The sequence below is a fragment of the Rattus norvegicus genome, chromosome 8 (genome assembly GCF_036323735.1).
Source record: "Rattus norvegicus strain BN/NHsdMcwi chromosome 8, GRCr8, whole genome shotgun sequence".
NCBI lineage: Eukaryota > Metazoa > Chordata > Mammalia > Rodentia > Muridae > Rattus > Rattus norvegicus.
The window spans coordinates 43,679,466-43,751,554 of record NC_086026.1 but is presented as its reverse complement, the minus strand read 5'-3'; the positions used below and the strand labels follow the sequence as shown (position 1 = coordinate 43,751,554).

The 72,089-nt window shown below is 39.8% G+C and overlaps 1 protein-coding gene and 2 pseudogenes across 1 annotated transcript; 2 read left to right on the top strand and 1 right to left on the bottom strand.

Moving 5' to 3' along the window:
- Window positions 1–18,896: 18,896 nt before the first annotated feature.
- Pdzd4-ps1 (PDZ domain containing 4, pseudogene 1) lies at window positions 18,897–25,521 on the bottom strand (annotated as a pseudogene).
- Window positions 25,522–51,248: 25,727 nt separating this feature from the next.
- Rup2l1 (urinary protein 2 like 1) lies at window positions 51,249–54,926 on the top strand. The gene is made up of 4 exons (XM_039082300.2): window positions 51,249–51,441; window positions 52,264–52,380; window positions 52,842–52,995; window positions 54,761–54,926. Exons 1-3 carry the CDS (start codon window positions 51,381–51,383, stop codon window positions 52,967–52,969), a joined length of 306 nt encoding a protein of 101 aa, XP_038938228.1. The 5' UTR covers window positions 51,249–51,380; the 3' UTR covers window positions 52,970–52,995; window positions 54,761–54,926.
- A 9,562-nt stretch (window positions 54,927–64,488) lies between these two features.
- LOC120094426 (U6 spliceosomal RNA) lies at window positions 64,489–64,583 on the top strand (annotated as a pseudogene).
- Window positions 64,584–72,089: the final 7,506 nt, after the last annotated feature.

The window sequence follows — 72,089 nt, the reverse complement described above, 5'->3', positions numbered from 1 at the left end:
TTGTAAATTCATTTTCATTAAATTCTAAAAAGTCTTTAATTTCTTTCTTTATTTCTTCCTTGACCAGGTTATCATTGAGTAGAGCATTGTTCAATTTCCACGTATATGTGGGCATTCTTCCCCTATTGTTATTGAAGACCAGTTTTAGGCCGTGGTGGTCCGATAGCAGGCATGGGATTATTTCTATTTTTCTGTACCTGTTGAGGCCCGTTTTCTGAACAATTATATGGTCAATTTTGGAGAAAGTACTATGAGGAGCTGAGAAGAAGGTATATCGTTTTGCTTTAGGGTAGAATGTTCTATAAATATCTGTTAAGTCCATTTGGCTCATGACTTCTCTTAGTCTGTCTACGTCTCTGTTTAATTTCTGTTTCCATGATCTGTCCATTGATGAGAGTGGGGTGTTGAAGTCTCCTACTATTATTGTGTGAGGTGCAATGAGTGTTTTGAGCTTTAGTAAGGTTTCTTTTACGTACGTAGGTGCCCTTGTATTTGGGGCATAAATATTTAGGATTGAGAGTTCATCTTGGTGGATTTTTCCTTTGATGAATATGAAGTGTCGTTCCTTATCTTTTTTGATGAATTTTTGTTGAAAATTGCTTTTATTTGATATTAGAATGGCTACTCCAGCTTGCTTCTTCTGACCATTTGCTTGGAAAGTTGTTTTCCAACCTTTCACTCTGAGGTAGTGTCTGTCTTTGTCTCTGAGGTGTGTTTCATGTAGGCAGCAAAATGCAGGGTCCTCGTTGTGTATCCAGTTTGTTAATCTATGTCTTTTTATTGGGGAGTTGAGGCCATTGATGTTAAGAGATATTAAGGAATAGTGATTATTGCTTCCTGTTATATTCATATTTGGATGTTTGGTTATGTTTGTGTGCTTTTCTTCTCTTTGTTTTGTTGCCAAGACGATTGGTTTCTTGCTTCTTCTAGGGTATAATTTCCTCCTTATGTTGGCCTTTACCATTTATTATCCTTTGTAGTGCTGGATTTGTAGAAAGATATTGTGTAAATTTGGTTTTGTCATGGAAATTCTTGGTTTCTCCATCTATGTTAATTGAGAGTTTTGCAGGATACAATAACCTGGGTGGCATTTGTGTTCTCTTAGGGTCTGTATGACATCTGTTCAGGATCTTCTGGCTTTCATAGTTTCTGGCGAAATGTTTGGTGTAATTCTGATAGGTCTGCCTTTATATGTTACTTGACCTTTTTCCCTTACTGCTTTTAATATTCTTTCTTTATTTTGTGCGTTTGGTGTTTTGACTATTATGTGACGGGATGTGTTTCTTTTCTGGTCCAATCTATTTGGAGTTCTGAAGGCTTCTTGTATGCCTATGGGTATCTCTTTTTTTAGGTTAGGGAAGTTTTCTTCTATGATTTTGTTGAAGATATTTACTGGTCCTTTGAGCTGGGAGTCCTCACTCTCTTCTATACCTATTATCCTTAGGTTTGATCTTCTCATTGAGTCCTGGATTTCCTGTATGTTTTGGACCAGTAGCTTTTTCTGCTTTACATTATCTTTGACAGTTGAGGCAATGATTTCTATGGAATCTTCTGCTCCTGGGATTCTCTCTTCCATCTCTTGTATTCTGTTGGTGAAGATCGTATCTACAGCTCCTTGTCTCTTCTTTTGGTTTTCTATATCCAGGGTTTTTTCCATGTGTTCTTTCTTGATTGCTTCTATCCATTTTTAATTCCTTCAACTGTTTGATTGTGTTTTCCTGGAATTCTTTCAGGGATTTTTGTGACTCCTCTCTATGGGCTTCTACTTGTTTATTTATTATTTCCTGGAATTCTTTCATGGATTTCTGTGACTCCTCTCTATGGGCTTCTACTTGTTTAGTTATGATTTCCTGGAATTCTTTTAGGGATTTTTGCGATTCCTCTCTGTAGGCTTCTACTCGTTCTCTAAGTGAGTTCTTCACGTCTTTCTTGAAGTCCTCCAGCATCCTGATAAAATATGATTTTGAAACTAGATCTTGCTTTTCTGCTGTGTTTGGAAATTCCGCGTTTGCTTTGGTGGGAGAATTGGGCTCCAGTGATGCCATGTAGTCTTGGTTTCTGTTGCTTGGTTTCCTGCGGTTGCCTCTCGCCATCAGATTATCTCTAGTGTTACTTTGTTCTGCTATTTCTGACAGTCGCTAGACTGTCCTATAAGCCTGTGTGTCAGGGGTGCTTTAGACCTGTTTTCCTGTTTTTTCAGCCACTTATGGGAATAGAATGTTCTGCTTTCGGGCGTGTAGTCTTTCCTGTCTACTGGTCTTCAGCTGTTCCTGTGGGCCTGTGTCCTGAGTCCACCACACAGGTCTCTTGGAGCAGAAAGGTTGGTCTTACCTGTGGTCCTGTGGCTCAATTTGCTCTTGGGTTGCTCCTTCTGAGCTCTCCCTGAGGGCAGCAACTAGGAGGGCCTGTGCCGCCTTTTCCTGGGGCTCCCGTGCACCGGGGTCCCAGATGGCATTAGGTGTTTTCCTCTGGAGTCAGAAAAGTGGGCAGAGTATAGTCTTTTCTGACTTCCCAGGTGTGTCTGCCCCTCTGAAGGTTTAGCTCCTGCTCCCACAGGATTTGGGTGCATAGAACTGTTGACCCGGTCCCTTCAAGTCAGGGTTGTATCTGGAACACTGGGTCCTGCCACTCGAGTGCCATCTTCTGGTTCCCAGAGGCCCTATACAGTTTCCTCTTGGGCCAGGGATGTGGGCAGGGGTGGGCAGTATTTGTGGTCTCTCCTGCTCTGCAGTCTCAGGAGTGCCTACCTGTCTAGGCGGTGAGGTCTCTCTCCCAAGGGTTTTGGGAGCAGTGTGAAAATACATATTATGAAGTATTCAAAATTCCAAAGAACTGAAATATATGATTGAAGAAATGCTCTGTCGACAAGGTCAGATGCTGTAATTAGAAATTATTTCTCTGGTCAAATATGTCTGCATTTTTTAGATATTTTTATAAAACAATAGTTTTTGTATAGTAGTTGCTGGGTACAACATACGATGAAAAAGACTGCCAGCAGTAGGCTGCAATGGAGATATCTCAGAAGCCCGCAGCAGCTCCTTGTAAATAGGGTGTTGTCTGGGACCTTGAGAAGCAGGAGACACATCTGTCCAGGGGACCCGCCAACTGAAATAAGAGGCTGCCTGGAGTAGGCCAGGAGGGAGACATCTCAGTAGCCCGCAGCACCTCTTAGTAAAAATTGGTTGTTCCCATTTGTCCTAACCTTAGCCCTGGACAATGGCTGTATAGAATTCATTTGTGTGTGACTGCCATTCAGTTGGCCTTGGTGTGCATAATTGTTCTATTATATCAGACATTCCTTCTTCTTTCTCATTCTTTTCTTATGAAGTCTGTGAAACTGGATGTTCCGTGATGTTAAGATTCTTTTGTTTTGTTTTGTTTTTTTCCTTTTTCTCTTTTTTTTTTTTTCGGAGCTGGGGACTGAACCCAGGGCCTTGCGCTTCCTAGGCAAGCGCTCTACCACTGAGCTAAATCCCCAACCCGATGTTAAGATTCTTAAACAATTTGAAATTGAGGCATAGGGACACAACAAGGCACAGCCCTAATGGCCCAAGTGCATGCTGTGTGTTCTCATCTTGGAAACAATGTCTAGCCAGAGCGATCAGACAACAAAAGGAGGTCAAAGGAATACAAATTGAACAGGAAGAAGTCAAAATGTCACTATTTGCAGATGATATAATAGTATACTAAATGACTTCAAAAGTTCCACCAGAGAACTACTAAGCCTTAAAAACAGCTTCAGCAATGTGGCTGGGTATAAAATTAACTAAAAAAATCAGTAGCCTTCCTCTACATAAAAGATAAACAGGCTGAGAAAGAAATTAGGGAAACGACACACTTCAAAATGGTCCCAAATAATATTAAGTACTTCGGTTTGACCTTAACCAAGTAAGTGAAAATCTGTATGATAAGTTCAAGTCTCTGAAGAAAGAAATTGAGGAAGATATCAGAAGATGGAAAGATCTCCCATGCTCATGAGTAGGCAGGATTAATATAGTGAAAAGATCCATTTTACCAAAAGCGATCTACAGACTCAGTCCAATCCCTATCAAAATTCCAATCCAATTTTCATGGATTTAGACATAATGATTTGCAAATTCATCTGGAATAATAAAAAACCCAGGGTACCTAAAACTATCCTCAACAACAAAAGGAATTCCAGGGGAATCACCATTGCTGACCTCAAGCAGTATTACAGAGTAATAGTGATTAAAAACTATATGGTATTGGTACAGAGACAGGCAGTTGGACCACTGGAATAGAATTGAAGACCCGAGGTGGGCACTCCTGAGGCTGCAGAGCAGAAGAGACCACCAACACTGCTCACCCCTGCCCACATCCCTGGCCCAAGAGGAAACTGTATAAGGCCTCTGGGCTCCCGTGGGGGCAGACCCAGGAGCGGCAGGACCCCTGCCTGAGACACCGCCGGAAACTGAAGGAAACAGACCGGATAAACAGTTCTCTGCACCCAAATCCCGTGGGAGGGAGAGCTAAACCTTCAGAGAGGCAGACAAGCCTGGGAAACCAGAAGAGACTGCTCCCTGCACACACATCTCGGACGCCAGAGGAAAAAGCCAAAGACCATCTGGAACCCTGGTGCACTGAAGCTCCCGAAAGGGGCGGCACAGGTCTTCCTGGTTGCTGCCGCTGCAGAGAGCCCGTGGGCAGCAAGCCACGAGCAAACGTGAGCCTCGGGACCACAGGTAAGACCAAATTTTCTGCTGCAAGAAAGCTGCCTGGTGAACTCAAGACACAGGCCCACAGGAACAGCTGAAGACCTGTAGAGAGGAAAAACTACACGCCCGAAAGCAGAACACTCTGTCCCCATAACTGACTGAAAGAGAGGAAAACAGGTCTACAGCACTCCTGACACACAGGCTTATAAGACAGTCTAGCCACTGTCAGAAATAGCAGAACAAAGTAACACTAGAGATAATCTGATGGCGAGAGGCAAGCGCAGGAACCCAAGCAACAGAAACCAAGACTACATGGCACCATCGGAGCCCAATTCTCCCATCAAAACAAACATGGAATATCCAAACACACCAGAAAAGCAAGATCTAGTTTCAAAATCATTTTTGATCATGATGCTAGAGGACTTCAAGAAGGACGTGAAGAACTCACTTAGAGAACAAGTACAAGCCTACAGAGAGGAATCCGAAAAATGCCTGAAAGAATTCCAGGAAAACATAAATAAACAAGTAGAAGCCCATAGAGAGGAGACACAAAAATCCCTGAAAGAATTCCAGGAAAACACAATCAAACAGTTGAAGGAATTAAAAATGGAAATAGAAGCAATCAAGAAAGAACACATGGAAACAACCCTGGATATAGAAAACCAAAAGAAGAGACAAGGAGCTGTAGATACAAGCTTCACCAACAGAATACAAGAGATGGAAGAGAGAATCTCAGGAGCAGAAGATTCCATAGAAATCATTGACTCAACTGTCAAAGATAATGTAAAGCGGAAAAAGCTACTGGTCCAAAACATACAGGAAATCCAGGACTCAATGAGAAGATCAAACCTAAGTATAATAGGTATAGAAGAGAGTGAAGACTCCCAGCTCAAAGGACCAGTAAATATCTTCAACAAAATCATAGAAGAAAACTTCCCTAACCTAAAAAAAGAGATACCCATAGACATACAAGAAGCCTACAGAACTCCAAATAGATTGGACCAGAAAAGAAACACCTACCGTCACATAATTGTCAAAACACCAAACGCACAAAATAAAGAAAGAATATTAAAAGCAGTAAGGGAAAAAGGTCAAGTAACATATAAAGCAGACCTATCAGAATCACACCAGACTTCTCGCCAGAAACTATGAAGGCCAGAAGATCCTGGACTGATGTCATACAGACCCTAAGAGAACACAAATGCCACCCTAGGTTACTGTATCCAGCAAAACTCTCAATTAACATTGTTGGAGAAACCAAGATATTCCATGACAAAACCAAATTTACACAATATCTTTCTACAAATCTAGCACTACAAAGGATAATAAATGGTAAAGCTCAAAATAAGGAGGCAAGCTATACCCTAGAAGAAGCAAGAAACTAATCGTCTTGGCAACAAAACAAAGAGAATGAAAGCACACAAACATAACCTCACATCCAAATATGAATATAACGGGAAGCAATAATCACTATTCCTTAATATCTCTCAATATCAATGGCCTCAACTCCCCAATAAAAAGACATAGATTAACAAACTGGATACGCAATGAGGACCCTGCATTCTGCTGCCTACAGGAAACACACCTCAGAGACAAAGACAGACACTACCTCAGAGTGAAAGGCTGGAAAACAACTTTCCAAGCAAATGTCAGAAGAAGCAAGCTGGAGTAGCCATTCTAATATCAAATAAAAGCAATTTTCAACTAAAAGCCATCAAAAAAGATAAGGAAGGACACTTCATATTCATCAAAGGAAAAATCCACCAAGATGAACTCTCAATCCTAAATATCTATGCCCCAAATACAAGGGCACCTACATACGTAAAAGAAACCTACTAAAGCTCAAAACACACATTGCACCTCACACAATAATAGTGGGAGATTTCAACATCCCACTCTCATCAATGGACAGATTATGGAAACAGAAATTAAACAGTGATTTCGACAGACTAAGAGAAGTCATGAGCCAAATGGACTTAACAGATATTTATAGAACATTATATCCTAAAGCAAAAGGATATACCTTCTTCTCAGCTCCTCATGGTACTTTCTCCAAAATTGACCATGTAGTTGGTCAAAAAACGGGCATCAACAGGTACAGAAAGATAGAAATAATCCCATTCGTGCTATCGGACCACCACGGCCTAAAACTGGTCTTCAATAACAATAAGGGAAGAATGCCCACATATACATGGAAATTGAACAATGCTCTACTCAATGATAACCTTGTCAAGGAAGAAATAAAGAAAGAAATTAAAAACTTTTTAGAATTTAATGAAAATGAAGGTACAACATACCCAAACTTATGGGACACAATGAAAGCTGTGCTAAGAGGAAAACTCATAGCGCTGAGTGCCTGCAGAAAGAAACAGGAAATAGCATATGTCAGCAGCTTGACAGCACACCTAAAAGCTCTAGAAGAAAAAGAAGCAAATACACCCAGGAGGAGTAGAAGGCAGGAAATAATCAAATTCAGAGCTGAAATCAACCAAGTAAAAACAAAAAGGACCATAGAAAGAATCAACAGAACCAAAAGATGGTTCTTTGAGAAAATCAACAAGATAGATAAACCCTTAGCCAGACTAAGGAGAGGACACAGAGAGTGCGTCCAAATTAACAAAATCAGAAATGAAAAGGGAGACATAACTACAGATTCAGAGGAAATTCAAAAAATCATCAGATCTTACTATAAAAACCTATATTCAACAAAACTTGAAAATCTTCAGGAAATGGACAATTTCCTAGACAGATACCAGGTACCGAAGTTAAATCAGGAACAGATAAACCAGTTAAACAACCCCATAACTCCTAAGGAAATAGAAGCAGTCATTAAAGGTCTCCCAACCAAAAAGAGCCCAGGTCCAGACGGGTTTAGTGAAGAATTCTATCAAACCTTCATAGAAGACCTCATACCAATATTATCCAAATTATTCCACAAAATTGAAACAGATGGAGCACTACCGAATTCCTTCTACGAAGCCACAATTACTCTTATACCTAAACCACACAAAGACACAGCAAAGAAAGAGAACTTCAGACCAATTTCCTTATGAATATCGACGCAAAAATACTCAATAAAATTCTGGCAAACCAAATCCAAAAGCACATCAAAACATTCATCCACCATGATCAAGTAGGCTTCATCCCAGGCATGCAGCGATGGTTTAATATACGGAAAACCATCAACGTGATCCATTATATAAACAAACTGAAAGAACAGAACCACATGATCATTTCATTAGATGCTGAGATAGCATTTGACAAAATTCAACACCCCTTCATGATAAAAGTCCTGGAAAGAATAGGAATTCAAGGCCCATACCTAAACATAGTAAAAGCCATATACAGCAAACCAGTTGCTAACATTAAACTAAATGGAGAGAAACCTGAAGCAATCCCACTAAAATCAGGGACTAGACAAGGCTGCCCTCTCTCTCGCTACTTATTCAATATAGTTCTTGAAGTTCTAGCCAGAGCAATCAGACAACAAAAGGAGATCAAGGGGATACAGATCGGAAAAGAAGAGGTCAAAATATCACTATTTTCAGATGTCATGTTAGTATATTTAAGTGATCCCAAAAGTTCCACCAGAGAACTACTAAAGCTGATAAACAACTTCAGCAAAGTGGCTGGGTATAAAATTAACTCAAATAAATCAGTTGCCTTCCTCTATACAAAAGAGAAACAAGCCGAGAAAGAAATTAGGGAAACGACACCGTTCATAATAGACCCAAATAATATAAAGTACCTCGGTGTGACTTTAACCAAGCAAGTAAAAGATTTGTACAATAAGAACTTCAAGACACTGAGGAAATAAATTGAAGAAGACCTCAGAAGATGGAAAGATCTCCCATGCTCATGGATTGGCAGGATTAATATAGTAAAAATGGCCATTTTACCAAAAGCAATCTACAGATTCAAGGCAATCCCCATCATAATACCAATCCAATTCTTCAAAGAGTTAGACAGAACAGTTTGCAAATTCATCTGGAATAACAAAAAACCCAGGATAGCTAAAGCTATCCTCAACAATAAAAGGCCTTCAGGGGGAATCACTATCCCTGAACTCAAGCAGTATTACAGAGCAATAGTGATAAAAACTGCATGGTATTGGTACAGAGACCGACAGATAGACCAATGGAATAGAATTGAAGACCCAGAAATGAACCCACACACCTATAGTCACTTGATTTTTGACAAAGGAGCCAAAACCATCCAATGGAAAAAAGATAGCATTTTCAGCAAATGGTGCTGGTTCAACTGGAGGGCAACATGTAGAAGAATGCAGATCGATCCATCCTTATCACCCTGTACAAAGCTTAAGTCCAAGTGGATCAAGGACCTCCACATCAAACCAGACACACTCAAACCAATAGAAGAAAAACTAGGGAAGCATCTGGAACATATGGGCACTGGAAAAAATTTCCTGAACAAAACACAAATGGCTTATGCTCTAAGATCAAGAATCGACAAATGGGATCTCATAAAACTGCAAAGCTTCTGTAAGGCTAAGGACACTGTGGTTAGGACAAAACGGCAACCAACAGATTGGGAAAACATCTTTACCAATCCTACAACAGATAGAGGGATTATATTCAAAATATACAACAAACTCAAGAAGTTAGACTGCAGGGAGACAAATAACCCTATTAAAAAATGGGGTTCAGAGCTAAACAAAGAATTCACAGCTGAGGAATGCCAAATAGCTGTGAAACACCTAAAGAAATGTTCAACACCTTTAGTCATAAGGGAAATGCAAATCAAAACAACCCTGAGATTTTACCTCACACCAGTGAGAATGGGTAAGATCAAAAACTCAGGGGACAGCAGATGCTGGCGAGGATGTGGAGAAAGAGGAACACTCCTCCATTGTTGGTGGGATTGCAAACTGGTACAACCATTCTGGAAATCAGTCTGGAGGATCCTCAGAAAATTGGACATTGAACTGCCTGAGGATCCAGCTATACCTCTCTTGGGCATATACCCAAAAGATGCCCCAACATATAAAAAAGACACGTGCTCCACTAAGTTCATTGCAGCCTTATTTATAATAGCCAGAAGCTGGAAAGAACCCAGATGCCCTTCAACAGAGGAATGGATACAGGATATGTGGTACATCTACACAATGGAATATTACTCAGCTATCAAAAACAACGACTTTATGAAATTTGTAGGTAAATGGTTGGAACTGGAAAACATCATCCTGAGTGAGCTAACCCATTCACAGAAAGACATACATGGTATGCACTCATTGATAAGTGGCTATTAGCCCAAATGCTTGAATTACCCTAGATCCCTAGAACAAACGAAACTCAAGACGGATGATCAAAATGTGAATGCTTCACTCCTTCTTTAAATGAGGAAAAAGAATACCCTTGGCAGGAAAGGGAGAGGCAAAGATTAAAACAGAGACTGAAGGAACACCCATTCAAAGCCTGCCCCACATGTGGCCCATACATATACAGCCACCCAATTAGACAAGATGGATGAAGCAAAGAAGTGCAGACCGACAGGAGCCGGATGTAGATCGCTCCTGAGAGACACAGCCAGAATACAGCAAATACAGAGGCGAATGCCACTAGCAATCCACTGAACTGAGAATAGTACCCCCGTTGAAGGAATCAGAGAAAGAACTGGAAGAGCTTGAAGGGGCTCGAGACCCCAAAAGTACAACAATGTCAAGCAACCAGAGCTTCTAGGGACTAAGCCACTACCTAAAGACTATACATATACTGACCCTGGACTCTGACCCCATAGGTAGCAATGAATATCCTAGTATGAGCACCAGTGAATGGGAAGCCCTGGGTCCTGCTAAGACTGAACCCCCAGTGAACTAGACTATGGGGGGCGGGCGGCAATGCGAGGAGGGTTCGGAGGGGAATACCCATAAGGAAGGGGAGGGGGGAGGGGGATGTTTGCCCGGAAACCGGGAAAGGGAATAACACTTGAAATGTATATAAGAAATACACAAGTTAATAAAAAAAAAGAATTGAAGACCCAGAAATGAACTCACATACCTATGGCCACTTGATTTTTGACAAAGGAGCAAAAACCACCCAATGGAAAAAAGATAGCATTTTCAACACATGGTGCTGTTTCAACTAGAGGTCAGCATGTAGAAGAGTACAAACTGATCCATTCTTATTGCCTTGTACAAAGCTTAAGTGCAAGTGGGTGGAGGACCTCCACATCAAACAAGATATATTCAAACTAACAGAAGAAACAGTGGGAAAGAATCTCGAACACACAGGCACTGGAGAAAATTTCCTGGACAGAACACCAATTGCTTACTGTCTAAGATCAACAATTGGCAAATGGGATCTCATAAAGCTACAAATCTTCTGTAAATCAAAGGACACTGTTGTTAGCACAAAATGGCAACCAACAGACTGGGAAAATTTTTTTCTAATTCTACAACTGATAGATGACTAACATCCAAAATGTACATAAAACCTCATGAAGTTATACTGCAGAAAGACAAATTACCCTATTAAAAATGTGGTACAGGGCTATACAAAAATTCACAGCTGAGGAATATTGAATAGCCAAGAAGCACTTAAAGAAATGTTCAAAATCTTTAGTCATCAGGGAAATGCAAATCAAATCAACCCTGAGATTCCATCTCACAGCAGTCAGGATGGCTAAGAGCAAAAAGCTGTGAGGATGTGGAGAAAGAGGAACAGTCCTCCATTGTTATTGGGATTGCAAACTGGTACAACCATTGTGGAAATCAGTCTGGAGTTTCCTCAGAAAATTGAGAATTGCAGCACATGAGGACCCAGCTATTCCTCTCTTTGGCTTATAACCAAAAGTTGCTCCAACATACAACAAAGACACATGCTTCACAATGTTCATAGCAGCCTTATTTATAATATCCAGAAGCTGGAAATATCCCAGAAGCCCTCTAACAGAGGAATGGATACAGAAAATGTGGTGCATCTACACAGTGGTGTACTACACAGCTGTCAAAAACAAAGGCTTCATAAAATTCACTGGCAAATGAACAAAACTAGAAAATACCATCCTGAATGATGTAACTCAATCACGGAAAAATACACATGGTATGCACTCATTGATAAGTCAATATTAGCCCAAACGCTTGAATTACCCAAAATGTACAGACCACATGAAACTGAAAAAGGATGACTACAATGTGGATTCTTCACTGTTTCTTTAAAGAGGGAAGAAAAATACCCATAGGGGGTTATAGGGAGGCAAAGTATAGAGCAGATACTGAAGGAATGCTCATTCAGAGCCTTCCTCACATGTGGTTCATACATATACGGCCACCAAAACTAGACCAGATAGATGAAGCTAAGAAATGCAGGCTAACAGGATCCAGATATAGATCTCTCCTGAGGGACACAGCCAGAATCTATCAAATACAGAGGTGAATGCCTGCAGCAAACCACTGAACTGAGAACGGGATCCTGGTTTGAGGAATTAGAGAAAGGCCTGAAAGAACTGAAAGCAGTTGAGACCCCATAAAAACAACTATGCCAACCAACCAGAGCTTCCAGTGACTAAACCAATACGAAAAGACTATACATAACTGACCCTGGGCTCCAACTGCATAGGAAGCAGTGAATAGACTTGTTTTGGCACCAGTGGAAGGAGAATCCCTTCATCCTGCCAAGGATGGACCCCCAGTGTATGGGATTGTTGTGGGGGGCATTAATGGGGGGGTGTTTGTGGAGGGGAAAACCAGTCTATAAGGGGAGTTGATAGGGTTAAGTGGCTAATGGACTTGTAACCAGGAAAGGGAATAACCTTTAAAATGTAAATAAGAAATACCCAATTTATCAAAAATGGAAGATAAAAATTAAAAAAAAAATAAAATGGAAAGAAAGACAACAAGAGGAAAAAGGTTCAAATGATTGCATTTGTAATTTATTTTAGAGTTCAGTGAAATTTTAGGGTTTTGAATTTTTTTCCAAATAGCTATTTCGAAAACCTTTCATTCAATAATATCAGAACATATTAAATGGGTCTCATTTTTCATGAAATGTATTAGTTATTCTTCTGTTAGTGTGTTAAACTCCCTGAACAATAGACAACTTTAAAAATAGAGTTCCTTTTTGCGATAGGTTCCATACAGATGGCTCTATCCTTCCATGGGGGCATCGATCTATCCTGGAAGTGGGGTTAGTGCAGTCTTGGCAGCAGAAAGTTGAGAGCTCCTTATTTTCAACATCTATAATTTCAAGTTGAAGCACAGGGAAAATGGGAGAGTAGGGAAAGACTTTAAAATCTCAAAGTCCACCCTCCTAGTGACATACTTCCTCCAGCAGGGTTGAACTTCCTGTTACAATGTCTGAGCCAATTGGATTAAATGTTCCAGTGCCTGAGCCAATGGGATACATTTTCATTCACACCATCCAATGAAATAATTTTCACTGTTTCCCTCCTAACAAATGTAATTTCAGTATCTATTCAATTAAGGAACATCCTTCAAAAAAAGATACACTGATTGCTTATATGAAAGTCTGTTTTTTTTTTTTTTTCATGTGGGAGGAAGTGGTTTTTTTTTTTTTTTTTGTTCTTTTTTTTTAACAACTTGAGTAATTCTTATTTACATTTCGAGTGTTCAAGTGTTATTCCCTTTCCCGGTTTACGGGCCAACATCACCCTAAACCCTCCCCCTCCCCTTCTTTATGGGTGTTTCCCTCCCCATCCTCCCCCCATTGCCACCATCCCCACAACAATCACGTTTACTGGGGGTTCAGTCTTAGCAGGACCAAGGGCTTCCCCTTACACTGGTGATCTTACTAGGATATTCAATGCTACCTATGAGGTGAGAGTCCAGGGTCAGTCCATGTATATTCTTTAGGTAGTGGCGTAGTCCCTGGAAGCTCTGGTTGCTTGGCATTGTTGTTCATATGGTGTCTCAAGTCCCTTCAAGCTTTCCAGTTCTTTCTCTGATTCCTTCAACAGGGGTCCTGTTCTCAGTTCAGTGGTTTGCTGCTGGCATTTGCCTCTGTATTTTCTGTATTCAGGCTGTGTCTCTAAGGAGCGATCTACATCCGGCTCCTGTCTGCCTGCACTTCTTTGCTTCATCCATCTTGTCTAATTGGGTGGCTGTATATGTATGGGCCACATGTGGGGCAGGCTCTTAATGGGTGGTCCTGTCTCTGTTTTAATCTTTGCCTCTCTATTCCCTGCCAACGGTATTCTTGTTCCCCTTTTAAAGAAGGAGTGAAACATTCACATTTTGATCTTACGTCTTGAGTTTCATGTGTTCTAGGCATCTAGGGTAATTCAACCATTTGGGCTAATAGCCACTTATCAATGACTGCATACCAAGTGTGTTTTTCTGTGATTGGGTTACCTCACTCAGGATGATATTTTCCAGTTCCAACCATTTGCCTACTAATTTCATAAAGTCATTGTTTTTGATAGCTGAGTAATATTCCATTGTGTAGTTGTACCACATTTTCAGTATCCATTCCTCTGTTGAAGGGCATCTGGGTTCTCTCCAGCTTCTGGCTATTATAAATAAGGCTGTGATGAACATAGTGGAGCACATGTCTTTTTTATATGTTGGGGCATCTTTTGGGTATATGCCCAAGAGAGGTATAGCTGGATCCTCAGGCAGTTCAATGTCCAATTTTCTGAGGAACCTCCAGACTGATTTCCAGAATGGTTGTACCAGTCTGCAATCCCACCAACAATGGAGTAGTGTTCCTCTTTTTCCACATCCTCGCCAGCATTTGTTGTCACCTGTGTTTTTGTTCTTAGCCATTCTCACTGGTGTGAGATGAAATCTCAGATTTGTTTTGATTTGCATTTCCTATATGACTAAAGGGTTGAACATTTCTTTAGGTGTTTCTCAGCCATTCGGCATTCCTCAGCTGTGAATTCTTTGTTTAGCTCTGAACCCCATTTTTAATAGGGTTATTTGTCTCCCTGAGGTCTAACTTCCTGAGTTCTTTGTATATTTTGGATATAAGGCCTCTATCTGTTGTAGGATTGGTAAAGATCTTTTCCCAATCTGTTGGTTGCCGTTTTGTCGTAACCACAGTGTCCTTTGCCTTACAGAAGCTTTGCAGTTTTATGAGATCCCATTTGTCGATTCTTGTTTTTATAACATAAGCCATTGGTGTTTTGTTCAGGAGAAAGTCGGTTCTTATCTTCGGCTCTTCATTTCTTCAAAGCAAGCTACACACAGTAGAAACCATTCTGTAAGCCCACCAACACTAGCCCCTACCACCTGTCAGGATCTGACTTTATAGGAAGTCTACCAGGAAGAGAGCCCCAGCATAAAAAAATAGGATGTTCTTACCCATGGGAGTGGGATCTTAAGGTGAGATGAAGCAGATTAAATTTCAAGACCAATCTCAGCTGGTCAAGCACCTACAAAAGCCAAGGCATGGAGAGGAAGCCACTGGGATTTCAGACCAGGAAATGAGCAGGTAGTCTGGGGGGAAGTAAGCTCATTTAGTAGTTTTACATTCATCACTGGCTCTACTCTACTCTACCTTATAGCCAGAGACCAGGTATTTCTGTCTTCCTTCCCACAAATGTTTTACTCATATTCAAGTGAGGATTTATGGCCATAAGATTAAAAGAATTCTGAGATAATGAGCCATGGAGGTGGGAATACCACACACTTTGCCATGATTATCCAGCAAGAAGGAAATCTTTTCCATAAACCAGCTTCATCTAGATATTAAATCTTCTGCCTTCATGAAAATGGTAGATACTGCTATTCTATACAACTCAAAAATTACCATATCAGATATTGCCTTTTTTCCTCCTTGCAGACTCTAACTACTCTTTCAAAGCTGGATAGAAACATAGGGAACTATATGGAAGTATGTAAAAGCAGGAGATGAAAAATGGTTCCTTCATGATCAAGCTGTTTTCTATGTAAAATAGAAATGATCTCACTCGTTGAAGTCTTCACAGCAGATGTCAGTACTGTGCTCCTTGAATAATAGCTGGAAAGAAGCTCCAACATAAGGAAAAAAAATATGGGCAAGAGGGGATGCAGTTGAACTGGCAGAGGTGAATTCCTAGTACTACACAGAAATGGGTGATAAATCCCAAATGTAAACTCCGCACTGAGGTAGAGGCCAGAAAATAAGTTCAAGGTAGTTGCGTAGAATGTAGGAGGCCAGTCTAGGCTAATATAACTCTACCTCAAAAAAATAATTAACTAAGTACGTAAGTGAATCAGTGAATAAATAATTTCAGAATAATGAAAAAATGCATAAAATAAGAAGAGACCAGCACTCAGAATCCACAAGTTGTGAAAAACAGTAAACATTTTGTTTTTTTTCTACAGAAAATAGTAGAATATTTATTGAAAAATGCAACCACGAATATTTTCTAATAGTAAATGCAAAGCAAAAAACACAGATCCAGGAAAACTGAAGCATCCAAATTAGGATAAATAGTTAAACCTATAATAGCCTTGAACTCCTGAAAAAAAGTATAAAAACAGAAGATTAGCTTATTTGGTGAACAAAATCAGGAACTAACCCAGGATTTTCATAAAAAACACTGGTAAGAGACAATAGACTCACACCTTTCAAAATCAGAAAGGTATAAAGGAAAAATATAACAGGCATGCACACACTAACACACACACACACACACACACACACACTCACACTTCCCCCAGTCAGAGTGTTACACCCACCAAATACAGTATTTAACTAAAAGTAAAAATTTCCTATGCATATGATATATCAGCTTATCAATTTATTATCACAGAAGTTGTTTCAGAAGTTTCACCTTACATGAAAGAGAACATAAAAACAAATGAAAATTGGGGCCCGTATAAATTTAGAGAACAAATTGTAGAATGAAGATGAGTATAGCAAACATGATTAGCCTCATTATCAGTTGTTTCAGAGAATAATTTCTAGTGAAAGCAAAACAATAAGGCTTAATCATGCTATGTGTATCACATGCAAAGTCAAATGCACAGCAACTGCAGAAAGAATACAAGGGCCTATAGGTTGTCTTCATTATGTAGTGTCACTGTATTCCTTCCACATTCCTCTATCTACAGTGCCACTGTAGTCCTGTCATAGAACTTCAAATGTAGCATTATGTAGCCCTTCCAAGTTACATTATCAACAATGTCAGTATAGCTCTTCCACTCATCAGTGTAGTCCTTCATGTACAACTGATAAGTTGCATATGCATGCTATTAGAAGGGGACATGACTGAGAATAGTACAAAATCAGGTATACCTAATTTGCCCAATAGTAAAAATAAAATGTGATCTTGAAAATATTTACAGTTAAATAATGTAAGACATTGAATTTTTCTGTATTATTCTATAGAGTAAATGGCAAAATAGTACAAGGGTTGTCCTTTTTATTTATTTATTTATTTTTATTAACTTGAGTATTTCTTATTTACATTTCGAATGTTATTCCCATTCCCGGTTTCCAGGCCAACATCCCTCTAACCCCTCTGCCTCTCCTTCTATATGGGTTTCCTCCCTCCTCCCCCCCATTACCACCCTCCCCCCAACAATCACGTTTACTGTGGATTCAGTCTTAGCAGGACCAAGGGCTTCCCCTTCCACTGGTGCTCTTACTAGGCTATTCATTGCTACCTATGAGGTTGGAGCCCAGGGTCAGTCCACGTATCGTCTTTGGGTAGTGGCTTAGTCCCTGGAAGCTCTGCTATTTGAAGGGGACATGACTGAGAATAGTACAAAATCACTTATACCTAATTTTCCCAAGAGTAAAAACAAAACATGATCTTGAAAATACTTACAGTTAAATAATGCAAGACATTGGATTTCTCTGTATTATTCTTTAGAGTAAATGGCAAAATGCTACAAGGGTTGTAAATTTTATCTTTGAAATATATTTAGTATTTTCTTTGGTGGTTTCAAAAATATTTTGTGGTGGAACTCAGGCTATCAGAACTAATGAACTATCTTACTGGTCATTTTAAAAACTGAGGGCTGATAAGATGATTCAATTGATACATTTGAATTGAAGTCTGACATCCATAATGCCAGTAATTCAGAATCAGAATGGTGGAAAGGTAACACTGCTTTCTCCAAGTGGAACTGTGACCTGTAGACATGGGCACTTAAATATGCATACCAATATACATACAAATAAATAATAATAAAACAAACTGAACTGAAACTATCCAAGAAATCATATTGAACAGTGAAATCAGTTTCATTAGGCATACAATATATGTCAGACTACCCAATGCAAAATAGAGGTATATGTATCATACAGAATAGGAACAGTATCCAAGTACATTATGTAGGAAACATGGTATGGGCTGAGGGTTTTGAGTTAGTATGATTCTTGGTGACATATTCTAGGGCAATAACTGAATGAACATCTCTGTGGGATGATGTCACAGGCGAGGCAGGTATGAGATAGAATGAGTTCTGTCATTGGACAAGAAGGAAGGATGGGCAGGAGAAAAGTTTGAGGGAAGGGGAGGAGACTGGAAAAGAAAGGAGGAAAAGACAGGAGGAACAGGAGAAGCCACCACTGAAAGAGAACTTGGAGACTGATGTTAAGATTCCACGCTGTTACTTCACAGGTTGTTATGAATGTTCTAATGTTTTTTTTTTTTAAGAAAGGCAGCTTGCTTTATTCTTGGGATGTAGTTGGGGATCAGGGGCATCCTGTAGAATCCAGTGAGCTTCACCAAGCCTGAGAGGCACCAAACAAGTGGCACTTTTAAGTTACATCATCTGGGTCCTAGTCATCTCTTAGCCCACCTTCCTTTCATTGGGCCCAAGCCTCCCAACTCCCACCAGATCATCTCTAAACTACATAAGGTCTTCTGTGTTGCTCATTTGGTTTGGCACTCCTTACTTATGCCAGTGAGAAGAGTGGCTCTGCCACAGTTGACATAGAAGAATTCTTTTGAATGGATACTGTGCCCAAAATCCCTATGATCTCACTCTCCTTCAGTCACTGGTGAGAGAAGTGGGCCTCATGGTTAAGCCTTGAAAGCCAAGGCAGAACCCCTTTGCTACTCCTCAGGGTAGAGGCCACCAGGACAGCGGCTTTTTATTCTAACCCATCTTCTTCCTTTCCCTCCCACCCAACCATCTCTCTCCCCCCCCAACCTCCTCAGCCAGCACTCGGTGGGGTTCACCTTTGCCAGGCTACCTAAAGGAGCTGCCAGCCCCCAGGGCAGGTCCACAAAACAGAACACAACTATTGGCAAGCACAGAAAAAAAGAAAATCACAAAAATCAGGGTTACCTTTGTCTACAAATAATTGCAGCTCCTACAAGAGGAGAGGTCGTTTTCTGCATGAAGTTGGACATTTTCTTGTGCTTAGGATAGTTCACCTCACCTGTCCACACTGACTTTCCTGTCTCCAAGAACATAGCAAGAATACCATGTGCAAGCACACAGAGGTGCTCTTTATGGGTATGCCTCTATGCTGGTTGTTGGCATAGCTTCTTGGGGAGAAGGAACTAGATGTAAGAGAAGTGTTCCTTCCTGGGGCTTTCTATTTACCAAAGTCCTATGCACACATACATATACAGGTAGGAGTGTGCATGAGCACATCGTGCAAGCACACACATCGACAGACACTAGATTCTAAGGAAGCGTGAGGGTCAGATTCTCTAGGCCTGGGCTGGGCTCCTGCTGGAGCAGCATAGACAGTGGTGACAGAGAGCAGAGGGTTGTAGGTCCTTTTCCCATCAGCTGAGTGGGCACCATGTGCCAGCATCTCATGGATGGTGATCGAGTTGTCCAGAATCTTCTTGTTTCGCTTCTTTATGGTCTTACACTGGCTCAGCGCAATGATGTTGAGCTTAGGTTTGCTGTCACCATTCTGCTGCTCCCTTAGACACTCCAGATAGCTCTGGATGAACTCACCATGCTTCCTTTGCTCCCATGCTCGAATCAGGTGTCGCTTCCTCTCTTCTTTGTTCCAGTAGCGGCCCATCTTCATCACACTTACTGCATCATCATCAGTGGTCATACCACTGCACGCCTCTCGGATCTTCAGGCCTCTGACCTTCAGCAGCCGATCTCGTACAGGCCACTTGGCCACATAGTGGGTCCCATCACTTCACACCTTCACTTTCCAGTCCATGCGGGGTGCTTCAACAGCTGCAGCCACCACCCTGTCCACCCGAAGACCACTAGCCAAGCTCAAGGAGCCATGACTCAGATCCTCCAGGGTACGTGGCGGGGCCAACTGCATACAGCTATGGTACTGCTTGATCTCCTGGCCACCGTGGCACCTGGAGAGGTAAGGGCTACCTACAGGGCTCACACGCTCCAGAGTAACACTTGTCTTGGTGCTGCGGCTGATATGCTCTTCTGTGTTGTCTACGACCCACTTCGGGATCCAGCTAAAGTTATCAGAACTTGGCTGAGCTCCCTGGTGAAGGAGCACCCTTGAGGTGGGTGGTGACAGGAGGGCGAGAAGGGGTCCAGTTCAAGTTGGAATTGCCAGCAGCAGATTGCTTCAGGGGGCTCTCAGGCAGAGGCTCCACAAGCAGTGGAGTGCTGTGGCAGCTCTCCCCATTGTTGTAGGCGCTGGTGCTATCCTTGTCAGATTTCTCTGGCAGTTCAGATATATCAGATAGCTCATGCTTTTTGGGCTCACTGGCTGCCAGGTCATAGAGACTCTCTTCTTCCAGCAGCCAGAACTTCATACAACGCTCCATCAACTGCTGCATCTTCTGTGCCCACAAGATAGTGCAACACTTGAACTCTAGGTGCCGAAGGTCTTCCTCCAGCATAGCCATCTCATGGCCTAGGCTCTCATTGTGGTTGACATCTAGGGCACTGTTGCCACTGGAGGCCTGGGAGAAGAAGATATTCAGCTGGTTGCCATTTTCCAGGTGGCACTTGATCTCCAGCAGCTCCCCGCAGCGTTCATACTCCTCATCAGTGAGCCCAGGAAGGTCAGCCCCTCCCAGCCCTGCCCCCTCAGCTAGCAAAGAATTATGCTGAAGTAGAAGTCCCTGCTCTGTAGGGCATCCCCTTGTAGACCGAACTTGCGCAGGCTTCCAAAGGTGTTGGTGGTGCTGGGAGGTTCATCCCTGAGCAGGTCATGTTCAGAGCTCTCTTAGTTGTGGGTACAAGCATTAGTCTGGCCTACCCTGCTGTCCAGATCCTGGCTGTTGCCCAAGCCAGGGCCCCCATCAGGAGCCCCCTTCTCATCATTTCCAGTCTGCTGATCAGTGGTGTTCTTAAGGGATGGATGTGTACAGGGCTTTGTATGATTAGGTGAGCAATTTTATCTTATCAATTAGATCAAATGTTTTTGTGTTGTATGTTTTTTCATGTGCAGATTTAAGTGTAAGAGTGTGTGGCAGGGGGGTTGGGGATTTAGCTCAGCGGTTGAGCACTTGCCTAGCAAGCGCAAGGCCCTGGGTTCGGTCCCCAGCTCCGAAAAAAAAAAAAAAGAGTGTGTGGCAGATAATCTGGGCCGCATAGGACTTGGGATATGTTTCTGTCCTGGAAACCTGCCTTTGGAATTAGATAGCTAGAGAGATTTCTTTCAGGCTCAGAGAGAGGCCTTCAGCAGTGTGATATGGGATGGAGCAGAGCTGATGAGATGCTTTGCTCACTGAGTCAAAGATATCTACCAGATATCTTGGAACACTGTCATGCCGGCCCTAGAGCGGGTCAAAAGACTGCTTTATTTTTATAATATTACAACAACACACCTTAGAAAAATATTTTCAGTAAATATATTAAACACACACTTATGTTTTAAAATGTACATATTCACATTGTGACCTACTCATAATTCTAAAGCTTTTAAATGTCCACCTAAAATGTAAGGAAACCTTCAAAAAGATCTTTGGAATGGGATCACTAACAACATTTCCTCCCAACAGCACTGTGAACATTTTCTTAGGAGAATGAAAAATATAAAAATAAATATCCCAAACACCCCCAATTTTAAAAAGTATGGAATTTACTAAAGCAAAGGTAAATAGTGGAGGTTTCCAGAAGTATAAAGAATCACATGTGTGTGAACACAGTGGAAAAGGACACGGTGGTGTATGAGCACCTTCACCTGTGTTGTCTCATCTTAGTCACTTGATGGCACTGAGGATGTCTGAGTGATTCTGTAAGCACAATTCTTGTTTTCTGACACAATTAGCCTGTGTTGTCTCTGTCTTATCCATGGTTTAAGACATTAATGCATTTTAACAGTTGGCATATTGTTAACAGATGGGGAAGTTTTCTTGGGGTGGAAGTATCAAACTAGGAATGTTTCTTTGAGAGATGTACTTTTTTCCTTGATTCCTTTCAATTTTACTCAGTTCTGCTGCTTCCCAAATGCCATGAGTTTAATAACTATGTTCTCCTGCATCCTTCCATCATGGTGGTAGAAACCTCTGAAATCATGAAATAAAATTCTTTTATTCTTTCATTGTTTGACTCTGGTTACAGTCATGGAAAGCTGTCTAACATGTGCCCTGTGTTGTCTGAGTAAGAATGAAGTGAGATGCTGGAGCTCTTGTTTGCTGGTCAGCCTGACAGAAAAGGTAATGCTGAAGTAAAGCTTCATTAATCAGGTCTGTTATATTCACAGGGAAACCACCCCTATTTACAATATTTGTCAGATAAGACACATGTGTTACAAAAGGTAACAATAAAGGGAGGAAGGGGAGAGTGCACATGTAAGAGTAATGGCTAATCCTGTTTGTCAACTTGACTATATCTGGAATGAATTCCAATCCAGATTTGGAGGGCTCAACTGTGATCCAAACCTTGAGCCTGGGAGACACAAGTTTCTGACTTTGACAGATGCCTGAAGATATTGAGGCATAGAGGCTATGGAAAGCTTAGGACCAGTCAAGGTAGTACATGCCTTTAATTGCAAGAGACTAAGGCACTGAGATCTTTGAGTTCAAGGTCAACTTAGGACAAACAAGGACCAGAACCAGGATGTGGTGGTACATACCATTAATCTGGACTACACCTGTTGAATATTTACTTAAGTACATTGATAGAAGGAAGATTAGCTCTTCTTCATTTGCTTGCATTTACTTTCCACACATCTGTTGGAATCTACAGGAGACCAGATGAAACAACTAGCCTTGTAGGACTAAGAAACTACTAGATTCTTGGACTTCTCATTCGCAGCTGACCATTGTTGGGGAATTTGACTACAGACTGTAAGTCATCCTAACAAATTCCATTACCATATAGAGACTATGTATTAGTTCTGTGAGTCTAAGAATCCTGATTAATACAGTCAATGGTGAAAGTATGGATTAAGAAATGTAAAGAAGCCAGAATCCTAGAAATGGAGAGTGACAATTCACCTGTCAATTACCAAAACCTGATGCTAAGCCAAGGCAGGTGTCAGAATGTACACAGTTGTAGATATTGATGGTCTCACATCATTTGGCTATAAGGTACACAGATGGGTTAAAGGCTTACTTAAGTACAACACAGCAAGCAAGACTTAAACCTTTAAATCCTGTTACATAAAGAGTGGTCATTATAACATACATATTCATTTTTCAGATTTTTGTTATAAAAATGCTTAGTGAAATTTGTGAGTAAATAAACTATAAACCATGATTTCATTCATCAATCTGGTCATGAAGACCACCAAGAGAATCCTCCCTGCCCTCCAGTTATTTTCTCAGAACTGGATTATTGTCCTGTCCTACAGTTATTTGCAATCAATACCAGAAACAGAAGAATTCTTTCCAAATTTTACATGGAGTCACATTCTCCCATCCTCAACATCTTTGCCAAAGATCACAGAGAACTTTATGTCTCATGGACATGCAAGAATACCCTAAAATCTCCAAGGACTTACATACCCATTGAGACTATCCATTAGAGATGCTTCTGATCTTTTGTAGGTTTATAGGTACTTAACTCCTGTTTTACAAATCCTGGAAGAATTGATCAGTTCAAAGTGAATACAATTTAGTGTTGAAAGGATGAAACCAAGTGTATGAGGATCATTTTGAGCCCAGCTTCAAACACTGTACAGGAACTGAGCCCATGGCTCTGTATAAGAAAAAAAATGAGGGGAGAAGTTGGATGTATATTGAATTTACCTCTGCAGGGAAATCATGACTTTGACTCTTAAACAGGATGGTTTAAGTAGGACAAAAATCTTTCCCCACCCTAAATCAAGGTAATGGACACACTTTAAGGATGAAAATAGGAGGTGTGATGAAGCCTGCTTGAGCTGGCCATACAGGATTGGACAGTTCCTCCATTTTTCTCATTATCATCATCCTATTAAGATCTCTTCTTGCCCACCTTTTATACTGCATTTAGGGTATGAACAAGTAAGTTAAATAAAAAGTGAAAATGAAGTATAAAAGAAACAAAATGAGGAGAAAGAAGATAAGCAATTTGACAGAGGACCAGGAACAGGAAAAAGAGAAAAGCACTATGATTGTCATATCAGTGGCAAGGGGAGAAGGAGAATGTACAGGTATGGAAATGAAGAGTTCATTTAACCATAGTCAAATACCATCTATTGCAGATCTCCCAAAAGAACAAAACATGATCTGTATGTTTACTCACAAGCACTGGTTCCTACCATCTGCCATGAACTCATTTCCAGGAAGTTCACCAGCAGAGGCACCAAGAAGTAATTTCTATTTACACTGAGATTCTAAAACTGGAGAGTAGCAGTGAGAAGACAGAGAACTCAGGAAGTAGCATGTACAGGCAAGGAAGGAAGTGCAGTGTGATCCCAGGCTCTGGATTGAGCAGTTTGCCTGGAGAGAATCCAGGTTCCTCATTGCTACTTTGTGACCCAGTAGGATATATTCTTCTGGCTTCTTTCCCATTGGCTTTACTGTCAGATTTGTGTGTGAGATACTCAAAGAATTGTGAAATCTAGTGAATGATGAATGCAGAGAATAAGTGCAAAGGTCTAATCTAGAAGCAAACCAAAAAGAGAACAATATTCAGAACCACTGATGGAACCAAGCCAGAGACAATATCAGGCAGTGGTCAAGAATAGTCTTCAGAGATGAGATGACAAGAATATAATTATCCATAATAGCAGTCATATATCTCTCAAAAGATTAAAAGCAAAAAAAAAAACAAATGATGGAATAATGAAAGGATACTGAAAGCTACAAGGGGAAGGAAAAGAAATGGTCTATTTATCAAAAAAGTGAGCACATGTGAATAGTGTGTGATTATTCCACAGAAACTTTAAAAGAGTGAAGGTTCTAGAAGATGTATGCCAAGTTCTAATACATAAGAACTGTTACACCAAACAAAGCTACCTATTAGAATTGAAGGTGAAACACCATTTTCCATGATAAAAACTGACTAGTTAAATTCTACAGAAGATATGAGAAGAAATACATCATTCTGAAGAGAAGGAAAAACACACCCAAGCACACACACTGAAATTACAATGCCAAGATGATTAATAAAAATGTATATCCCTGCACCCAAATCCCAAGGGGGAGAGGGATGGACCTTCAGAAGTGCAGACACTTCTGAGGAATCAGAGGAGACTATCCTCTGCCCACATTCCAGATTGAAGAGAGAATCACCCAGTGACAGCTGTGCCCTTGGGCGCAGGGACCTAGGAGCAGTCAGGGACAGGATGCTTCTGATTTCTGCCAGCACCAAGAACAGAAAGACAGTTACCAGAAGAACCTACACACCTGAGAGCAGAGGTAAGACCAACTTTTCTGCTCTAATTGACCTGACTGATGTATTCAGGACCCACAAAGGAAGAAGTCGTAAGGGACAGGGCACTTCCAGTTTCTGGCCATGCCTGGAACTGAATTTATTTCATCCCACAGTTCCCTGCTCCCAAATGCCATGGGCGAAAGAGATGAACACCCTGAAGTGTGGACCATTCTGAGGCTGAAGGACAGACTGCCGCTTCTGCCCAACTTTGCCCACATCCATGGCCCAAGAGGAAATTGCATAGTGCCTCTGAACATAAGACTATAGGAGCAGTGAACAGCAGGAGCCTGCTGTTCTGATCTGCTCCTGGAGCTGAACTCAATTGGTCAAACAGCTATGTGTACCAAAATCCCATGGCAGAGAGAGCTGGATCCTCAGAAATCCAGACACTCCTGAGAAATCAGAGGAGACTACTCTCTGCCCATATTCACCACCCAAGAAGAAATCACCTAGTGCCATCTGTGCTACCTATGCGCAGGAACCTAGGAGCCGTAAGGGGCAGTACCCTTCAGATTCCTACATGTGCCAAGAGCTGAATAACATTTACCAGGAGTGCCTACAGGCCTGAGAGCAGAGCACTCTAAGTTCCAGGTGAAAGAATGCAGGAAAGGAGGTTTACAGGAGTGCTGACATAGAGACCTACAGAAGGGTCAAGCCACTGTCAGAAATGGCAAGACATGCTGACACCAGAGACAACCTGATGGTGAGAGGCAAGCATAGTAACCTAAGGAAAAGAAACCAAGACTACTTGCCATCATCAGAGCCCCGTTTTCCCAACAAAGCTAATATTAAATATCCAAAAACACCAGTAAAGCAATATTTAGATTTAAAAATTACATTTTATGATGATGAGGGAGGACTTTAAGAAGGATATAAATGGCTCCCTTAAAGAAGTACACGACAACACAAGTAAATACACAAAAGCCATTAAAGAGCAAACACAAAAATCCCTTAGAGAACCCCTTAAAGAATTATAGGAAAACACACCCTAACAGGTGAAGGAATTGAACAAAACCATCCAGGGGTTTAAAATGGAAATAGAAACAAGAAAAAAGCACAAAGGGAGGCAAGCCTTGAGATAGAAAACCTAGGGAAGAGATCAGGAGACAAAGATGCAAGCATCACAAACAGAATACAAGAGATAGAAGAGACAATCTCAGGGACAGAAGATGCCATAGAAAACATCGACACAAACATCAAAGACAGTGTAATATACAAAAAGCTCATAGGCCAAAACATCCAGGAAATCCAGGACACAATAAGAATATCAAATCTGGGGTTGGGGATTTAGCTCAGTGGTAGAGCGCTTACCTAGGAAGCGCAAGGCCCTGGGTTCGGTCCCCAGCTCCGAAAAAAAGAACCAAAGAAAAAAAAAAGAATATCAAATCTAAGGAAAATAGGTATAGAAGAGAGTGAAGACTCCCAACTTAAATGTCCAGTAAATATTTTCAACAAAATTATAGAAGAAAACCTCCCTAATCTAAAAAAGGGATGCCGATAGATATAAAAGAAGCCTATAGAACTCCAAATAGATTGCACAAGAAAAGAAATTTCTCCCATCACATAATAGTCAAAACAACAAATGCACAAAACAGAAAAGAATTTTAAAAGCAGTAAGGGAAAATATGTCAATTTACATATAAAGGGAGACCTATAAGAATTACATCAGACTTCTCACCAAAAGAGTATGAAAGACAGAAGATCCTGGGCAGATGTCATACAGACCCTGAGAGAACACAAGTGCAAACCCAAATTACTATATCCAGCAAAACTCTCAATTAAGATAGATGAAGTTAGAGATAAGGGCACAGGAGCAGCAGGTCCGCTGCGTCGGAGACACCACCAGAACCTGAAGGGATGGACTGAATAAATAGTTCTCTGCACCAAAATCCCATGGGCAGGAGAGGTAAACCATCAGAGAGGCAGACACCCCTGGGAAACCAGAAGAGACTACACTCTGCCCACCTCTCTGACTCCAGATGGAAACACCAAACTCCATCAGGGACTCTGGTGCACAGGGGCTCCTGGAAAGGGCAGCACAGGTCCTCCTGGTTGCTACCCCCGTGGAGAGCTCATAAGCAACACCCCAGGAGCAAACTTGAGCCTCGGGACCACAAGTAAGACCAACTTTTCTGCTCCAAGCAACCTGCCTGGTGAACTCAGGGAACAGGCCCACAGGAACAGATGAAGACCTGTAGATAGGAAAAACTACATGCCCGAAAGCAGAACACTCTGTTCTCATAACTGGGTGAAAGAAAACAGGAAAACAGGTCGACAGCACCTCTGACACACAGGCTTATAGGACAGTCTAGCCACTCTAAGAAATAGCAGAACAAAGTAACACTAGAGATAATCTGATGGCGAGAGGCAAGCACAGGAACCCAAGCAACAGTAACCAAGACTACATGGCATCATCGGAGCCCAATTCTCTCACCAAAGCAAACACGGAATTTCCAAACACACCAGAAAAGCAAGATCTATATTCAAAATCATATTTGATCATGAGGCTGGAGGACTTCAAGGAAAATATGAGGAACTCCCTTAGAGAAACACAGGAAAACATAAATAAACAAGTAGAAGCCTACAGAGAGGATTCATAAAAATCCCTGAAAGAATTCCAGGAAAACATGATCAAACAGTTGAAGGAATTAAAAATGGAAATAGAAGCAATCAAGAAAGGACACATGGAAACAACCCTGGATATAGAAAACCAAAGGAAGAGACAAGGAGGCGTAAATACAAGCATCACCAACAGACTACAAGAGATAGAACAGAGAATCTCAGGAACAGAAGATTACATAGAAATCATCTACTCAACTGTCAAAGATAATGTAAAGCAGAAAAAGCTACTGGTCCAAAACATACAGGAAATCCAGGACTCAATGAGAAGATCAAACCTAAGGATAATAGGTATAGAAGAGAGTGAAGACTCCCAGCTCAAAGGACCAGTAAATATCTTCAACAAAATCATAGAAGAAAACTTTCCTAACCAAAAGAAAGAGATACCCATAGGCATACAAGAAGCCTACAGAACTCCAAATAGATTGGACCAGAAAAGAAACACCTCCCGTCACATAATAGTCAAACACCAAATGCTCAAAATATAGAAAGAATATTAAAAGCAGGAAGGGAAAAGGTCAAGTAACAAATAAAGACAGACCTATCAGAATCACACCAGACTTTTCGCCAGAGACTATGAAAGTCAGAAGATCCTGGACAGATGTCATACAGACCCTAAGAGAACACAAATGCCAGCCCAGGTTACTGTGTCCTGCAAAACTCTCAATTAACATAGATGTAGAAACCAAGATATTCCATGACAAAACATATTTACACAATATCTTTCTACAAATCCAGTGCTACAAAGGATAATAAATGGTAAAGCCCAACATAAAGAGGTAAGTTACACCCTAGAAAAAGCAAGAAACTAATCGTCTTGGCAACAAAACAAAAAGAAGAAAAGCACACTAACATAACCTCACATCCAAATATGAATATAACAGGAAGCAATAATCACTATTCCTGAATATCTCTCAACATCAATGGTCTCAACTCCCCAATAAAAAGACATAGATTAACAAACTGGATACTCAATGAGGACCCTGCATTCTGCTGCCAACAGGAAACACACCTCAGAGACAAAGACAGACACTACCTCAGAGTGAAAGGCTGGAAAACATCTTTCCAAGCAAATGGTCTGAAGAAGCAAGTTGGAGTAGCCATTTTAATATCAAATAAAATCAATTTTCAACTAAAAGTCATCAAAAAAGGTACGGAAGGACACTTCATATTCATCAAAGGAAAAATCCACCAAGATGAACTCTCAGTCCTAAATATATATGCCCCAATTAAAAGGGCACCTACATACGTAAAAGATGCCTTACTAAAGCTCAAAACACATATTACACCTCACACAATAATAGTAGGTGATTTCAAGACCCAACTCTCATCAATGGACAGATCATGGAAACAGAAATTAAACAGAGACATAGACAGACTAAGAAAGGTCATGAACCAAATGGACTTAACAGTTATTTATGGAACATTCTATCATAAAGCAAAAGGATATACATTGTACTCAGCTCCTCACGGTGCATTCTCCAAAACTGACCATAGAATTGGTCAATAAAAGGGGCCTCAACAGGTACAGAAAGGCATAAATAATCCCATGCGGGCTATCAGACCACCACGGCCTAAAGCTGGTCCTCAATAACAATAACGGAAGAATACCCACATAAACGTGGAAGTTGAACAATGCTCTACTCAATGATAACCTAGTCAAGGAAGAAATAAAGAAAGAAATTAAAGACTTCTTAGAAATTAATGAAAATGAAGGGACAACATACCCCAACTTATGGGACACAAAGAAAGCTGTGCTAAGAGGAAAACTCATAGCTCTGAGTACCTGCAGAAAGAAACAGGAAAGAGCATATGTCACCAGCTTGACGGCACACCTCAAAGCTCTAGAACAAAAAGAAGCAAATACACCCAGGAGGAGTAGAAGGCAGGAAATAATCACACTCAGAGCTGACATCAGTCAAGTAGAAACAAAAAGGACCATAGAAAGAATCAACAGAACCAAAAGTTGGTTTTTGAGAAAATCAACAAGATAGATAAACCCTTAACCAGACTAACGAGAGGACACAGAGAGTGTGTCCAAATGAACAAAATCAGAAATGAAAAGGGAGACATAACTACAGATTCAGAGGAAATTCAAAAAATCATCAGATCTTAATATAAAAGCCTATATTTAAAACATGAAAATCTTCAGGAAATGGACAATTTCCTAGACAGATACCAGGTACCGAAGTTAAATCAGGAACAGATAAACCAGTTAAACAACCCCATAAGTCCTAAGGAAATAGAAGCAGTCATTAAAAGTCTCCCAACCAAAAAGAGCACAGGTCCAGACGGGTTTAGTGCAGACTTCTATCAGACCTTCAAAAAGACCTCATACCAATACTATCCAAACTATTCCACAAAATTGAAACAGATGGAGCACTACCGAATTCCTTCTATGAATCCACAATTAGTCTTATACCTAAACCACACAAAGACCCAACAAAGAAAGAGAACCTCAGACCAATTTCCTTTATGAATACTGACGCAAAAATACTCAATAAAATTCTGGCAAACCAAATCCAAAAGCACATCAAAACAATCATCCTATATGATCAAGTAGGCTTCATCCCAGGCATGCAGGGATGGTTTGATATACAGAAAACCATCAACGTGATCCATTATATAAACAAACTGAAAGAACAAAACCACATGATCATTTCATTACATGCTGAGAAAGCATTTGACAAAATTCAATACCCCTTCATGATAAAAGTCCTGGAAAGAATAGGAATTCAAGGCTCATACCTAAACATAGTAAAAGCTACAACAGCAAACCAGTTGCTAACATTAAACTAAATGGAGAGAAACTTGAAGCAATCCCACTAAAATCAGGGACTAGACAAGGCTGCCCACTCTCTCCCTGCTTATTCAATATAGTTCTTGAAGTTCTAGCCAGAGCAATCAGACAACTAAAGGAGATAAAGGGGATACAGATCGGAAAAGAAGAAGTCAAAATATCACTATTTGTAGATGATATGATAGTATATTTAAGTGATCCCAAAAATTCCACCAGAGAACTAGTAAAGCTGATAAACCACTTCAGCAAAGTGGCTGGGTATAAAATTAACTCAAATAAATCAGTAGCCTTCCTCTACTCAAAGAGAAACAAGCCGAGAGAGAAATTAGGGAAATGACACCCTTCATAATAGACCCAAATAATATAAAGTACCTCGGTGTGACTTTAACCAAGCAAGTAAAAGATCTGTACATAAAGAACTTCAAGACTCTGAAGAAAGAAATTCAAGAAGACTCCAGTAGATGGAAAGATCTCCCATGCTCATGGATTGGCAGGATTAATATAGTAAAAATGGCCATTTTACCAAACGTGATCTACAGATTCAATGCAATCCACATCAAAATACCAATCCAATTCTTCAACGAGTTAGGCAGAACAATTTTCAAATTCATCTGGAATAACAAAAAACCCAGGATAGCTAAAACTATCCTCAACAATAAAAGGACTTCAGGAAAAATCAGTATCTCTGAACTCAAGCAGTATTACAGAGTAACAGTGATAAAAACTGCATGGTGTTGGTACAGAGACAGACAGATAGACCAATGCAACAGAATTGAAGACCCAGAAATGAACCCACATACCTATGGGCACTTGATTTTTGACGAAGGAGCCAAAACCATCCAATGGAAAAAAGATAGCATTTTCAGCAAATGGTGCTGGTTCAACTGGAGGTCAGCATGTAGAAGAATGCAAATCAATCCATGCTTATCACCCTGTACAAAGCTTAAGTCCAAGTGGATTAAGGACCTCCACATCAAACCAGATACACTCAGAGTAATAGAAGAAAAACTAGGGCAGCATCTCGAACCCATGGGCACTGGAAAAAATTTCCTGAACAAAACACCAATGGCTTATGCTCTAAGATCAAGAATCGACAAATGGGATCTCATAAAACTGCAAAGCTTCTGTAAGGCAAAGGACACTGTGGTTAGGACAAAACGGCAACCAACAGATTGGGAAAAGATCTTTACCAATCCTACAACAGATAGAGGGTTTATATCCAAAATATACAAAGAACTCAAGAAGGTAGACCGCAGGGAGACAGATAACCGTATTAAAAAATGGGTTCAGAGCTAAACAAAGAATTCACAGCTGAGGAATGCCGAATGGCTGAGAATCACCCAAAGAAATGTTCAACATCTTTAGTCATAAGGGAAATGCAAATCAAAACAACCCTGAGATTTCACCTCACACCAGTGAGAATGGCTAAGAACAAAAACTCTGGTGACAACAAATGCTGGCGATGATGTGGAAAAAGAGGAACACTCCTCCATTGTTGGTGGGATTGCAGACTGGTAAAACCATTCTGGAAATCAGTCTGGAGGTTCCTCAGAAAATTGGACATTGAACTACCTGAGGATCCAGCTATACCTCTCTTGGGCGTATACCCAAAGATGCCCCAACATATGAAAAAGACACATGCTCCCCTATGTTCATAGCGGCTTTATTTATAATAGCCAGAAGCTGGCAAGAACCCAGATGCCCTTTAACAGAGGAATGGATACAGAAAATATGGTATGCCTATACAGTGGAATATTACTCAGTTATCAAAAAGAATTCCTTTAAGAAATTCATAGGCAAATTTAGGAAACTGGAAAATATCATCCTGAGTGAGGTAACCCAATCACAGAAAAACACACATGGTATGCACTCATTCATTATTGGCTATTAGCCCAAATGCTTGAATTACCCTAGATGCATAGATCACATGAAACTCAAGACGGATGATCAAATGTGATGGCTTCATATATTCTTTAAAAGGGGAACAAGAATACCCTTGCCGGGGAATAGAGAGGCAAAGATTAAAACAGAGGCAGAAGGACCACCCATTCAGAGCCTGCCCCACATGTGGCCCATACATATACAGCCACCCAATTAGACAAGATGGATGAAGCAAAAAAGTGCAGACCGACAGGAGCCGGATGTAGATCTCTTCTGAGAGGCACAGCCAGAATATGGCAAATACAGAGGCGAATGCCAGCAGCAAACCACTGAACTGAGAATAGGACCCCCATTGAAGGAATCAGAGAAAGAACTGGAAGCGCTTGATGGAGCTTGAGACCCCTTATGAACAAAAATGCCAAGCAACCAGAGCTTCCAGAGACTAAACCACTACCCAAAGACTATACATGGACTGATCCTGGACTCAGACCTCATAGGTAGCAGTGAATATCCTAGTAAGATCGTCAGTGGAAGGGGAAGCCCTTGGTCCTGCTAAGACTGAACCCCTAGGGAACGTGATTGTTGAGGGGAGGGTGGCAATGGGGGGAGGATGGGGAGGGGAACACCCATAAAGAAGGAGAGGGGGAGGGATTAGGGGGATGTTGGCCTGGAAACCTGGAAAGGGAATAACACTTGAAATGTAAATAAGAAATACTCAAGTTAATAAAAAAAATATAGATGAAGATACCAATATAGTCCATCACAAAACCAAATTTAGACAGTATCTTTCTACAAATCCAGCTCGATAAATGATAATAGATCAAAAACTCCAACACAAGTAGGGAAATCACATTGTAGAAAAAGCGAAAAGTTATATCCTTGCATTGAAACCAAAAGAAGAGAGACACAGAAACATAATTCCACCTCAAACAACAAAAATAACAGGAAACAACAATAACTATTCCTTTCTACCTCTTAAAATCAGTAGACACAGTAGGCATAATTCCACAATAAAAAGACGTAGAGTGAACGACTTCATATGTAAAGAGGACCCAGCATTTGGCTGCATACAGAAAACATAACTCAGAGACAAAGACAGACAGTAACTCAGTGAAAAAGGCTGGAAAACAAATTTCCAAGCAACTGATCAGAGAAAAAAACCTGGAGTAGCCATTTTAATATCCAATGAAATCAACTTTACATCAAAAGTTATTAAAAAAGATAAGGAAGGATACTTCATATTCATCAAAAGTAAAACACACCAAGATGAACTCTCAATCCTAAATATCTATGGTCCAAATGCAAGGGCACCTACATTCATAAAACAAACCTACTAAAGCTTAAGGCACACATTCTACTGCACACAATAATAGGAGATTTCAACTCCCCACTCTCATCAATGGACAGAATATGGAATCAGAAATCAAAAAGAGACATAGAGAAAGTAACAGAAGTTATGAACCAAATGGACTTAACAGATAGTTACAGAATATTCTTCCTAAAACAAAATATACACCTTCTTCTCTGAACCTCATTGTACCTTCTCCAAAATTGACTGTATAATAGGCCACAAAAGAGGCATCAACTACTGCTAGAAGATAAAATAGTCCCATGCAACCTATCACATTATCATGGACTAACACTGGTCTTCAAGAGTAATAAAAATGACAGCAAGCCCGCATATGCATGGAAGTTGAACAATGCACTACTCAGTGATAACTTTGTCAAGGGAGAAATAAAGAAAGAAATTAAAGACCTCAGAATTTAATGAAAAGTAAGGCACAATGTATCCAAACTTATGCGACACAATGAAAGCATGGCGAAGAGGCAAAATCATAGCTCTGAGTGCCTGCAAATAGAAACAGGAGAGAGCACACATCAGCAGTTTGGCAGCCCAACTAAGAGCTCTAGAACAAAAAGAAACAAATACACCCAAGGGGAGTAGACATCGGGAAATAATCAAATTCAGGGCTGAAATCAATCACATGGAATCAAAAAGGACTATTCAACAATCAACCAAACTAGGAGTAGGTTCTTTGAGAAAAATCAAAAAATAAAAACATCCTTAACAAGGAGAACCAGTGGGCACAGAGAATGTTTCCAAATCGACAAAATCAGAAAAGGGAGACATAACAACGGAATATGAGGAAATTCAAAAAATCGTCAGATCATAATACAAACGTGTATATTCAACAAAACTTGAAAATCTGGAGGAAATGGACAATTTTCTAGACAAATAAGAGATATCAAAGTTTAATCAAGAACAGATAAACCATCTAAACAGCCCCATAAATCCTAAAGACATAGGAGCAATTATTAAAATTCTCCCAACCAAAAAGAGCCCAGTTCCAAATGGGTTTAGTGCAGAATTCCATCAGAACTTCATAGAAGACCTCAAAACAATGCTGTCCAAATTATTTCACAAAATAGAAACAGAGTACTACCAAATTCCTATTGTGAAGGCACAATTATGCTTACACTCAAACCACACAAAGCCCCAACAAAGAAAGAGAACTACAGACCAATTTTTCTTATTACTATGTACATATTATCAAGCAAAAATACTCAATAAAATTCTCACAAATGGAATCCCAGAACACATCAAAACAATCATACATCATGAATAAGTATGCTTCATCTCATGGATGAACAAATCCTTCTTATATATGGAAATCCATCAATGAAATCTTCTATATAAACAAACTCAAAGTTAAAAAGCACATGATCATTTCATTAGATGCATGGAAAGCACTGTACGAAATACAACACACCTTCATGATAAAAGTCCTGGAACCTCGAGGAATTCAAGACCCATGGCTAAACATAGTAAAAGCAATATATAGACAACCAGTAGCTAACACAAAACCAAATCAAGAGAAACTTGAACAATCCCACTAAAATTAGGGACTAAACAAGTCTGCCACTCTCTCCCTACTTATTCAATGTAGTACTCAAAGTACTAGCCAGAACAATCGGAGAAGGAAAGGATGTCAAAGGGATAGAAATTGTGGAAGAAAAGAAGTCAAAATATTACTATTTGCAGATGATATAGTAGTACATTTAAGTGACCCGAAAAGTTCCACCAGAGAATTCCTAAGCCTGATAAACAACTTCAGCAAAGTGGCTTGGCATAACATTAACTCAAACAAATCAGTAGTCTTCCTCTACTGAAAGAATAAACAAGTTGAGAAAGAAATTAGGGAAACGACACCCTTCATAATTATTCCAAATAACATAAAATACCTCCTTGTAACCTATCCAAGCAAGTGAAAGATCTGTATGACAAGAACTTCGAATCTCTGAAGAAAGAAATTGAAGAAGATCTCAGAAGATGGGAAGTCCTCCCATGCTCATGGATTGGCAGGATTAATATAGTAAAAATGGTCATTTTGTCCAAAGCAATCTACAGATTCAATGCAATTCCAATCAAAATTCCAACTCAATTCTTCATAGAGTTAGAAAGAGAAATTTGCAAATTCATTTGGAATAACAAAAATTCCAGGATAGTGAAAACTATACTCAACAATAAAGGAACTTCTGGGGGAGTCACCATACCTGACCTCAAACAGTATTATAGAGCTGTGGCCATGTCAATGATATACACTCACTCAGAACTGTAACCATTTCCCACATCTAAACAAATAGACAAAAAGAAACAAGCCAGCACAGCTATTGTAATAATTGACAAAATAAAGTTTGGACAAAAAGTAATCAAAAGCGGTTATTAAATGTCCCTACATATGTATTAAAGGAATATCCATTGACAGAATATTGCAATTTTGATTATAAACTAACCAACTCCTAAAACACATAATAATTGATCTAAAATCCAGATTAACCCCCATACAATTGTTGTAGATGAGCTTAATATTCCACTCTGACTAACATACAAGTCATCTGAAGGAATCTAAACTGGGAAACATTAGAGTTCAATGGTTCATAAAGGAATTAGACCTAACAGAATATTCCACTGAACATTCAAAAAGAATAATAGTGAATTCTTCTCATTAGCATATAAACTTTCTCCAAAATCACCCACACAATAGTATTCAAATCCACCCCAACATAGAAAAAATGAAATAACATGCTGTATTCTATCAGACTATATTGGAATAAGCCTGGAATAAGCCTGGCTGCCAAACATCAATAGAAACAATAGAAGTACACAAACTCATGAAAACTAAAAAGCACAGTACTGAATGATAATTGTGACAAAGAAGAAGTCAAGCAGGGAATTTTAATAAAGTTCCTAGAATTTAACGAATATGAAAACACAACATCACAAAATCTACATGATGCAATGGAGGCTGTGCTAAAATGGTATATTATATGTGTAAGTTGTAAATATATAAAAAATTAAAAACCTAAAACTAATAGCACAGCTATGATAAATGTGCTATGATAGCACTAATGATAAATGTGAAGGTCTTGGAAATAGGACTATCTTCTAGAGCAGTAGGCACAGGTACATAGAAATAAAATCATAGATGAAATTAAGAATATATAAAAATACAAAGATTTAACCCAAAAGTTTTATCTTCAAAAATATTAAAAATATCGACAAAGTATTAGCACAATTAGCTGAACAAGAAGACACAAATTACCAATAGTAGACATGAAAACGGAAACCATTCAACAATGAGATAATTCAGAAAATAATGAGAAAATACTTTAAAATTTTATGTTCCACAGAACTAGGTAAATGTACCAGAGATAATTTAAACAAATAATTTAATAACATAAACAAATGCATAACACTTACCAATACAGAAGCTGTAACTAAAGTCTGCTACTCAAATAAAACCAAGCAACACTTAAGAGAAAAACAAATAAAAGAAGAGACAGATGGATTCAAGCACAATACTACCCATGCTTTCTCACCCCACCTTTTCTCATGCTATCCACAGTTCCTATTTCTACTATTATTTCACTACTAAGTTAACTTTTTAATGTCTTGGTTGTATTGGTAATGGTCTCCAGCAGAGAGATGCCATGCTGCTTTGAATGTGATGTTTTGTCATGACACCTCTCAGTCACCAGGTCTTCTTCTCACTAAAGGGCTTTACTGAAGGCTCTTTCATGTCTGCTAATTTTTAGAACTTCTAATCCTTTGTCTTTTAACAAAAATGTCTTATTTTCATGAGCACCTCTCTACTAATACCTATCCTGATAATGCATGTTTTAAAAAAATTCTGCGCAGAGGTCTGCCCACTGCTCTGCCTGCCTTTACCAGGCCTACAACACCAGAAAAAATCAGTTTATATCCATTTTCTCCCCTAATATCCTGACCAAAATGTCCTCTATGGCACACCCTGCTGCCCTAAACTACCTGTTGTCCCTTCCAAGTTCCATAGTCTGTCCATCACTCCATCTAAACTCATTAGGACTGCTGCATTAGGAGCATCCAGGTTACAATTTTCCACCACAAATCCCCTGCCCACAGAGCACCCAGGGGCCTGACACAGATCCCCTGAGCATCAGGCTGTCCCTACAAGCTCCATTGGTTCATCAATTTTCTGACCTACTTCACCAAGTCTCCTGCAACAGAAACATGCAGCACAAGATTTCCCACATAAGGCCTTATTGCATCAGAAACATGAAAGATGGGCCAGCCTTCACGGAAACCTGTTATACCAAAATTATAGAAGAAGATTCCCCCATCCTAAAAAAAATGCTCCTACACAAACAACCAGATGGCAAAAGAATACAATAAAAGAACACAATAAAAAATAACCAGCGCAAGTTGAAACATCCAGAGCCTCCAGTTCTACTACAACGAGACCTAGATAGCCTAATATAACCAATGTACAAAAAATGACCTAAAATCCAATCTTTTAAAGATGATAGAGGCCTAAATACCATCAAATATGAGAAATAAATGAATAAAACTCTTCAAGAGCTGAAAACGAATTTGAAGAAGGAAAACACAATACAAAGGATTCTGGAACTAGAAATATCAGGAAAGAGACCAGGAAAAATAGAGCAACAGAAACTTAGAGATGAATAGTGAATGTCAGGAATAGATGATGGGATAGAAGAAATGAGACTTTAGTCAAAAAATGTGACATTTAAAATATTCATGACACAGAAAGTCCAGGAAATCTGGGATACTGTAAAAAGATGGAACCTAAAAACAATAGGAAAAGATGAAGGTGAAGAGTCCCAGCTTCAAGGACCAGAAAATATTTTCAACAATGTCATAGAAGAAAATACTCACACCCAACCTTCAAAAATTCCTCTAAATATACAAGAAGCATACAGAACACCAATTAGATTGGAGCAGATAAGTAGATCCTCCCAATATATAATAACCAAAACATTAAATTGTACTAGGTTGGACTGATGCTGTTTGTATTCTCATGTTAATAATGTTTCAAGAAGAGAGGATGCCCCTGAAGAGCAAGGTATGTCACATTAATTTCCTCCCCATATTAACTGGTAAATCAAAAGTGAAAGCTAATTATAGGGCAGTGGATGGGAAGATTGAACTGGAGGCTTAAGTGTAGGGGAGAGGTAGAATGAAAGGAGGAAAATGAGAGGAGATCGGAGGATGTAGGAAGTGAAGGAGATGTGGCAGTGGTGGTCAGGGGATACTGCAAGTACCAAGGGGTCTTATATCTGGGGAATAAGTTACTATAGTGATATATTTGTCCAATCTAACTATGTTGCTTTTTAACTGGACGGTGTTTTTTTTGTTTGTTTGTTTGTTTTTTGTTGGTTTTTTTTCTTTTTTATGTGGCATTGACAGGGTTGGGAATTCCAGCAACAAATTGGGGGAAGCTTAAGCCAGGCTTAGAATCAAACTAACTTGAATTAATTGTTTACATCCTCTCCTCACATAAACAATTAGAGTTATCCTCTATAGCATCAGGGTGAAAATTAAACATCCAGTGGGATTAGGAGGTCTACAGAGAGCTAATTGAAAAGTTCCCTCCCTAATCCCTAAACAATTCTCAGTAACCAGAATTGGCACCCTAGCCAGAGTTGGGACACAGGTAGCACAGGGACACAGTGCTGGAACACAGTTGGGGTTTCCAGAGCCTAAAGAAGGACCAAGGACCTGGGGGCATGACTGCTTGAAATTCAACCTTCACAGCTGTGGATAAACAGCCGAAAAAATGGCAGTTAGCTATAGCCTTCTCACAGGCTGATCTGAACATCTCCACCTGTAGCCAGATTTCCTGTACTTGCTTTCATGAATGTCCAGATACAGGACAACTACTGGTACTACAGGCTGCATGAGGTGGGTGCCAATGCTGTGGGCTGCAACCCAAACACAAAACAGAAATTGCTCAGAATCACAGAAAAGGCGGATCTTTCTACAGTTAGCCTTTTTCTGTGAATTAAAGAATCAGAGAGGACTGAAGTGTTCTGAATCAAATACCAGAGGGAGACAAAGGAACAAGAATCTTCAGATCAGGGAATATGTATTTTAAATTTATGATGATAATATTTTTTAGACACTTTAGATGAGAAACAACAGATACCTTTTGAGTTTTATGCGATCCTATTTTAAACGGTTTGAAATGGATGGATTTAAATGAAATTGATACCTTGCCAGTTATCATTATTATAATGTTAAGTGCCTTGTTTTATTATGTCTTCTTAAAAAACTGGGCCGTAGAGAAAATTTTAGTATCCATACAAAGGAAATTAGAAGATTTAGTAAAACAGAGAGAAAAATACCAAGACACAGAAAGAGGAAAATGGAGGTTAGAGAAGGGAAGTGGAAAAGACCCTAGAACAAAAACTACACAAAGAGGAAAATAAGGATTGGAGACAGGAGCTACAGAATGTCCTAGAGCAAAAGCTAGAACAGCTGACAAATCAGACTGAGCACCAGAGAGAAAAAAAAATGCGGATTGGAAGAAAGGCTTGGAGGAGAATCTTTTTTTTTTTTATTAACTTGAGTATCTTATATACATTTCGAGTGTTATTCCCTTTCCCGGTATCCTCCTCCCCTTCCTTATGGGTGTTCCCCTCCCAACCCTCCCCCCACTGCCGCCCTCCCCCCACCAGTCTAGTTCACTGGGGGTTCAGTCTTAGCAGGACCCAGGGCTTCCCCTTCCACTGGTGCTCTTACTAGGATATTCATTGCTACCTATGAGGTCAGAGTCCATGGTCAGACCATGTATAGTCTTTAGTTAGTGGCTTAGTCCCTGGAAGCTCTGGTTGCTTGACATTGTTGTACATATGGGGTCTCGAGCCCCTTCAAGCTCTTCCAGTTCTTTCTCTGATTCCTTCAACAGGGGTTCTATTCTCAGTTCAGTGTTTTGCTGCTGGTATTCGCCTCTGTATTTGCTGTATTCTGGCTGTGTCTCTCAGGAGCGATCTACATCCGGCTCCTGTCGGTCTGCACTTCTTTGCTTCATCCATCTTGTCTAATTGGGTGGCTGTATATGTATGGGCCACATGTGGGGCAGGCTCTGAATGGGTGTTCCTTCAGTCTCTGTTTTAATCTTTGCCTCTCTCTTCCCTGCCAAGGTTATTCTTGTTCCCCTTTTAAAGAAGGAGTGAAGCATTCACGTTTTGATCATCCGTCTTGAGTTTCATTTGTCCTAGGCATCTAGGGTAATTCAAGCATTTGGGCTAATAGCCACTTATCAATGAGTGCATACCATGTATGTCTTTCTGTGATTGGGTTAGCTCACTCAGGATGATGTTTTCCAGTTCCAACCATTTGCCTACGAATTTCATAAAGTCGTTGTTTTTGATAGCTGAGTAATATTCCATTGTGTAGATGTACCACATTTTCTGTATCCATTCCTCTGTTGAAGGGCATCTGGGTTCTTTCCAGCTTCTGGCTATTATAAATAAGGCTGCAATGAACATAGTGGAGCACGTGTCTTTTTTATATGTTGGGGCATCTTTTGGGTATATGCCCAAGAGAGGTATAGCTGGATCCTCAGGCAGTTCAATGTCCAATTTTCTGAGGATCCTCCAGACTGATTTCCAGAATGGTTGTACCAGTTTGCAATCCCACCAACAATGGAGGAGTGTTGGAGGAGAATCTTTTAAAATTAATCAATGAAAATAAAATAGACATCGAATTATAAAACATAAAAATTAAAATGTGGAAACAGAACCTTGAACAGAGAATACAGGAAACTTATGGAACAGGGTGAGAAACAAGTATGAAATATTTGCAAATACCTTGAAAGGAACTGAAAATATTATTTAAGGAAAACGCTTAGTTAGAGAGAGAAGACAAAATTGAAGGAAACCAACAAAAGGTTGTCCAAAACCAAACTTTTTTATTTAGTTAGTATTAAACAAAGTCCAGCAGATGATGATCATTCACAAAATTATCAAGAATTTGAATGGTAGCCAGTGGATGTGTTAGAACTGTCAACATTTAAGGAAAGTGTCACTAATTTTGGGATGCTTTTGCTGTTTGTAAAGCAAGTCCTGACTTTTTGGGGTATTCAAAATAGAATAATGTCCCAAGACTGGAAGGTCATGGCAAAAGCCATATTAGAACCTGGTCTACCTTTATAATGGTTCTAATGGTGGAGATAAGATGTGAATGAGATAATGCAACTATATAAAGTCAGAATTATCAATATTTCTAATGATCAGCTGCGTGGTGAATGTTAATTTTTAAGGTAGAGGTGCGTGCTGAATATGATCAAGAAACTTTGACATTGTGTCCTACTACAAAGAATGTTAATTTCTTATCCATACATATCCAAAGGAGACAAGGAACTGTGGAACTGTAAAAGGTGGCCTGGTTTCTGGAGGAGCTCAGCTATAAATTCCCCAGTGACCCTGAAAGGTCAGTAGGCATTTTGCCTGACTCCTATGAAACCAGGCCCCCATCACTAGCCACAACCTTCCATAAATTAGTGGCCATCAGTCACGTAAGGGCAATCCTTCAAGGCCCTCCACAGGTAGAGGATGTGGCCACAGGTCACAAAAGCTCAAGACAGATTTATATTATAATGAGGCACCTAAATACCTGGAGGCTTAGCCAGTAAATTTTCCTTCCCAGACATTCTTTCTGGAAAGGGTATTTAATCTGTGATCCACCCTGAGAAGTGGGGTACAGTTTTACTCATCCACTCTTTGCCATTATAATAATGTCTTCAACCGTGGACTGACTCTTTTTATTGGGATACAACGTGGGGAACAACAGAGAAGGCCTCTGCCTACAGAGCCACTCTCTAATCTTCCAAAGAAGTCCTCCCTGTGCTCCTATCCATGACTGCCACTACAACCAAGCCAAACCAAGCTCGCCACTGTCAAGCCAAGAACTATCCTTATGGGACCATCTAGAGCTCCCATTGTTCCCCTTCAACCTCAGGCTAGATCCAGCTGTGGAATCCCAATCCTTTGTTATCAGCTTTCCTGGGGCTTACAGCACTGCCTGGATCCCCAAAAATCTGAGAACCAGACAGCCCCAGTTGGAGTAATCTGAAGAGCCAGTGCCAAGATTTTCTCCTGTTATCATCTAAGAATAAACACACCAAAAGCCTATTCCAATTTCTGTCTGGCAAACAAAGTTCCTCTCAGCCTTCTGCAGACTCTTTCTAAAACTACTTTAGGGCCTCCTCTGCCCTCTAACCTGGGACATTTTTACCAAAGGGGCAGGAACTGACTGCTCTGGGGATAGGATCAGAGTCACTCTCTATGTCAATGATGATAAATGGGGAAGTTGACTTAATGCTAGACACCAACTCCTCTCTTGGAATAGGGCCAGCAGATAAGGCAGGCTCCCTCAAAGAACTTCTCTTAATGAATGCTCTCCTTCTGTGAGCAAGTGTTGAAGATCTGGCCACTGAAGGGAGTGACTGGAATGTTTTTCATGGTCAAAGGTCTCATAATAGTCTTTAAAATAATCACTAACTCACCACTATCTTTTTGGTGTCAAAACTTCAGCCCCAGCTGGGCTTATCGCCTTGAAACTCCTCTTATGCAGACTTGACCTGAGCTGAGTCACTGCCCGCGCACAGCCTGCAGCTTGCTTGCTAGCAGGCATGCTTGCCTGCCACTCTTATACCCACACTTCCTCACTCTGTGCTGTCCCTTCCTTAAAAGCTCTGAGTGTCCAAGCAACAGATAGATCCTTTCTTCATGATCCAAGGCAAAGGTTTCAGGTTCTTGTTAATACCTGCTTCAGACTGGATTACTCAATAACCTGGAGTCATTCATACACATGTGTGATGAACTGCTAACAGCAGCTAGACTGGACAATGGGAGCAAAGGGGGGCATCTCTCCTTGGGGAGTAGGCTCAAGAGAGAAAGACAAAACTCCCTGGCAGAAAGCAATTTCTCTCAAGCAAATCATTCCCAAGTTAAGCACCAAGAGGACCAAGTAAAACTCTTTGACAAACAAAACAGGAAGTTCCACAATTCAAACACAGTCGTCAATCCATGATTTCAAACACTGTCACCAGTCTAAGTCCAAAAATGAAACCAAAGCCAAAAAGAAATGACAATACCACTGAAAACAAACTAGATAAACAAGACCAAGACAAGGCATCCTAACAGATGCCTGATACCTTTCAGTACCTAGCCCAAATTGCAGCTTAAACTCAGCTGCTTCTGGGATGAGGTGGACTGTCTGATCTCACCTCCCAATCTGATTCTAGAGTGTCCTGTAGATTTTATCTCCTCCTAGAACATCTTCTAGGGCCTGTGGCCTGTGACAACTAGCACGTCTGCCTCTCACAGCTGTAAGCCCTTCAAAGGGACCCATAGCAACCACCGAGGGGAGTCTAACCCCTCTCTTGGAGGGACTTGACACCCCTTCTGAAGGGACTTGAACCCTTCATACAGCAGAACCCACAAGACAACAGAAACAAAGATGAGACAACATGACAGAGAGACAAAACAGAAAGTAAAACAGAACACACACACACACACAAAAGAACAGATTTGCTTGAGCTTACCTCTGATCTCTTTGCTAATTGTGGTCGGGGGGAGCATAGGTCCCATCTGTTTCACCAAGACCCCATAGTGGCCTTACCTCGGAAGCACCACCCACAGAGCACAGGTTGACAAAGTGACCGCTGCAATAGCATGAGGGTATAATGCTTTTAATCCACGTATGTGGGGTTGCTCGTCATGCAGGTAGAGGCAACCTTGAACCCAAAGAGCACGCAACTTCTAGTCAGTAAGGAGTGCAGACTTCAGCAACAGGGTTGGCTGGCCCATAAAATAATCACTAACTCTGCACTATCTTTTGTAGTAATTGTTCCCTCCTGGGGGAACTGTGGACAAATATTTCCTATAAAGTATAAGAATTTCTTTAAATCTTTTTCCTTAACCGTATTCTTCACATTCTGAATGACTCCATGAGTCCTGTCACAAAAGGTGACTGTAGAAAGCTTGTCCCATCACTCACCACTGAGATCTGTGTCATCAGGGTAGAAACACACCAAGCCTCTGAACCTAGATCAGGTGGTCCATGGTTGCCAGTAGCTGGGGAGCAAAGGCTCCAAGGGAGGGGCAAAGGCTCCAAGGGGAAGCAAAGGCTCCGAAGAAGAAGGAAGACAGGCTTGTCTATTCACGGGGACAATGTTCTCCTTCAGGAGACCTCTAAACTGCGGCATGCTAGGTGTCATTTGTCAACGAGGGTTCTGAGGTTACCTGGAAGAGAATTGGGGACAAGAGACACAAAGAAGTATGTCAAGACAAGAGTCTGATCAAGACAACAATTTTATTTTTTCCCAAGGCTGAATTTATACCATAACAAGGGTAAGAGAGAGAGGGGGCAAGTGGGAAACATTTATGCAGGCCAAGGACACAGTATTCCTGTGGTCAGCTGATGTCAACAGGATGTTCGTTTTTCAGAAAGGTCATCACTTTGGTTATATTGACATCAGGTGTATTTCTCAGCAAGGTCACAACTTTAACATATCATTATTAATCCTGACCATCAGATTTGTATTAGTCTTGTGCAGCTGGCTGGGGATTTTCCATGGACCTAGTCACACTTAACTCTAACCATAATAACATAAATAATGGAGGATTTCAAGGGCATCGCTCACAACAGTTTACTATGTATAAGCTCTGGTTGGTTGGCATTGTTGTTCTTATGGGATTGCAAGGCCCTTCAACTCTTTCAGTCCTTCCTCCTGTCAAGAAGGAGTGGGAGCATGCACATTTTGGTCATCTTTCTTCTTGAGGTTCCTGTGGTCTGTGGATTTCATCTTGGGTAATTCTAGCTTTTGGACTAGTAACACCTTATCAATGAGTGCATACCAAGTTTTTTTTTCTGTGATGGGTTTACCTCACTCAGGATGATTTTTTCTAGTTCATTCCGTTTGCCTGTGAATTTCAAAAAGTCATTGTTTTTGATAGCTGAATAGTACTCCATTTTGTAGATGTACCACATTTTTTTAATCCATTCCTCTGTTGAAGGGCATCTGGGTCCTTTCCAGCTTCTGGTTATTATAAATAAGGCTGCTATGAACATAGTGGAGCATGTGTCTTTTTTTTTGGAGTATCTCTTGGTTATATGCCCAGGAGAGGTACAGCTGGATCCTGAGGTACTGGTAGTGCAATGTTCAGTATTCTGAGGAACTTCCAGACTGATTTCCAGAGTGGTGTACACCAACAATGGAGGAGTGTTACACTATATCCACATCCTCGTCATCATCTGTTGTCACTTGAGCTTTTGCTCTTAGCCATTCTGACCGGTATGTAGTGGAATTGTCAGATTGTTTTGCTCAGGAATTGGCAAGATTAATATAGTAACAATGACCATTTTGCCTAAAGCAATCTACATAGTCAATTCAATTCCCATCAAAATTCCTACTCAGTTCTTTATAGAGATGGAAAGAGCAATTTTCAAATTTATTTGGAATAACAAAAAACCCAGGATAGTGAAAACTCTACTCAACAATGAAAGAACTTCTGGGGGGAAATCACAATCCCTAACTTCAAGCAGCATTATAGAGCAATAGTCATAAAAAAACTTTAAGGTATTGGTACAGAGACCAGCAGATAGGTCAGTGGAACAGAATTGAAGACCCAGAAATGAACCCCCACACCTAGGGTCACTTGGTATATGACAAAGGAGATAAAACCATCCAATTGAAGAAAGATAGCATTTTTCAAAAAATGGTGCTGGTTCAACTGGAGGTCTGCATATAGAAGACTGCAAATCAATCCATTCTTATCACCATGTACAAAGCTTCAGTCCAAGTGGATAAAGGACCTCCACATCAAACCAGATACACTCAAACTAATAGAAGAAAGAGTGGGGAAGTGTCTCTAACACATGGACACTGGGGAAAATTTCCTGAACAAAACACCAATGGCATATTCTGTAAGATCAAGAATAGACAAATGGGACTTCAGAAAACTGCAAAGCTTGTGTAAGGCAAAAGACACTGTCATCTTGACATAACAACAACCAACAACCAAAGATCTTTACCAATTCCACAACCGATAGAGGGCTAATATCCAAAATATACAAAGAACTCAAAAAGTTAGACTCCAGGGAACCAAATAACCCCATTACAATGAGGTACAGAGTTAAACAAAACATTCTCAACTGAGGAATATCGAATTGATGAAAAGCAACTAAAGAAATGTTTAACATCCTTAGCCATCAGGGATGCAAATCAAAACAACGCTGAGATACCACCTCACACCAGTCAAAATGGCTAAGATAAAACACACAGGTGACAGCAGATGCTGGCCAGGATACGGAGAAAGAGGAACACTCCTCTATTTTTAGAGGGATTGCAAACTGTTGCATCGACTCTGTAAATCAGTCTGGAGGTTCCTCAGAAAATTGGTCATTCCACTACTTGAGGACCCAGCTATATCTTTCTTGGGAATATACCCAAACATGCTCCAACATACAACAAAGACACATGCTCCATTGTGTTCATACCAGCATTATTTATAATAGCCAGAAGCTAGAAAGATAGCATTTTCAACAAATGGTACTGTTTTTACTGCAGGTCACCATGAAGAAGAATGCAGACCAATTCATTCTTATTTCCCTGTTCAAAATGTAGGTCCAATTGGATAAAGGACTTCCACATAAAACCAGATACACTCAGACTCATAGGAGTAAAGTGGGGATGAGTCCTGAACACATGGACACTAGGGAAACTTTCCTAAACAGAACACCAATGGTTTATGCTCTAAGATCAAGTATCAATAAATGGGCCGCACAAAGTATCCTTTGTCTTGTTTCTGTAAGACAAAGGACACTGTCAATAGGATAAAACAGCAAGTAAAAGACAGTAAAAAGATCTTTACACACCCTACATGTGATAGAGGGGTAATACTCAATATATAAAAGGAACAAAAGAATTTAGAATGCCGAGATTCAAATGACTCTATTAAAAATATGGTATAGACACAAACAAAGAATATTCATGTAGGGATATTGAGTGACTTAAAAATACCTAAATAAATGTTCGACATCCTTAGTCATCAGGGAAATTCAAGTCAAAACAACCCTGAGATTCTACCTCATGCCAGTCAGAGCATTTAAGATGAAAAACTCAGATTACAACAGAGGCTGGCAAGGATGTCTACAAAGAGGAAAACTCCTCCATTGTTGGGAGGATTTTAAACTAATACAACCACTCTTGAAATCAGTCTGGTGGTTCCTCAGATATTTGGATATAGTACTACCTCAGGACTCAGCTATACCACTCCTTGGCATATATCCAAATGATGTTCCATCATATAACAAGGACTCATCATCCTTTGTGTTCAATGAAGCCTTATTGATAATAGCCAGATGCTGAAAAGAAAACCCAGAGGCACGTCCACAGAGGAGTGGACATAGAAAATATGGTACATCTATACAATAGAGTACAACTCAGCTATTAAAAACGACGACTTCATGAAATTCATAGCCAAATGGATGGAATTAGAAAATATAATCCTGTGTGAGATAACCCAATCACAAAAGTCACACATGGTATGCACTCACTGATAAGTGGATATTAGTCAAACAGCTCAGTTTCCCCAAGACAAAGACCAGAGGCCATGTGAAGCTCAAGAAGGACTAACATAATATGGATTCTTCACTTTTTCTTAAAAGGGTTAACAAAAGTATACCTAGGAAGAGATCTGGAGACCAAGATTGTAGGAGAGACTGCAGTAATGGCCATTCTGAGCTTGTCTGTCCTGGGGATCCAGCGCATATATGTACAGTCACCAAACCCGTACAATGTTGCCAAGAAGTGCATGCTGACAGGATCCAGATACAGCTGTCTCCTGGGAGGCTCATCCAGTGTGTGACAAGTACATAGGCAAATTCTAGCATGAAAACATTGAAATGACATTAGGATCCCCTTTGGAGGTGTTGGAGAAAGGATAGAAGGAGCTTGCAACCCCATAAGTACAAGAATTCGAACTAACCAAAGTTCACAGAGGCTAAACCACTACCCAAAGAGTACACATGCACAGGCCCATGGCTCCAACTGCATATCTAGCAGAGGATAGCCTTGTTGGTCACCAGTGGGAGGAGAAGCCCTTGGTTCTGCTAATACTGGATTCACAGTGCTTTTGAATATCAGGGCAGGGAGGCTGGAAGGAAGGGATTTTGGAGAAAGGAACACTGTTAGAGAAGTAAAGGGAGGGAGGATGGTATAAGGGGCTTATGGATGGGAAATCAGGTAAGGGTTTAACATTTGAAATGTAAATAAAAATACCCAATAAAAATATAACACTGACTCTAAATTAGGTTCTTTATAAAGAAATTCTCTCAGGAAAGACCTGGACAAAGTTCCACTGAGGCCCATTCAATAATCTAAATAGATTTTCATCTTTATCCAATCTTTCCTTTTGGCAAAATGTGCCTCTGTCTCTGTCTCTGTCTTTGTCTCTGTCTCTGTCTCTGTCCCTCTCCCTCTCCGTCTCCCTCCCCCTCCCTCAATCCCTCCCTTTCCCCTTTCCCTCATCCCTTCTCTCGTTGTGTGTGTTTGCTTGACGGCTGTTGTGTTTGGGTGTGAATAATTCAGTTAAATAGATTAAAATGTGAAAATGTACTTGTATAATGTTTTCTGGAGGATAGGAAGCTTGGCCAGAACTAAAATCTAATTTATCGGAGGTAATCCAAACTGTTTCCTCTTCCCAGAGAAAAGCAATCACATATTTTTGATAATCCTGATACAGTCTTAGTTTACAAAGAAGCATGGGAAGGTTAGCATGAATCATGTCCTGATATTTTCTTTTTGCACATTTTAAAATAGAAAGCTTGTGTTATCACAATACAAATGTTTATAAATGGGCTCCTTAAGGGAGTGTCTGTGTAAATTGTATTTAAAGTGAATTAACTCAGGATATTATTTCCTAAAAGGAGAACCATATACCTTTAAACATTGTTCAGACTATGGTTTACTACAATGGTAAATATTTAGAAAAATTTCATATGAAACAAAGATGTCAGGTGGATTTACCAATGTAAAAATTAGAGGAAAATATGAGAAACTCATTGTTATATATCATTTGGGTGGTAAAAATGAAGTTAATTTATCATCTTTCACATCTTTTCCAACTTTTTTTTCTGTTGCTGTGACAAACACTATCACCAAATGCACTTTGAAAGAGGTAAAGGCTAATTTTTGGTTACATTTCCAGGCCATGGTAGTCCTTGAAGGACTTAAGAGCAAGGGCTGAAGAACTGAAACAGAAATTATGGAGGCACATTGCTTCTTGGTTGACTCACTCATTTCTCTCAGATAGATTATTCCTGCCTAAAGTTGATACTATTTGTGTAATACTGTGCTCTCCTACATCAACTGGACAACAACAACAACTCAGTCACAATCATAGACCAATATGATTCAGGCAATTATTCTATTGACATTCCCTTTTCTAGGGTATGTCAAGTTTGCAAAAAAGTCTAACTAGGGCATCAGATACATTCTAAGAAAATCTATTATCTTGTAAGAGTTTACCCATGCTTCCTGAAGCTGGTGACTCTTCACCAGAAAAGGAAAACCAGACCCTCAATGAAGGGCTGTTTTCTTTCTCACACTTTCCCCAAATATCTTTAATTTTCCTTTTTTCATAACCTTTCATAGAAAAATGTCTCTGGAAGACAAACATAAATCTGCTATTTTACAACTCTTTTATTGAACTATGAAAATTATATGTAGGCATATATCCATTTTCCATGAACACAGAATTTGAAAAGTTTGATGTATCAGGTTGAAATAAGTAGTTTTCTTCTGCGTGGAAATTCAGAGTATCAGGCTTCAAATGTATTGGCCATCAGATCACACGAGTGAATCTCAGAGCCATGAGTACCTATTTGAAAGTTTTTGTGGAAAGTGCAGTAAGAGCTAAAACTTTGATTTCCTAGATGCATTGATTTAACACCGAAAGAGATACTGATTATCAATTTTGGGGTTTTGGGTTGTTGTTTTGGTTGTTGCTAATAAAAGGGGTATACAATATTTCAGTTTAGTATTCTAAATGGGGATAGCAGAGTTTCTTGGATACTGGGAGTATCAGGCACAAAAAAAGTACCTGAAGACAATTTTCCTTCTGGCCAGTTGGTTGCACTGCAGATTCCTGAAAAAGACCTGGAACCACGAAGGGGAATATTAACTCTGACACAGTTTTCCTTGAATTTAAGTTTTCCCTAAATGGAAGATTTACAGATGATAATTTTAGCATCACAAAGTTAATAAAAATCTGTGCTCCCCTCTGACTGTATGCTCAGTCCATTTCCTGGTATCCCATTGGCTGCTCTTGCTAACCTAGGTTACAATATTATCCTGCCTTCCTGATATTGGTCCTGTGTACTCTGTCTTCTTCTCTGCTGATTTCTGGTTTGAAGATCAATCTCACTGCAATGGGAAAGCATATCTTGCTGCTCCCACTGGGCCTGTCTTTGCTCATGAGCTCCCTGCTAGGTAAGGTACTGGCAGATGGTAGTGGTTGCCACTGTTAGGCAGACACACTGATTCTACAGTTTAGGGGATGTGATTAGCATGAAATAGGATAACATTAGAACTGACCCTGCTTCATTCTGATATCTATATCCACTTCTTCCCCTTGCTTCATCTGTTCGCACTCAAAGATGCTTTCCTTTGCTCCTCTTCATAATTTCTCATGCTCCATGTCACCATCCCTCTCTCTTTCTCCTTTCCACCTCTCTTCATGTCTGTTCTCTGGAGTGCTTAAGCATGTTCAGTTCCTCAAGTTTACATGCACATTGGCTTATATTTGGATTGTAAGTGGGAAAGGAAATTCATTACCAGGATGAAAACAGTAAAAATATTGATTCATCCAATCCAGTATGATAGAATACTAACTTTAAAAATGGACTCCTGTGAGGATTTCCTGTATCAGAGATGCTTCCCTTTGTTGTTTGTGCACTGAATACAATACTGTCTGATAATGTCAGACTCTTGTCCCTTTCTGCCATCTCTCTCTCTCTCTTAGATGCACTAGAATCATAATGCTGTGTGGTACTTTAGGGACCCCACATCAGAACTCCTATTTTTCATTCTGATAACTTGGTCTATTCTCATGGTATGAGGTTGCATTGATTTTCCAACTTTTTTTTGTAGATTCCTGAGGTCATGAACCTTCATGAATGTGTTATCTCAGCATACAGCCAGCTCTTTTACTGGGTACTGCTTATTTATTTACCAGAGCCACAAACTCAGCTCCAATTGGTGCTTGAGTTTGGAGCCTGAATGAGACCCTTACATTGGCTTTTGCCTTTTCAGCTTTGCAGTGCTTCAGATGTGAAAGCTTCGATTCTACAGGACTTTGTCAGTTTGGAAGATATAAATGTCAGACTTATCCTGGTGAGGTTTGTGCCTTTGTTATAATAACCACTCGAGGTATGTAAGCTCTGGGAGCTCTGAACGCAATCTTGCTTGCCCTACAGCGTTGAACCCATCTCCACGATGCAGATGGCAAATGCAGAAACTGAAGGAAGATGTCTTTGCCAGTAAAAGTGTGAGGGAAAAGTTCTTTTCCTTCTCTTAATGGCTCCCACTGACTGATAGTCAGACCAACAAATAAATGATGAAAAAATGTTATGAAAGATGTCTAGGTGATCCTTAGGCAAATTCAGGGTGAATATAGTCTAGTATGATAGGAATTGGATTTTAAAATTCCATTCAGCACTCTTGGAAATGAAGTCCCACCAGTGGGTTAGATTAATGGTTGAGGCATCGTGTCCCAGTGAGCCCACTTCAGTTATGGTTGTATTTTTATTGTACTTTCCATCTGACTTTTCAATGACTCATCAACTCTTTCCACTGATATTCACATTCTGCCTCTTGACATTTTTCTACAGATGGAAAATTTGTATATGGAAACCAGAGCTGTGCTGAGTGCAACGCTACGACTGTTGAGCATGGAAGTCTTATAGTATCAACAAACTGTTTCTCAGCCACCCCTTTCTGCAATATGGTACATCGCTGATACTTAATTGTATGGAAGGATTTTAGGTGAGTCCCTACTCCTTCCCTGTGCTCTTGTAACCTCATAGCCCTGGTCAGCATGAATTGCTGATGTTTCAAAAGTTCAACAGACTGGAGTGATGTTCTCTGCTTCCCACCAGCCCTGGCACTCCCTCATTCTCACATCATGGTTTCCTTCCATTTTCCCCTCTGTCCCTCCAACAAAATAGATAAATGGCACAAGTTGCTTCTTCTACACTCTCTGCACTGATTTAACAAACACTTTCTGTCTGTTGAACGCAGCACTGGGCACTGAGCACTGATTTTTGAAAAGTATTGAAACAGAGAGTCCAGTCCTGAGACCAGTCTTCTATGAAGATTCTGTATCTGACAGGGTGGCCAGATAACTATAACTTCCCTTTCATCAATCTAATCCATACACTGAGGAGGATATATTAGGAAGTTTTTGATTCCTGTGGCTCTAACAAACTGCTGTTTGAGAGAAAGAATTTATTAAGGTCATTATTTGAGATAGTTTTACCTTATTATGTTAGGCTATATTGGAACAGAGATGTTCAACTCTTGGCTTTCCGGAAGCAGGGTAAAATAGGAAGGGAACAGGACAAGTTTCAACCACTATGGGTTGACACTAAGTGGCTTATTTCCACGAAGTAAGATATATATCTATCAATAATCTATTCAAATTTCAAATGCATTATTAGGTCAGAGATACCTACCGCATCTCTGGAAACGATCTCACAGACACAGACAGATTTTAATGTGATAGATCAGACATTCTCAGTTTCATGTACTGACTAGAGTCAGATACCACAGGCTGAGAGTGCTTCTTTTCCAGTGTTCATTTCCCCAGTGTGGTCACATGGTCATGTGCTTCTTTATTCTTCAAGAAATTTCTAATTTTTAGCTTTACTCCTACTAATTCCATAGATTTTGAAGTTCTATTTCGAATTTTTTACTTTTATATTTGTACCTGTATGTTTACATTTTTGGCCAACCTAAACAGTGCAGACAATACTGTAAACAATTTCTAGGAATCCCATTCCACTCTGCCAAGACATTGCTTTGTAATATGTCATACAGGTGAAGGCACATACAAGATAGAACAAAGTACATCATTGGACTAGAAGGAAAGATGAATGGCAGAAAAGTTTCATAGAGAGGAGGAGACTGGTGTGAGGCATGAGAAGAAGCAGCAGAGAGAACATGGAGGCTGATGTTGAGATTCCTCTCTGCATATTTACAGGGTGTTAGGAATATACTTAAGGGATGGATGTATACAGGGCTTTTTATGTCTAGGTGGGCAATGTTTTCAATCTTATCAATTTCGTTAGAGGTTATGGTGTTGTGTGTTCTTTCATGTGGTGATTTAACTTCAAGAGCGTATGTGGTGGCTGGTGACACTAGGCTGCCATGGAATTGGGATATATATTTTGGGCATGGTGGCAACCTGCCTTGGAAACTAAATGAGTAGAGAGATTGTTACGAGTCTCAGAGAGAAGTCATCAGCATTGTCATATGTGATAGAGCAAATCAGGTTAGAGGCTTTGCTGACTGAGATGAGGATATCTACCAAATATCTTGGGGCACTGTGGTGTAGGATCTAGAGCGGGGTAAAAGACAGTATCAGTTTTTATAATTTTATAGCAACTTAGCTTGCTTACTCTATTTCGTATACAGTATACATTTGATGCCTTCTAAATTTTTGAGTAGGTCATAATAACTTTTTATTTATTATAAATTTTAAAGTCATATATTTACAAACAGTGACATCATTTTAACGCTCTTTTTTCAGTGCTCTTTATTGAGTCTTGACACTGGAGCATGCCAGAAAGAATAATCTACTGACCATGTCTGGACAACTCACTATGATTTCTACATCGTGTTTTCTGACTACATGTATATCATATGTTCTTGGGTGATCTGTAATAAATTGAAAGCCTTACATATTTTAATTTGAACTATATGCTGTTTAAATTATTTTTTGAACTTAATTTATTTATTTACATCCAAACTGTTGCCATTCCTCCTTGTACCCCCTTCAGGTTTCTTCACCTTATCCACCCTCTTCTGTACTTCAGAGAAAATGTTCCCCCAATTCATGGCAACCCTTACTCTGGGACATCAAGTCTCTACATGATTAGGTACATCCCCTTACACTGAGGCCAGGCAAGAGGATAAGTCTTCTGCTACATATTTCCCAGGAGCCTTAGAATAGCCCATGTTTGGTCTTTGGTGGGGGTATAGTCTGTAGCAGTATCCGGGATCCAGGTTAGTTGACACAGTTTCACTTCCTATTGGGGTTGCCATTCCCTATGGCCCCTTAAATCTTTTTCCTAGTTCTTCCATAGGGGTTGCTGACCTCAGACCATTGGTTGGCTATAAGTTTCTCCATATGTCTTAGTCAGGCAGATGTACAACCTATCAAAGGACAGCCATGCTAGGCTCCAAAATTGCATGTTGGACCAGTCATAGACAAGCTATTCCTTCACTCTTGGGTCCATTTCTGTCCCTGCATTTCCCATTGATAGGAACAATTCTGGGCCCAAAAATTTGAAAGTGGGTTGGTGTTCCCATCCCTCTACTGGGGGCCCCTTTTAATTACAGGAGGTAGACTCTTCATTATGGACTCTCCATCTCCCTATGTTGGGTATTTTGGCTAAGGTAACCCACATTGATTCCTGGATGCCTTTTACATCCCAAGTCTCTGGAACATTCTAGAGGTTCTTTGCACTCCCCATCCCTACCCATGGCAGCTATATATTTCCATTCATTCTCCTGAACCTCTGGGCTTCTCTGCGCTCTCTCCAATACATGATCCTGTGCCCTGCTTTCCACTCAGGTATTTTTCTCCATCTGCCTCCCATGAGTATTGTGTTCCCCTTTCCAAGTGGCATTGAAGCACCCTCACTTGGGCCTTTCTTCTTGAAAATCTTCTTTCAATCTCTGGGTTGTGTGATAGGTCTCCTGCACTTTTTGGCTAATATCTACTTATTAGTGTGTACATACCATGCATGTCCTTTTGTATAGCTCATTCAGGATGATATTTTCTAGATCCATCGCTTTGCCTGAAAATTCATGATATTCTCATTTTTAATAGCTGAATGGTAATCCATATTGTAAATGAACCAACCACATTTTCTGTATCCATTCTTTGGTTGGGGTACAACTGGGTTGTTTCCAGTTAGTGGCTATTATGAATAAGGCTGTGTTGACATAGTGAAACACATGTTTTTGTGGTAGGGTGGAGCATTGTTTCAGTATATGCCCAGGAGTGGTATAGCTGGGTTTTGAGATAGAACTATTTACAATTTTCTCAGGAAAGGCCAGCTTAATTTTCAGTTGTTGTACCAACTCACAATTCCACCAGCAGGGGAGGAGTACTCCTCTTTCTTCATATTCTCACCAGCATATGCTGTCACCTGAGATTTTGGTCTTTCCCATTTTAATTGGTGTAAAATGGGATTTCAGGGTTGCTTTGATTTGCGGTTCCCTGATGACATGTCTGATGTTGAACATTACTTTAAGTGCTTCTCAGCCATTTAAAAATTCAATTTAAACATTTTCACATTTATTAATATATGGATGGGTGTCAGCCTCTGTGTTTGTGTTCATATTATTCACATTCAATGACAGATTTATGTTCTAAACAACTTATGAGCTCCATGATCTCTTTGTACCACATTGGGTCTGAAATTTGAAGTTGGTTGTCTGGCTTGGCACTCAGTCCCTTATATCCTGAGTCATCTCTGCTTTCAAATGTTAAAATCAGATAATTAGGTAGTTGTTGGGTTGCCTCGTATTCCTGGTTTTTTTCTGTCAAGCCTAATGACAGGACCTATATTCCTGGCACCCAAATTATAGAAGATGAGGATAGATTACTACAGATTTACATCTGGTCTTCCCAAAATGTCCATTGCAGTGTGTTACACACACACACACACACAGAACACACACACACACACACACACACACACACACACCCAGACAGACACAGACACACACACACACACACACACACACACACACACACACACACACGGACTGTAATGTGCCTTTGGTGTCAAAAAATCATGCCCTCTTTGTCATGCTTTCCCAAACTTTTTAATTTCCATGTTTCCATATTATAGAGTTCTATTTTTTTTATTTTTGTTGTTGCTTTTTAAATATCCAACCCGGGTTTTTTTTATACAGTTTATTAGAAGTGACACCAACATAGTGAAGCAGATGTTGTTGAGGTGTTACAGGTTTACAATGGTAAGTCTAGCACTTGGGAGAGGAAGGCTGCTGAAAGAGGAATTCTTCAGTCTCAGCTACAAAGAGTTCAATGCCAGCCTGAAATATATGATACACCATCTGAGAGAGAGGGGGGGAGGGAGAGTGAGGGAGAGAGAGTTTGTGTGAAGGGGCAAATGATGTTCCAATTTGGAAGCTTCCATATCTGCTCCTACAGTAAAAGATTTCTGTCTGAAGTTTCACAAGAATCTTACCAAAGCACTTAGATATATTTTTCAATTCTTACAGTACATCTATACCTCTTATACTGTCTCCTTTCTTCCTTCTGACATTGGACTTTAACACATGACCTCAATCTTGATAGAGAAGCTTTCTACTATTGACTTGAATTCTAACCCCAAGAGACAGGGTTTGATTTACTGGTTTTTGTGTGTTTCTTGGGAATCAAACTACATGTAGGCAAACACTTTGCTCCCTGAGCTGCATTCCAAGCCCAATAAGTGTCACTGCTGTGTTTTTACAATATTCTCATAGGTCAGCTTGAGATTGTCATATCTTTCTACATGCATGTGCATTCTTCATATTTTTGAACATTATTTTATTTTGTGATTTCTACACAATTTATACAGTTCCTACATTAAGGATATTTTGATTATTATAAACTTGGTATGATTACAAGAAAAAATTCTGTAAATATTTCTGAGAACCAGATAGTCCCCCAAGTAAAGGGGTACAATTTGAACTTTTGACTCCTTGTTGTTCAATGTGATTCACATTAGGTAAAAACTTGTATTGGGTACCTTTCTATATTTTATATCCTGCCATATTACCACACACCAGACAAAAACACCTTTAGGAAGGAAAGGTTTCCTTTGGTTTACTACTAAAGGGTGTATTGCCCCTCCTGGCAGGATATGCGTGGTGGCTGGAATGTGTAGTAATATTCATATACTGTTCATAGTCAGGAAGCACAAAAATGGATGCCAGTGCTCAGATTTCTTGTTTGCTTTATTATTCATTTTCTGTTCATACCAAAAAGCCAGCACATGGCCGAGAGTTGGGTATATTTCAAGTGTACTTCCTTCATTAAATATGTATGGAAATTCCCTCCTACACTGTATGAGGGTGCTATAAGTGTATTTATAAAGTATTTCTAAATCTTGTCAAGTTTAAAACGAGGATTAACCATCATAAAACAGTACATAAATTATGTACTTTTCAAATGGCCAAAAAGCACCTGAAGAAATGTCCAACATTATTATTCATCAGGGAAATGGCCGTCAGAATGGCTAAAATTAAAAATTCAGGTTACAGCAGATGCTGGTGAGGATGTGGAGAAAGAGGAACATTCTTCCATTATTGGTGGGATTGCAAACTGGTAAAATTCGACATTCCACTACCTGAGGGCACAACTATACCTCTCTTGGGCATATACCCGAAAGATGCTCCAAAATACAGCAAAGAAACATGCTCCCCACTATGTTCATAGCAGTCTTATTTATAATAGCCAGAAGCTGGAAACAACCCAGATTCCCTTCAAGAGAGGAATCGATACAAAAAAATGTGGTACATCTACATAATGGAGTACTACTCGGCTATCAAAAACAATGACTTCATGAAATTCATAGGCAAATGGTTGGAACTACAAAATATCCTAAGTGACGTTACTGAATCAAAGAAAAATACACTTGGTATGCACTCATTGATAAGTGGATATTAGCCATAAATCTTGAATTACCCAAGATGCAATCCACAGGCACAGAAAGCTGTAGAAGTAGGATGACCAAAATGCGGATGCTCCCACTCCTTCTTAAAGGGGGGGAAATCCATAGAAGGGGATATGGAAGCATAGTTTAGAGCATCGACTCAAGGAATGGCTCTTCAGAGCCTGACCTTCAGGTGGCCCATATATATATATATATATATATATATATATATATATATATATATATATATATATATATGTATATATATACAGCCATCAAAACTAAATAAGATTGATGAATCTAGAAAATGCATGCTGAGAGGGAACAGATATAGATCTCTCCTGAGAGACACATCCAGAGCATGTCCAGGGCAGAGGTCAAAGCTAGTAGCAAACCACTGAACTGAGAATAGGACCCCAATGAGAGGGAATTAGAGGAAGTATTGAAAGGGTTGAAGGAGCTTGCAACCCCATAAAAACAACAATGCCAACAAACCAGAGCTTCCAGGAATTAAATCACTAGGGAAAAAGTATACATGAACTGATCCAGGGCTCCAACCTCATATGTAGCAGAGAATAGACTTGTTGGGTCAGCAGGGGAAAGGGAAGCACTTGTTCCTTCCAAGGTTGGATCCCCAGTGCAGAGGAGTATGGAGGTGGCTATAAGGGGGGGGGGTTGTATAGGGGGAATACCCGTCTGGGGGAGGGGCAGGGAAGGGTATGTTGGTTTATGGACAGGAAAGCGGGGAGTGGAATAACCTTTGAAATGTAAGTAATGAAATATGTCGAATGAAAAGTTGCAAAGAATACGTCATTTTCCTTGACTAGCAATGAATACTTTTTGACATGAGTAGATGTAGTGACCTAGATTACAGTCAATTGTACAGTATTTTTTTAAATTAATTAATTTATTTATTATTATTGGATATATTTCTCTACTTACATTTCAAATGTTATTCCTTTTCCCGGTTTTCTTTTTCTCCATAAGCCCCCTATACCTTCACCCTTCCCAAAAAGGGTGTTCCCACCCATTAACTACCCCTTACAACTCCACCCAACATTCCCCTGCACTAGAGGTCCAACCTTGGCAGGACCAAGGTCTTCCCCTTCCACTGATGCTCCAACAAGGCTATGCAGTTGGATCCGTTGGTCAGTACATGTATAGTCTTTCCCTAGTGGTTTTGTTCCTGGAAGTTCTGGTTGGTTGGCATTGTTTTTCTTATGAGGTTGCAAGGCCTTTCAGCTCTTTCAATCATTTCTCCAATTTCTCCAGTGGGGTTTGCTGCTAGTGTTCATCTCTGTATTTGATATGCTCTGGTTGTGTCTTTCAGGAGAAATCTATATCCAGTTCCTGTCAGCATGCACTTCTTAGCTTCATCAAATATATCTAGTTTTGGTGGCTGCATACATATGGGCCACTTGTTGGGCAGGCTCTGAATGCCCTTTTCTAAAGTCTCTGCTCTATCCTTTGCCTCCATATTTCCTACTATGGATATTTTTGTTCCCCCTTTTCAGAAGGAGTAGATGTGTCCACATTCGTTTTCCTTCATCAGGAGCCTGTGGATTACAACTTGGATAATTCAAGATTTTGGGCTAATATCCACTTATCAATGTGTACATACAATATGTGTTTTTCCGTGATTAGGTTACTTGACTCAGGATGATGTTTTCTAACTTCATTCCATTTGCCTATGAATTTCATGAAGTCATTGTTTTTGATGGTTGTGTAGTACTTATCGTGTAGATATACCACATTTTCTGAATCTATCCCTCTGTTGAAGGGCATCTGGGTACTTTTTAGCTTCTGTTATTATAAAGAATTCTGACACGGACATAGCTTTAATCATAATAGACAAAAATGTCGCTCAGCAGAAGAATAGATGGCAAAAATGTTCATTTACACAATGGACTACTCAGCTATTAAAAATGAGGTCATCATGACATTTGCAGGCAAATGGATGGAAGTAAAAAAAAAGCCCATCTTGATTAGAATAACCCAAATCAAAGGTACATGAATTTTATGTACTCATAAGTATAAATAAGTCATAAACTACAGAATATTCACACTACAATCCATATGCCCAAAGATAAATAACAAGCAGGACTGATGGTAGGATGCTTGAATCTCACTCAGAAAGTGATACAAAATTGTCATCAGAGGTGGATGGTGGAAGGAATATGTGTTGGAGAGAAGATGAGAACTGGCATATATGAGGTATCACGTATATAGAAGATAAACTGATTGGTCCTCTTGCAGGTTCCCCAATAACTGGAGCAGGGGCTCCTGATTCTGTTGCTTGTCTGAGTATCCTATTCCCCGTTTGAGCTGGTTTTTGTGCCTCAGTGAGAGCAAATGTGCTTAGTCTTGATGTGTCTTGAGGTGAAAGTGTGGGTTAGTACCCAAGGCAGATGTACACTCTTCTCAGTGCTGAGGAGGACAAAGGAGGTAGGAGAAGGGATTGAGAGGAGCAAATGTGATCAGGATGGAAAATGAATCAATACACATATTAATGAGAAAAAAAACATTAAAAAACTGCAAGGTTTGCTTCCCAAGGAAGCTGGTTGATTAAGAAGTGATAGAGATAATTAGTTTTCCATGTGTAATTGCTTAAGGTCTGTGATGTGCACATGAGAGTTTCTCCTACTTATATACATACAGAACTTTACACATAGATACTCTGGAAGAAAAGGTGAAAATCTATGTTGATTAAACCTAGATGATCAATGCCTTCATCTAGGTCGCTTCAGTGTTAATGGCGAAGTCTTCCATTTCTTATTCTTATGTTTTGAGGCATGATCTGTATGTAACTTACTAGTTAGGCATGTATACAACACACAAAGACCATGGAAGACTCAGGAACAGGTACATAGGTTCATAGCATTAGAATGATGCAAACACCGTGAAATTCTTACATTTAAAATATTTCTATATATTTAATTTTTTGGAAACAAGGCCCAACATTTACTCTTTTCCAGATCCAACAAATGATATGTCTAGTCCATCCTGGATATCATTTCTTTATCACTTTGCACTGTCAACTGCATGTGTTGAAATCCATCAGCCTCTGAAGCCAGGTTTAAGAAATTCCCATCAACCAGACTACTGGATCGCAGCAGAGTTCTTCATATACCTGCAATTGCTTTCTTATAGGTTAACAAAAACTTCTTCCTTTAATAGTTACCATATAATGAAAATGAAAATGTATAGTATTTAGCCTCAGCTTGCCCAAACAACCTCAGCCTTTAGTGAGAAAACTTGCATCTGAGAGGGAAGACATGAGGTAGAGTTGTAGCAAGATTGCTTCTGCAGAGGTCCTGGTTAGACTTGGTCAGAAAGACAGATGTGACACCCTTTACCATGCTATCATCTCAAGAGCACACCGTTGAATCTGCCATGAATTCATTGTGGTGCTTCCTTTAGATTTCTGTGGAAGAATCGGAAAATAAGCGAACCCTCCATTCTATCCTATATCCCTGATGTGATAGCAGCATTTCATATCTCAAACATGCTGAAGTTAAGGGTATTCCTTGGAAAGAAGGTTTAGCTAGATAGGGCTTTGAGGAGCAGACAATGTAATAGGAGATTAAAATGCCTAAAATTCATCAAATCCATTATCAAGCTAAAAAGAAAAAATATAAATTAACAGGGCTGCAGAAATTATTCAGATTTTCTTTTAAAGACCATCACTCAAGCCCAGCATCCATGTGGTGGCTGATAATCATCTTTAATTCTAGTTACAGGGAATAAAATGCTCCCTTTTGGACTCTAAATCCAGTATGTATGCATATGTTACGTAAAACATGCTTATAGGTAAAATACCCATATGCATTTAATAATATCTTTTGAAATAACAAAATGTTGTTATGAAAGAAATTAATTAAAAATATTGATCCCTTCTAAGCATACTGGCCTGCAATGTAATTTCAGCTCTCATAAAGCAGAGATAGACAGAGATCTGTGAGTGACTGATAAATCTTTCCTATATAAGAAAGTCCAGTTTACAAAAGGATACAGTATGAATTCTTGTCCCAAGTTTCAAAAAGGAAATAACAGAATTTGCCTGAGGTGAAAAGAATGGTAGGAGGAGAAAGTTAAAACCAATGAAAGTGCCTGGATAGATCTGGAAGCTGATCATGGGCATATTTCTGAAATGTCCCTCCTTTATTCTAATCATTTCTGCAAACACTAGAGAGGAATGATTCTATTCCTCATATCGTAGGACATTTTTGTTCCTATTAAATTACAACAGATTATAGTTTATTTAGATTCAGAAACCAAGCAGTGGAATTAAACTTAATGAGAAAGGCAACTACTTTCTTTGTGGCTAAGACCTATATGTAGATCTAAAACTTGAGAGGGTGCTATACTTAAGAGATTAAGAAGGTTTCCCATCCCCTAATGCTTTTCTCCATCTCAGCTTCTCTAAAGAAGGAATTTCTATGTTTAGTCCCTAGCAGAAAATATAAGAAAAATAAAATGTCTGTAGCTCTAGACAGAAACTGGTCAGAAGTTTGCAGATTTGGAATAATATCTGAGAATTTCTTTGGTCACAGATGATAATAGGTGCAAAAGTTAATATTAAAAATTACATTTCCCATTACATAACCTAGAAAACCACAGTCTCTACTACAGATGTACAAACAATGCCTCAGCTCCAGACAGAAATAGTCCTCCAAAACAAGAAAACCCTAGACACACTTTCGGCAGAAGTCAGATCTGTATGTGCCCTGATTAAGGAAACTTGTTCTTTCTACATCAATAATTCAAAAGAAATAGGGGGGGAAATCTCTGTCAAATAAGACAAAAGTTCAAACCTGACAGGGGATAACTCAAGAATTAGTACAGATCATCTGGTTTGGAAAGATCTTTGGTACCATTTCTCAGTTCGTTTAGGCTCTCTTTGTTCCTATAGTTTCTTTGGCCTTAATCCTATTTTGCAACGTTGGCTTACTTAATGTTCAAGTACAACTATTTAACAATGAGCATGGACCACATGGTGACCACTGCAGCTTGAAATGTTCCAGCCTATCTACATCACAGATTCTAGATCACATCATAATATTACTTTCAGGTTTGATTATTTACTATGTCTTGTGAGAGTTTCCTTATCCTTCCAGAAAGTTTTGTATTGCCTTGGTAGAGGGTGTGAGTATATACAACTGCTATCTTTGAAAGCAATATAATTCTTTGGGAAAAACTTCACCATAGTGGAATCATACAGTACTATATCTCTGTCTACTCCAACACTGGGATCCCCATAACACACCCCTGTTTTCTCCAAGAATAGAGAAGTTACAGATTTATGAACTGAAAGGTGGTTTCAGGAATCTTTAAGCATCTGCTGGCAAGAACGAAAGCACATAATCGAGAGAGGCAATGAGACTAGACCCAGAATGTGGGGACTTAACAGTTGAGGGCAAAGATCAGTTAATATGAATACAATAATGACCCTGATTAATTCCCTGTGTAAGTGACTTTCAGGATGAATGGCAAGGACTGATATACCCCACAAGGTGCAGATTCTGTTCAGAATCTGCCATATACAGGAGCATACATTGAAGGATAAGATGGTGTGGTATATGCTTGCCTCAGCCACACATATTCTAAAATTGGAATGATACATTACGGCCCCTTAACAAAGATGAAACATAAATTTGTGACATGTTTCATGTTTTTGAAGTTAGAAAGTACATGCTGACAGTAGCTTGTCACAGCTCTTTTCTGAGAGGCTTAGCCAGAGCATGTCAAATACAGAGGCGAATGATAGCAGCAAACCGTTGATCTGAGTATGGGGTCCCCATTGGAGGGATTAGAGAAAGTATTGAAGGAACTGAAGGGGCATACAACCCAATAAAAATAAAAATACCAATATACCAGAGCTCCCAGGGACTAAACCACTACCCAAAGACTATGCATGGACAGACTCATGGTTCCAGCTGCACATTTAGCAGATGATGGCATTTTTGGGCACCAGTGGAAGGGGAAGCTCTTGGTTCTGCCACAACTGGACCCCACAATGTAGGGGAATGTCAGGGTGGGAGTGGGAAGGGGGAAAACCCTTATAGAAGAAACAGAGGAGGATGGGATAGGGGCCTTATGACTGGGAAACCAGAAAAGGGAATAAGTTTTGAAATGTAAATAAAAAATATCCAATAAAATAAGATGGTATGGCATATTGGAAAAAAATAAAGCATCAGTACATTCCCTAAGGGGAGTGTATGTAAGAGCAAGGCCCATATTGTAAGAGTAAAGCGCATGGGAAGGTAATTAGAAAGCAGCCTAATGCTTATTCTGCTATATGGTACCAACACTGCAAAATGACACGTAAGCATTGAAAATTTTCCTCGTGGTTTTGTTTCTCAGGACTCAGTGTTCAGTATATGTGACCACAGAGACTCAGAACATATAGGAGGAAGGGCAAAGGGGCACTTTTCAGGTTTGTTGAACCTTAGAGAACAATGGGAATTTGGATCCTTCTCAACTTATTGGTTTTCCTTTAAAGAAAAACACTATAATAAAGTTGATTGCCTCCTACATTTTGCATGTTGCAAACTAGGGCTAACATAGCTTAAAAGCAGTATGTGGAAAGATAATGTTCATCATGAAACCATTAAGTTGCATTCAATATTACCTATGGCTAATTGTGCAAATATAGAATACAAATGTTTAGATTTTTTAAGTAAACTCCCAAATGTGATGATTCGCCCCCATATCATGTCAGTTTCCTTCTCTCCCTGACTGAACACTTCCTCATTTGGCCCTGAGCCACACTGAGCCCTGAGCTGGATTCCATCAAACAAGTTATTTAACCTCTTTATTGTGTTGTCCTGTGGATATCAATCATTGCTACCAGCATCAGTTAATGACTACAGAGAACTTCTGGACTTCTAATAACAGATCCTGAATACTTGGGGACTGATATTGTGATTTCTAACATATTCTATGAACACCTATTGTCTAACTCCTCATCATGGACACAGCTGTTTTACCAAAAATGGTCAACCTCAGGGAAAGATGAATGATGTTATAAAATATAATACAGAAGAAAGTGCTGAGCTCCTAATGTCTAGTAAACCACCCATATCACATGAAGGACAATCTAGATAAGAACAGTGACTTTTCCTTTAATGCTAAAGAAGGATCAAATTCACTCAGGGAATGAGCATTTACTCTCAGGGGATGACTCATTCATATTCTCTCCCTCCCCCCCTCCCTTCCTCCCTCCTCACCCTGTCCCACTCCTTTTCTCCCTGCCTCTCCTTCTTTTTTTATTTTTGCATATATATTTCTTTTTCTTCTTTTTTTATTAACTTGAGTATTTCTTATATACATTTCGAGTGTTATTCCCTTTCCCGGTATCCGGGCAAACATCCTCCTCCCCCCTCCCCTTCCTTGTGGGTGTTCCCCTCCCAACCCTCCCCCCATTGCAGCCCTCCCCCTACCAGTCTAGTTCACTGGGGGTTCAAACTTAGCAGGACCCAGGGCTTCCCCTTCCATTGGTGCTCTTACTAGGATATTCATTGCTACCTATGAGGTCAGAGTACAGGATCAGTCCATATATAGTCTTTAGTTAGTGGCTTAGTCCCTGGAAGCTCTGGTTGCTTGGCATTGTTGTACATATGGGGTCTCGAGCCCCTTCAAGATCTTCCAGTTCTTTCTCTGATTCCTTCAACAGGGGTTCTATTCTGAGTTCAGTGGTTTGCTGCTAGTATTCGCCTCTGTATTTGCTGTATTATGGCTGTGTCTCTCAGGAGCGATCTACATCCGGCTCCTGTCGGTCTGCACTTCTTTGCTTCATCCATCTTGTCTAATTGGGTGGCTGTATATGTATGGGCCACATGTGGGGCAGGCTCTGAATGGGTGTTCCTTCAGTCTCTGTTTTAATCTGTGCCTCTCTCTTCCCTGCCAAGGGTATTCTTGTTCCCCTTTTAAAGAAGGAGTGAAGCATTCACGTTTTGATCATCCGTATTGAGTTACATTTGTTCTAGGCATCAAGGGTAATTCAAGCATTTGGGCTAATAGCCACTTATCAATGAGTGCATACCATGTATGTCTTTCTGTGATTGGGTTAGCTCACTCAGGATGATGTTTTCCAGTTCCAACCATTTACCTACGAATTTCATAAAGTCGTTGTTTTTGATAGCTGAGTAATATTCCATTGTGTAGATGTACCACATATTCTGTATCCATTCCTCTGTTGAAGGGCATCTGGGTTCTTTCCAGCTTCTGGCTATTATAAATAAGGCTGCAATGAACTTAGTGGAGCACGTGTCTTTTTTATATGTTGGGGCATCTTTTGGGTATATGCCCAAGAGAGGTATAGCTGGATCCTCAGGCAGTTCAATGTCCAATTTTCTGAGGATCCTCCAGACTGATTTCCAGAATGGTTGTACCAGTTTGCAATCCCACCAACAATGGAGGAGTGTTCCTCTTTCTCCACATCCTCGCCAGCATCTGCTGTCCCCTGAGTTTTTGATCTTAGCCATTCTCACTGGTGTGAGGTGAAATCTCAGGGTTGTTTTGATTTGCATTTCCCTTATGACTAAAGATGTTGAACATTTCTTTAGGTGTTTCTCAGCCATTCGGCATTCCTCAGCTGTGAATTCTTTGTTTAGCTCTGAGCCCCATTTTTTAATAGGGTTATTTGTTTCCCTGCGGTCTAACTTCTTGAGTTCTTTGTATATTTTGGATATAAGGCCTCTATCTGTTGTAGGATTGGTAAAGATCTTTTCCCAATCTGTTGGTTGCCGTTTTGTCCTAACCACAGTGTCCTTTGCCTTACAGAAGCTTTGCAGTTTTATGAGTTCCCATTTGTCGATTCTTGATCTTAGAGCGTACGCCATTGGTGTTTTGTTCAGGAAATTTTTCCAGTGCCCATGTGTTCCAGATGCTTCCCTAATTTTTCTTCTATTAGTTTGACTGTGTCTGCTTTGATGTGGAGGTCCTTGATCCACTTGGACGTAAGCTTTGTACAGGGTGATAAGCATGGATCGATCTGCATTCTTCTACATGTTGACCTCCAGTTGAACCAGCACCATTTGCTGATAATGCTATCTTTTTTCCATCGGATGGTTTTGGCTCCTTTGTCAAAAATCAAGTGACCATAGATGTGTGGGTTCATTTCTGGGTCTTCAATTCTATTCCATTGGTCTATCTGTCTGTCTCTGTACCAATACCATGCAGTTTTTATCACTATTGCTCCGTAATTTTGGTTAAGTTCAGGGGTAGTGATTCCCCCTGAAGTCCTTTTATTGTTGAGGATAGCTTTAGCTATCCTGGGTTTTTTGTTATTCCAGATGAATTTGCAAATTGTTCTGTCTAACTCTTTGAAGAATTGGATTGGTATTTTGATGGGGATTGCATTTAATCTGTAGATCGCTTTTGGTAAAATGGCCATTTTTACTATATTAATCCTGCCAATCCATGAGCATGGGAGATCTTTCCATCTTCTGAGGTCTTCTTCAGTTTCTTTCTTCAGTGTCTTGAAGTTCTTATTGTACAGATCTCTTACTTGCTTGGTTAAAGTCACATCGAGGTACTTTATATTATTTGGGTCTATTATGAAGGGTGTCGTTTCCCTAATTTCTTTCTCGGCTTGTTTCTCTTTTGTATAGAGGAAGGCAACTGATTTATTTGAGTTAATTTTATAACCAGCCACTTTGCTGAAGTTGCTTATCAGCTTTAGTAGTTCTCTGGTGGAACTTTTGGGATCACTTAAATATACTATCATATCATCTGCAAATAGTGATATTTTGACTTCCGATCTGTATCACCTTGTCCTCCCTTTGTTGTCTGATTGCTCTGGCTAGAACTTCAAGAACTATATTGAATAAGTAGGGAGAGAGCGGGCAGCCTTGTCTAGTCCCTGACTTTAGTGGGATTGCTTCAAGTTTCTCTCCATTTAGTTTAATGTTAGCAACTGGTTTGCTATATATGGCTTTTACTATGTTCAGGTATGGGCCTTGAATTCCTATTCTTTCCAGGACTTTTATCATGAAGGGGTGTTTAATTTTGTCAAATGCTTTCTCAGCGTCTATGAAATGATCATGTGGTTTTGTTCTTTCAGTTTGTTTATATAATGGATCACGTTGATGGTTTTCCATATATTAAACCATCCCTGCATGCCTGGGATGAAGCCTACTTGGTCATGGTGGATGATTGTTTTGATGTGCTCTTGGATTCAGTTTGCCAGAATTTTGTTGAGTATTTTTGTGTCGATATTCATAAGGAAATTGGTCTGAAGTTCTCTTTCTTTGTTGTGTCTTTGTGTAGTTTAGGTATAAGAGTAATTGTGGCTTCGTAGAAGGTATTCGGTAGCGATCCATCTGTTTCAATTTTGTGGAATAGTTTGGATAATATTGGTATGAGATCTTCTATGAAGGTTTGATAGAATTCTGCACTAAACCCGTCTGGACCTGGGCTCTTTTTGGTTGGGAGACCTTTAATGACTGCTTCTATTTCCTTAGGAGTTATGGGGTTGTTTAACTGGTTTATCTGTTCCTGATTTAACTTCGGTACCTGGTATCTGTCTAGGAAATTGTCCATTTCCTGCGGATTTTCAAGTTTTGTTGAATATAGGTTTTTATAGTAAGATCTGATGATTTTTTGAATTTCCTCTGAATCTGTTGTTATGTCTCCCTTTTCATTTCTGATTTTGTTAATTTGTACGCACTCTCTGTGTCCTCTCGTTAGTCTGGCTAAGGGTTTATCTATCTTGTTGATTTTCTCTAAGAACCAACTTTTGGTTCTGTTGATTCTTTCTATGGTCCTTTTTGTTTCTACTTGGTTGATTTCAGCTCTGAGTTTGATTATTTCCTGCCTTCTACTCCTCCTGGGTGTATTTGCTTCTTTTTGTTCTAGAGCTTTTAGGTGTGCTGTCAAGCTGCTGACATATGCTCTTTCCTGTTTCTTTCTGCAGGCACTCAGCGCTATGAGTTTTCCTCTTAGCACAGCTTTCATTGTGTCCCATAAGTTTGGGTATGTTGTACCTTCATTTTCATTAAATTCTAAAAAGTTTTTAATTTCTTTCTTTATTTCTTCCTTGACAAGGTTATCATTGAGTAGAGCATTGTTCAATTTCCAAGTATATGTGGGCATTCTTCCTTGATTGTTATTGAAAACCAGTTTTAGGCCGTGGTGGTCCGATAGCACGCATGGGATTATTTCTATCTTTCTGTACCTGTTGAGGCCCGTTTTTTGACCAATTATATGGTCAATTTTGGAGAATGTACCATGAGGAGCTGAGAAGAAGGTATATCCTTTTGCTTTAGGATAGAATGTTGTATAAATATCCGTTAAGTCCATTTGGCTCATGACTTCTCTTAGTCTGTCTACATCTCTGTTTAATTTCTGTTTCCATGATCTGTCCATTGATGAGAGTGGGGTGTTGAAATCTCCCACTATTATTGTGTGAGGTGTAATGTGTGTTTTGAGCTTTAGTAAGGTTTCTTTTACATATGTAGGTGCCCTTGTATTTGGGGCATAGATATTTAGGATTGAGAGTTCATCTTGGTGGATTTTTCCTTTGATGAATATGAAGTGACCTTCCTTATCTTTTTTGATGACTTTTAGTTGAAAATTGATTTTATTTGATATTAGAATGGCTACTCCAGCTTGCTTCTTCTGACCATTTGTTTGGAAAATTGTTTTCCAGCCTTTCACTCTGAGGTATGTCTGTCTTTGTCTCTGAGGTGTGTTTCCTGTAGGCAGCAGAATGCAGGGTCCTCGTTGTGTATCCAGTTTGTTAATCTATGTATTTTATTGGGGAGTTGAGGCCATTGATGTTGAAAGATATTAAGGAATAGTGATTATTGCTTCCCATTATATTCATATTTGGATGTGAGATTATGTTTGTGTGCTTTCATTCTCTTTGTTTTGTTGCCAAGACGATTAGTTTCTTGCTTCTTCTAGGGTATAGCTTGCCTCCTTATGTTGGGCTTTACCATTTATTATCCTTTGTAGTGCTGGATTTGTAGAAAGATATTGTGTAAATTTGGTTTTGTCATGGAATATCTTGTTTTCTCCATCTATGTTAATTGAGAGTTTTGCAGGATACAGTAATCTGGGCTGGCATTTGTGTTCTCTTAGGGTCTGTATGACAGCAGTCCAGGATCTTCTGGCCTTCATACTTTCTGGCGAGAAGTCTGGTGTGATTCTAATAGGTCTGCCTTTATATGTTACTTGACCTTTTTCCCTTACTGCTTTTAATATTCTTTCTTTATTTTGTGTGTTTGGTGTTTTGACTATTATGTGACGGGAGGTGTTTCTTTTCTGGTCCAATCTATTTGGAGTTCTGTAGGCTTCTTGTATGCCTATGGGTATCTCTTTTTTTAGGTTAGGGAAGTTTTCTTCTATGATTTTGTTGAAGATATTTACTGGTCCTTTGAGCTGGGAGTCTTCACTCTCTTCTATACCTATTATCCTTAGGTTTGATCTTCTCATTGAGTCCTGGATTTCCTATATGTTTTGGACCAGTAGCTTTTTCTGCTTTACATTATCTTTGACAGTTGAGTCAATGATTTCTATGGAATCTTCTGCTCCTGAGATTCTCTCTTCCATCTCTGGTATTCTGTTGGTGAGGCTTGTATCTACAGCTCCTTGTCTCTTCTTTTGATTTTCTATATCCAGGGTTGTTTCCATGTGTTCTTTCTTGATTGCTTCTATTTCTATTTTTAATTCCTTCAACTGTTTGATTGTGTTTTCCTGGAATTCTTTCAGGGATTTTTGCGATTCTTTCAGGGATTTTTGCGATTCCTCTCTGTAGGCTTCTACTTGTTTATTAATGTTTTCCTGTGTTTACCTAAGGGAGTTCTTCATGTCTTTCTTGAAGTCCTCCAGCATCATGATCAAATATGATTTTGAAACTAAATCTTGCTTTTCTGGTGTGTTTGGATATTCCATGTTTGTTTTGGTGGGAGAATTGGGCTCCGATGATGCCATGTAGTCTTGGTTTCTGTTGCTTGGGTTCCTGCGCTTGCCTCTCGCCATCAGATCATCTCTAGTGTTACTTTGTTCTGCTATTTCTGACAGTGGCTAGACTGTCCTATAAGGCTGTGTGTCAGGAGTGCTGTAGACCTGTTTTCCTCTCTTTCAGTCAGTTATGGGGACAGAGTGTTCTGCTTTCGGGCATGTAGTTTTTCCTCTCTACAGGTCTTCAGCTGATCCTGTGGGCCTGTGTCTTGA

Excerpts from the sequence above, each read along its gene's own strand:
- Rup2l1 (XM_039082300.2), top strand. The coding sequence starts at position 51,381 with ATGGGAAAGCATATCTTGCTGCTCCCACTGGGCCTGTCTTTGCTCATG. Across the intron at positions 51,442-52,263 it reads GCTCATGAGCTCCCTGCTAG|CTTTGCAGTGCTTCAGATGT; the intron begins GTAAGGTACTGG and ends TTGCCTTTTCAG. Across the intron at positions 52,381-52,841 it reads TGTTATAATAACCACTCGAG|ATGGAAAATTTGTATATGGA; the intron begins GTATGTAAGCTC and ends ATTTTTCTACAG.